At 49.0% G+C, this 71,208-nt stretch overlaps 1 protein-coding gene across 1 annotated transcript; it reads right to left on the minus strand.

The window, feature by feature from the left end:
* Positions 1-26,165: 26,165 nt before the first annotated feature.
* On the minus strand, positions 26,166-57,181 carry MSLN (mesothelin). Its single transcript, XM_060261009.1, has 17 exons — positions 57,134-57,181; positions 56,842-57,051; positions 55,355-55,525; positions 49,700-49,749; positions 47,951-48,071; positions 46,939-47,024; positions 45,988-46,117; positions 44,301-44,491; positions 43,070-43,160; positions 41,943-42,060; positions 40,826-41,004; positions 39,721-39,858; positions 36,903-37,036; positions 34,856-34,986; positions 32,784-32,878; positions 30,225-30,411; positions 26,166-26,260 (listed from the first exon to the last, which is right to left on the minus strand). Exons 1-17 carry the CDS (start codon positions 57,179-57,181, stop codon positions 26,166-26,168), a joined length of 2,175 nt encoding a protein of 724 aa, XP_060116992.1.
* Between the last annotated feature and the right edge of the window lie 14,027 nt (positions 57,182-71,208).

The following is a 71,208-nucleotide window of genomic DNA, read 5'->3' on the forward strand; positions in this document are numbered from 1 at the left end:
CCCCCTTCAGTTTTAAATTCAGATTATGGCTTAGTGTTGTTTTCAGAACACTTTGTTGAATACTATAGTTCATTTATTTATATATGTATAACTTTCTTGATGAGATTCTCTTCTCTTAGTTATTGGGTTTTTGTATTTCGAGCCAACATGACCACCATCTGAAAATGTAATTCTATTTGTTCCTTTTTCTGTCTTAATTTTATGTGGAAAACAAGGGGCTCATTTTTTTTCTTTGTAAGTTTCTGTTTGATATTGCACCGATTTATGTAGGGGATATAAAGTGTAGGTTTTTATGAGGACATAAAGCGATGTCATATCGGATTGACCAGTAGAGGGAGTAAAACACTTGTGGAACAGGACAATATCCGCCTCCCACAAGAAACAGGAACTTATATGCAAGAAAAATGAAAATGTGGAAAAGCCCTAAGAAAACTATACCTGCCTTTTGAACATGCTGGATTTTCCCACCCGAGTATTTTGCATCCTGATACTGAATTTATCTACATGTCTCCTGCCTGTCCCTCTTTCCTGCTCTCCAGCTAGCTTTGAAGCTTGTGGAACGAGTCAAGGTGTTTGACCAGGAGACGCTGGTGGCTCTGGGGCAGCAGGCTGTGGGGCTGACGGCGGGTCAGATTTCAAATTTAACAGCGCAAGAGCTTGCAGATCTCAACGTCTTGGAATCGCTTGGGCGGGTCAGAGGCTGGGACAGGGGGCAGTCCCAGGCTCTGGTGAAGAAGCTCCTCCGCAGCAATTACACGGTAAGCATTTGAAAAGTGTCCCTGACTGTTCCCTGTTGGGGAAGAGCCAGCCCCTAGCGGTTGCCCTGCTCCAGCAGATCAAGCGGTCCTTTCGGCAGTGGGTTGCTTTACTGCAAGAAAGAGGAGGGGAAATATGGACGCAGAGGGGCCAAAACTTTAAAAGGGAGTCCTTTGGGTCAGAAGAGGACACAGGATCCTGTGATCTGCAACCAATGGCTCATCAAGTCCAACAATCTGTGTCACACAGTGGTCAAAAACCAGGTGCCATTTGAAGGTTCATCAGTGGGGCCAGGACACTAGAAGCCCTCCTGCTGTGCCATCCCCCCCCCCCCCCCACGAGAGCCAGTTTGGTGTAGTGGTTAAGTGTGCGGACTCTTCTCTGGGAGAACTGGGTTTGGTTTCCCACTCCTCCACTTGCAGCTGCTGGAATGGCCTTGGGTCAGCCATAGTGGTTAAGTGAGCGGACTCTTATCTGGGAGAACCGGGTTTGATTTCCCACTCCTCCACTTGCAGCTGCTGGAGTGGCCTTGGGTCAGCCATAGATCTTGTAGGAGTTGTCCTTGAAAGGGCAGCTTCTGTCAGAGCTCTCTCAGCCCCACCCACCTCACAGGGTGTCTGTTGCGGGGGGAGAAGATATAGGAGATTGTAAGCCGCTCTGAGTGTCTGAGATTCAGGGTATAGGGTGGGATATAAGTCCAATATCATCATCATCACTACCAAGAATACAGAGCATCGCTGCCCCAGACAGAGAGTTCCATTAATACGCTGTGGCTAGTAGCCCACCATTGACCTCTGCTCCATATGCTTATCCAATCCCCTCTTGAAGCTGGCTATGCTTGCAGCTGCCACCACCTCTTGTGCCAGTGAATTCCATGTGTTAATCACCCTTTGGTGACATCTACTGATGTCAAAGTGTGCTGTGTGCGGAAGCGGTGGAAGGAGAAGGACATTCTCTCAGCTGATCTTACCTTCAGTCTCCTCTCTTTTCTCCAGCTGGACGCCCCTGAGAAGTTGGAAAGGCTGGGGACTTTGGCTCAAGGCCTGCCCAGCAGCGTCTTCAACAGCATCTCTGCCGAGGCAGCAATTCAACTGGCAACGAGCAGCAGCTTTGTGGCCGCTCTCCGGGAAGGTCCGGAGTATTTGCAGAAAGCCTTTGTCAGCAAGGTAACCATCTGCGTTTCAGGAGTTCGGTGCTGAGGGCCGGAGAGCTACTGGGCCGTTCGCTCTCTGAGCTTCAAAAGAAGGACCAGCCCATGTACCCCGATGCAAATGAAGCACCTGTGCTTACGGTGGTTTGGGAGTCTGCGGCATATTGCTTATCAACCCCTTTCCTGTTTTTAGAATAGGGTTGCCAAGTCCAATTCAAGAAATTTCTGGGGACTTTGGGGGTGGAGCCAGGAGACTTTGGGGGTGGAGCCAGGAGACATTGGGGGCGGAGCCAGGAGACATTGGGAGTTGTGACAAGCATCACTGAACTCCAAAGGGAATTCTGGACATAACGGTTAAAGGGACGGCACACTTTTAAAATGCCTTTTTTCCATTGGAAATAATGAAGGATAGGGGCACCTTCTTTTGGGGCTCATAGAATTGGACCCCCTGGTCCAATCCTTTTGAAACTTGGAGGATATTTTGAAGAGAGGCACTGGATGCTATGCTGAAAATGTGATGCCTCTATCTAAAAAAACGCACCCCCCACCAAAGCCCCAGATACCTGCAGATCAATTCTCTATTATACCTTGTGGCAGGGGTGGCCAGTGGTAGCTCTCCAGATGTTTTTTGCCTACAACTCCCATCAGCCCCAACCATCAGTCATGCTGGATGGGGCTGATGGAAGTTGTAGGCAAAAACATCTGGAGAACTGCCGTTGGCCACCCCTGCCCTGTGGGAATTGGTGGCCATAGAATAATGGAGTGCCCTATTTTAGAAAGTGGGTAAGGCCAAGGGAACTCCTGCCCAGTAGAGCTGTGGATCATTTTGTGGTTCTGCCTGCAGGCTCAAAAAGCTTGGGGACTCCCGAAATTGGCATATCTTTCCCCACTCCCATTAGCCGTGCTGTGGAGAAAGATGGCGAGCCGAACCTTGATACCCCATAGCTCTGACAGTTTGGATGCTCAGCTCTGCCCCCTTCTGGCTTTTGCGCAGCATTTGCCCACATTTTTCTTCCCGGTCATGAGGACTAGAAACTTCTGCATTTGGATTTAAGGGAAAAGCTGAGCTTGGCAGGCAGGAAGCCCAATGAAGCTGCGGCCTAGGGATTGGGAAGATTCTGTTTCTTTAGGCTGTGCTTGTGTGTTCTCACAGCACCAGTTTTGGGGGGGTCTCCGCTTGAGCGCTCTGCTCTTTGATCTCACCCTGGCAGATCCTCTCCAACATTTCCTCCCCGGAAGACATCTTGAATAACGTCCCAGATGAGCTGGCCGGCGAAGTCCCGAGCTCCCTGTTGGTTTTTCAAGGCAGCATCCCAGACCTCCGCAAAATCAGCGAAAAACAATGGTCGCCACAACAGGTGAAGCTTTTGGGGGGAGTCTCTGGTGTTGGGATTAACTGGTATAGTTAGGCCATAGTTCCCTCTAGTTAGCAGAGCGCTCAAATAAAACTACAAACACAGGAAAGTCGCTTATCCAGGTTACTGAGCTTACAAAGCTACACAGATCCACGTTGCAGAAAATACTCCTCTCTCTTTTGGAGAATTTATTGGAGAAGTACACAGCCCCGTGGTGCAGAGTGGTAAAGCTGCAGTACTGCAGTCTGAACTCTTTGCTCACAACCTGTTTGATCCCAGCGGAAGGTGTGTTCAGGTAGGCGGCCCAAGGTTGACTCAGCCTTCCATCCTTCCGAGGTCGGTAAAATGAGTCCCCAGCTTGCTGGGGGGAAAGTGTAGATGACTGGGGAAAGCAATGGCAAACCACCCCATTAAAAAGTCTGCCGTGAAAACGTCATGATGCGACGTCACCCCAGAGTCAGAAATGACTGGTTCTTGCACAGGGGACTACCTTGACCTTTAACACTTTGGATAGAAAGAGCAGAGACAGGATAGGTTACTAGCTTACTAGCTGAGGTTGGAAACAGATGGCGAGAGGGCCGTCTGCCTCATGGTGGCAGTAGGGGATGCCATGTTGTCCCTTCTGGTGGAAGGGCATTAGGATTGTGTGTGAGAGACCAAAAACAAGTTCCCTTAGAAAACAGTATTCACTTCAAAGAGGATAGAGGCAGAAGAGCAGACACATAGGAAGGAAGGTTCGGGGTAACTATCTAGCTGAGGGGTGTCAAACATGTGGCCTGAGGGCCAGATCAGGCCCCCGAAGGGCCCCTATCAGGCCTGCAAGTTGGTGAGCACACCTATCAGCTTCCTTCTTTCTCTCTCTCTTGCTTCTTTCTGCATCACAGCTCGCTTTGCCAGGCTTGATTAATCGCACAGGAGCTATAGAGTAAAGTCTCTATTTTCTCCATTGGCCAACCAGCCATGAAGCAACTTATGTACAAAAGCTTGCAATGCCCAGCCGTTTCATGTTTTCCCCTGGGTCTTAGGCTCAAAGCATTGACCATGAAAGTTCTGTAATGAATACCAATAAATCAAAAGTAGGTTTGCAACTTACAGACACGCCCCTGAACAACACCTGAACAGCATACTCAAGATTGCTACAACACAGACATTGTCTCCAGATTTGGATGCAATAACTCAGAGCAAGAAGCGTCAGTTTTCAGAAACCATTAAATAAACAAAATATTGCAAGAGTGCAAATCTTTTAAGCATCTTTTAAGGCTTGTTCCAGACGGAGAGCCCTTTTGCTCCCAGTTCTTCTTTTGGTTTTCCCATAAGCTGCCCCAGAGGTGCGAATTGGCGCGCCGCTTTTCCACAGCAAGCGAGATCCTCTTAAAGGCGGTTTCTCCTTGCTGCTGAAAAGCAGTGCACCAGCTCGCAGCTCCGTGGCAGCTTGTGCGAAAACTGAGAGACGCGCCGGAGGTAAAAGGGCTCTCCACCCAGAACAAACCCTCGTGCAAAATCCGTCAGTGTTTCTCTGCCTCTGAACCCCATCTTCTCTCCCTCCCAGGCAGCCGTCTTCTTCGGAGATGTTCTGTCCTCTACTGATAATTACACCGAGTGAGTAAAATCCTTGGCTGCCCTAAACCAGATCGATTGTTTATTTGCGTATGTATTTGAAAATGTCACAGCAGTGTGCGATTGCAATAAAAAAGGCCAACGCCACGCTGGGAATTATTAGGAAGGGAATTGAAAACAAATCAGTCAGTATCATAATGCCCCTGTATAAATCGATGGTGCGGTCTCATTTGGAGTACTGTGTACAATTCTGGTCACCACACCTCAAAAAGGATATTATAGCATTGGAAAAAGTCCAGAAAAGGGCAACTAGAATGATTAAAGGTTTGGAACACTTTTCCTATGAAGAAAGGTTAAAACGCTTGGGGCTCTTTAGCTTGGAGAAACATCAACTGCGGGGTGACATGATAGAGGTTTACAAGAATATGCATGGGAAGGAGAAAGTAGAGAAAGAAGTACTTTTCTCCCTTTCTCACAATACAAGAACTCGTGGGCATTCAATGAAATTGCTGAGCAGTCAGGTTAGAACAGATCAAAGGAGGTACTTCTTCACCCAAAGGGTGATTAACATGTGGAATTCACTGCCACAGGAGGTGGTGGTGGCTGCAAGCATAGCCAGCTTCAAGAGAGGTTTGGATAAAAATATGGAGCAGAGGTCCATCAGTGGCTATTAGCCACAGTGCATATATATATATATATATATATATATATATATATATATATATATATATATATATATATATATATATATATATATATATATATATGGCCACTGTGTGACACAGAGTGTTGGACTGGATGGACTATTGGCCTGATCCAACATGGCTTCTCTTAAGTTCTTATTTCCTGCATTTATGCCCTGCCTTTCTCACCAATGAGTTCCCACTTCCGTTTTATCCTCTCAATAAACCTGTGAGGCGGGGGGTGGGGGTGGGGGGGTGACCTTGCTGGCTTCCATAACAGAGTGGAGATTCAAACCTGGATCTCTCTTCAACTCTGGATGGGGCTGGGTATCTTCTGGAATGTACAGGTGATCTCCAGAAGACAGAGATTAGTTCCCCTAAGGGAAATGGCAGCTGCGGAGGGTGGACTTTTGGGACTTACAACCTGCCGAGGTTCCATCCCTCCCAAACTCTGCCCCCCTCCAGCCTCCACCCCCAAATCTCCAGGAATTCCCCAACCTGGAGTTGGCAACCTGGCTCCAGATCCTAGCAGAACACTCTACCATGCTGCCACCCTTGCTCTCAGGGTGTTCCCCTTAGACTATTCCCCACAGAGGTGCAGGACTAATCGCCTCTGCCTGTCTTCCAGGCTCTCCGGCCGCATCCTGCAAGGGTTTCAGTGCAGTCCTGCTAGCAGGCTGAGCCCCTCTCAGCTGGAGTCCCTGGTCCAGGAAGTGAAGGTGAAACGTGCCAACCTGAGCCAGGAGCAGGTAAGAGGCCAGCCTTGGACAGAGAGAGTGGCAGGATAGATCACTTAGGGGCAATACTCCCTCTAAGCTGTGGAAGAAGAAGAAGATATTGGATTTATACCCTCCACTCCGAAGAGTCTCAGAGCGGCTCACAATCTCCTTTACCTTCCTCCCCCACAACAGACACCCTGTGAGGTAGATGAGGATATTGGATTTATATCCCGCCCTCCACTCCGAAGAGTCTCAGAGCGGCTCACAATCTCCTTTACCTTCCTCCCCCACAACAGGCACCCTGTGAGGTGGGTGGGGCTGAGAGGGCTCTCACAGCAGCTGCCCTTTCAAGGACAACCTCTGCCAGAGCTATGGCTGGCCCAAGGCCATCCCAGCAGGTGTGAGTGGAGGAGTGGGGAATCAAACCCGGTTCTCCCAGATAAGAGAGCTCTGGCTGGCCCAAGGCCATCCCAGCAGGTGTGAGTGGAGGAGTGGGGAATCAAACCTGATTCTCCCAGATAAGAGTCCACGCACTGAACCACTAGACCAAACTGGCTCTCTTGTGAGCAAAAATTCTACTTTGTGAGCTACTCGCATTAAAGTGGTGAGCTGCTGCATCAATTAGTGTGCTCTAAGGTCATCCTTCCTGAGCTAAGACAAAAAATGTGGGAGCCAGAGGCTAAAAAACTGTGAGCTAGCTCACGCTAAGTCAGCTTGGAGGGAACACTGCTCAGGGGTGGCACCTGGTCAGTGGGCTTCACCTCTTGAACAAAGTTCCAAGTCCAGCGGCCCCTTTAAAAACACGGTATAAACTCTCATCCGCACCAACACGGCTACCCCCCTGCTTGTGAGAGTCCTAACGGTGATAATGGTGTCTGGCTTCCTTCCTGCCTCAGCTCTCCTGCATGGCTAAACTTCTCGCCAGAAGCAACCGAGGGGCAAACTTCACCAGCTATCCGGCAGACGTCCTGCTTTTCTACCCGTGAGTGCCTCCGGAGAAGTCCAGGCAGGAATGTTTTGGTTGTTCCTGCAGGGATATTTGCTTAATATTTCAGTTTTGCTCAGTCATAGATGTGTGATGCCAAGCACAGTATTTGCTTAATATTTCAGTTTTGCTTAATATTTCAGTTTGCTTAATATTTGCTTAATATTTCAGTTTTGCTCAGTCATAGATGTGCGATGCTGAGCACAGTAAATAAACCTCCCAAGAAGCACAGAGAGAGAGAGACTTGTATTAATTAAATAGATCCAGTTCATATTCAGGTTGCGGTTGACAGGAGAGAGAGAAGCCTATCTAAAGAGACCTTTCCCTGTCGTGAACGGTCAGCTTGTCTGGCATCCTGCGTGTGGGAGGATGAGGGCATCGCCTCTACAGGAGAGGCTTCTTGTAGAGACCTGGAAGGCCATGGAGGTGAGGGAGAGGACAAAGTGAGAAAGGTGAGATCAGAGAGCAGCCCCCGGGGTGCAGACAAAGAGAAGCATTCCACTCGAGGCGATAACACCTATACACACTTAGAGTGATGTAGCAACACCCATGCCCCACCCCCAATGTCTCACTCCAACAGTTCCTCTCTCCCCTCTTTTAACACATCCCTCATTTCTCCAGATCCTTCAATCTGGATGGCATGTTAGTAAAAGCAAGATATTGGGGGGGGGGGGTTCCCCTGTGGATTCCTTACCCCGCTGGACCCCAATTAACAAAGATTCTGATCTCTTTCAGCCTCGGCGGAGTCGACAACCAGAGCTGTGGAGAATTTTATGCTCTAGCATCCCAAGGGAACCTCTCCCTTTTGGCCAGCGGTTCCACTCAACGGACCAGCCTCCGGGATAATGCGCTGGATTGTTTTGTAAGGGATATATATTTAACAGCTTGAACACATTTATTAGCTGCTTTTCTTCCTTATGGGGCTCAGGGCTGGTTTATGATATGAAGTAAATAAACAAAATGAAGTCCATTAAATTACATGAAACCCGAATTTTAAAATCACAGTTTAGAACTGCTGTAATCTACCGCGGTCCTATATCAAACTGCCTTCAGCTGCCTCCTAAAGATAATGCATGGGATGGAGAAAGTAGAGAAAGAAGTGCTTTTCTCCCTTTCTCACAATACAAGAACTCGTGGGCATTCGATGAAATTGCTGAGCAGACAGGTTAAAACGGATTAAAGGAAGTACTTCTTCACCCAAAGGGTGATTAACATGTGGAATTCACTGCCACAGGAGGTGGTGGCGGCTACAAGCATAGCCAGCTTCAAGAGGGGATTGGATAAAAATATGGAGCACAGGTCCATCAGTGGCTATTAGCCACAGTGTGTGTGTATATATAAAATTTTTTGCCACTGTGTGACACAGAGTGTTGGACTGGATGGGCCGTTGGCCTGATCCAACATGGCTTCTCTTATGTTCTTAAGATGGGAAATGAGAGGGCCAGGTGAGCTTGCTTGGGGAGGTATTCCATAATTGTAGGGCTGCCACCAAAAAGGCCCTGTCTTGTGTATCCACCAGATGAGCTTCTTTGATTGATGGGACAGTTAGGAGAGCCCATCCTTATAGTCTTAACTCCTGGGCAGTGAATATTTTTCTCTTCACTTTTTGAAAGGACATGGAAGAAGCACAGCCCTAAATGGGAAAATAGGTGACTCGGTTCTCACTGCTTGTTTCTCCAGGGCGTGGCAAATGCCTCACTCATCAAAGAGCAGCTTCAAAAGCTCGGGGCTTTTGTGTGTGACATGGATCCAGCCACCATCAGAAATTCTGACCCGGACATCTTGGAGAATCTGAAACTCTGCCCTGATCTTACCGCTCAGCAGCGATTGGCTCTCAACGCCCTCCTGAGCCGCGGGAAGACTCAGTACGGGTGAGCGGGAGGCAGTGTGGCGAAGCGGTTAGAATGTCATCCTAGGATCTGAGAGGTCAGAGTTCGAATCCCTGACCTGCCATGGAGGCTTGCTGAGTGGCCTTGGGCTGTCACACACTCTTGCCGTAGCCTACCTCACAGGGCAGTTGTGTGCAAAAAGGGTAAAGGAGAACCAGGTATCACCACCGCCCTGAGTTTTTTGGGTGACATAAAAGCCTAACTGAAGTGTAGTGCTTTTTCATGTGCCATGTAAAAAGGGCTGCCTGGAAGGAGATTGAGACATGAGAAAGGAAACAAACAAAGGCCGTGTCAAACCTGCCGGTGAACTTTTGGGGGAAGGAGGGTGTTTCAAGTACGTTCCTCCCTGTTTGTATTCTGATGCAAGACTTTCTATTGATGGTTTTGTATATTTCCAGTTACAGATGGATTCTTTTGGCTTTGGAGAGAAGCCTAAAAAACTAATCTGGCAACAATCACGCTCAACGCTATTGCGTAAAACCCATTAGGATCTTTTATTTTCCCAAGGAGTTTTATTCAGCATTACATTTTCCAAATGAACCGTCAAACCCTTGACGCTTTTGAAATTCTGGAATGTTTACGATTTCACTCAAGGTTGGATCCTGTGGCAACACTTTTCTCCCATCCAAATACAAGCCCTGCTTAGTTTCTGAAATCTGACGAGATTGGGCTAGACTGGGCCATCCATGTCAGGTGACAATTCTAGCCTCTGCTTAAAAACCGCCAAAGAAGGTGGGCCCACTGTCTCCCAGGGAAGCCTGTTCCACTGTGTGGGGGAGGGCATGTTTAAATGGCTAAATTCCCCTCCAAAATGGTGCTGGCCAGTAGCCACTGTAAGGTGTCACTTGGGCCTTTGAGAACCGAGTTTTGCTTGTCTGTTTGTGGCGCAGGGAGCCTGCATCCTGGGACGAGGGAACCCTTCAGGCTCTGGGACCACTGGCATTCTACATAAACCGCACCACTTGGGAGTCCATTGACAAGGTACAGGGGAGTGGGGCTGTGTGTTTTGGAAGTGGAGAACTCTGCGAACTCTAAGCCTTCTTAGGCTTCAGAAGGGGGTACGATAGAAAGATAGAAAAGGTTGGGGCACAGAACTTCCTTTCCTTCCTGCTATCCGATGCTATCCTTTTGAAGTAAGATACTATTCTCAAGGATGAGATTCCTTCTCTTTCTCTCGCACACATTGCTGGACTTCTCTTCATGCTGGCATCATGGATGCTGGATGTGATTCCTGCATCCCTTCCCACCTTAGTTAGTTAGATGTCACTCCTATCTCTACTCTATCCCTTACTGTCTAGAATGGAGTTCCTTAATAAAAAGGGCTCTTATTTAGCTTTGAAACTTAAAGGAGGCTCCGTGTACGTCTGTGTCAAGTCAGCAGATTCAATAACGAGTCATTGTTGATACAAAGAAACTACTTTATTGATACTGATACTTGAGGTCTAGGCCAAGCATTGAAAAGACTAAAGAACGTGCTGTAGATACATTGCATATAAGGGGTACTTCAAAGGAATTCCTAAGGGGGGGGGATTATGCAGGGAACATTCACACATTGATGTTACCAATTCGTTCTCAGGCTTGCATGGCCTTGATCGTAGTGGGCTCCTGACTCCCTTCTGTGAGCCAGGCCTGAGAAGGCACAGATAAGACTTTCACATATTTCCATTTCAAAGCAAAGCTACCCTCTACAGGAAAGGAGGGGGTAGGGAGAGCATGAGCTAGCAGCATTTGCTTATACTTTGGTTCTACCCAGAATGCTCTTTGACTGAGCCAGAGTTATAGACAGACTTGACACGTCTGTTTGTTATCAGCATGCACACACCAGAGATGCTGACTCCGCTAAATCGCTCATGGTTTTTCTGGTTATAGCAGACCAGAGAATCCAACAGTACATTGGTTTCCCCCTGCATCACTCCCTCCTTCCTGGTTTTGTATAAGATCTACCCTTGATGTTCCAACTCCCTTCAATGTCCTTTTCTTGCTCAGGAAGAGAGGATGGTCTTCTTCAGGAACGTGGCGGAGGCATTCGACAGCCAGAGCCCTTCCCAGAGACAGAAGACTCTTCTCCTCTTAAAATCTGTGGGGTCCAAATTGGCTTCCCCCGCCAGGAGTAAACGGGCAACGGAAAGTAAGAGGGGGAAAATTATTCCTGGATGGAAATTATTCAGTGCTGGCCGCTCAGAGGAATTCAAAGTAGAGAGTCAGGAGAGGAGAACAGGTCATTCCATATCTGCTGCAAATGATCCAAAATTTGGAACCCGGGAAATCCAACTTCTGCAGGCAGAATAACTTATGATGAGCAAGGGGGCTTGCATTTCACGTAGGACATTGAGCTAAGCCTGCTGAAGTGGTGTGTTGGGATAGTCACAGACATTACAGCTTCGGAAGAGAAGGGATAGAACAGAGCAATGGAAGCTTGGCTTGGGTGAAGGGAAACTTCACACAGAGTTTGGGAACAGGCATGGCGGCAAAGACTCAGTGGGGGAGGAAAGAACAATTTGGGGGAAAGGGGGCAGTTTCGAGCAGTGAAACTGCTGGAAAGGGAGGCTTAAATGAGCCAGGATATATATCAGGTTTGTATTTCCTTTTGAAGAATGCTCTGAACCAGCTTAACCTTGAGAAAGAGAATTCAGGGGCAGGGTAACCAGAGAAGAGAAAGGAGGGTGGAAGAAGGCAGAAAGGGAAAGCCCAGAAAATATTGGGTTTTCCTCCAGGGAGAAAATTAGGGTTGCCTTGCCATCTGTGTTTGGGTGGGCAGGGGGGAGAATGGAACCGGAGGATGTGCGTGGGAATAGTCAAAGTAGGTAGTCGCCTTGGGCGCCACCTGGCCTAGGGTCACCCCATCCCCGACGCCTGACTTTGGCTCCTGACCGCTGCCGCCTTGTCCTCTCCCATCCCCAAGCTGCCCTCCACAAAGCCAAGCCACCCCCCTCTCCCCAGTGTGCGACTTGGTCTCCCACCTCATCCTATCCCGCCACCCTCTTTCCTGGCGTGGCTGGCAAGCACTTCTTCTCACAATTTTTTGTATAACATATCAATTTAAAAAAAAATAAATTAAAAAACCAGTAAATTCAAAATGTGAAAAGTTTCAAGTTTGGCGCTCTTCATTTTCCCTATATTTTTTAATAATGGTGTGTGTGTGCGTGTGCTAGTTGTTGATATGCCTAGGGTGCCAGAAAGCCTAGCTCCGGAGGCTGGCAACCCTTGAGGAAACCTCACTGGGGGCTTCTGGCATGGAGGGAGGGGTCTGCCAAAGGAGGTCTGAGGGCTTTGAAGATTGTGAGCCTAATTTGAAGGGGCCGGGGGTGCAAAGCCAGTGCCGGCATCCTGCAGGCTTGGAGATTTCTCTCGGGCAGAAAGTTCCTCCTCACCTGTGCGTTGCGCCAACAGGCTGCCGGTCCGGCCCGATCACAGCCAGCACCTTGGAGGACCCCCTCTTCATCGTCCAGTACGACAGCATTGAGCAGTTCGATGCCTGTTTGAGCGACGAGGTTTTGAAAGCCAACCTGGCCCCCCTGCTGGAGCAGCCTCTGCCCAAGGAGTACCTGGCCGTGATCAAACGGAAACTGGATGAGGTAAGCGAGTGAGAGATCAGTCGTGAGGATCAAGGTGAATTTCTTGGGCACTCCTTTAGCACAGCTGCATGGGTCATTTTGGAGGGGGGGGGAGATCCATGGGGGGGGGGTCCTTCATCCAAAGAATGCTGCAGCAACCCAATCAGTTTCTGAAGTTTCCTATGAGGATCTGGGGATGTTTAGTCTGGAGAGGAGGCGGCTGAGGGGTGATATGCTCACCATCTTCAAGTACTTGAAGGGCTGTCCTAGAGAGGATGGGGTGGAATTGTTTTCTGTGGCCCCGGAAGGTAGGACCAGAACCAATGGGTTGAAATTAAATCAAAAGAGTTTCCGGCTCAACATTAGGAAAAACTTCCTGACCGTTAGAGTGGTTCTTCAGTGGAACAGGCTTCCTCCCTGGGAGGTGGTGGGTTCTCCTTCCTTGGAGGTTTTTAACAGAGGCTAGATGGCCATCTGACAGTGATGAAGATCCTGTGAATTTAGGGGGAGGTGTTTGTGAGTTTAGAGTGGTTCCTCAGTGGAACAGGCTTCCTCCTTGGGAGGTGGTGGTCTCTCCTTCCTTGGAGGTTTTTAAACAGAGGCTAAATGGCCATCTGACAGCAATGAAGATCCTGTGAATTTAGGCGGAGGTGTTTGTGAGTTTAGAGTGGTTCCTCAGTGGAACAGGCTTCCTCCTCAGGAGGTGGTGGGCTCTCCTTCCTTGCAGGTTTTTAAGCAGTGGCTGGATGGCCATCTGACAGCGATGAAGATCCTGTGAATTTAGGGGGAGGTATTTGTGCATTTTTTGCGTTGTGCAGGCGGTTGGACTAGATGACCCTGGAGGTCTCTTCCAACTCTATGATTCTATGAAGGATTCAGTTCTGCAGATCTGGCTGCAGTGTGGTAGGCTTTCTTGCCGAAACAGATTACTTGCCCTGACCCCTGAAATTTTTCCTGACTGTTCCAGATCTACCCAGATGGGATCCCCGATGATCAACTGAGGCTGCTGAGCTACCTCTCCCGTTTGTACAGCCCAGAGGAGATCCGCAAGTGGAGAGTGACCTCCGAGGACACCCTGGCTGCCTTGCTGAGCTCAGACAACGGGGCCTGGAGGCCGGATCAGGTAACACAGAGACGGGGTTTCTGAGATCAGAAGACATTCTTTCTTTTGTCTCCCTGAATTGATTGGTGCGCTGTTTGCTCCTGCATCTCAAGTAATTATTTATTTCGTTTGCAGTTTTAGCCAGTGCATTTATATCCTGCTTTTCTGACAGTCATTTTCCAAAGCGAATTGTCTGCTTAGAATGTGCGTCTCTTTGGAGCTTTGCTCAAGGCAGTATATAATTAAAATAACAATACAAAACACCAAGCCATTAAGAAAAAAAGACCACCGGGCACAAACAATGTAAATACTATCCACAAAACAGAAGCAGACCATCACATAAAGCTGGTAAGACCAACCACCCTGGGTAAAAAAAGACGTGTTTTGGCCTGGTGCCTGAAAGACAGGTGAGCAGATGCGAGCTAAGGGGCCACCACAGAAAAAGCCCTGTGTCTAGTTACTGCCTGCCTTCCTCTAAAAAGCAGGGCTTAAAAGTCAGATCTTGACAGGTAGCTTAAACAGAGACGGGAAGAGACGGATCTTGACAGGTAGCTTAAACAAGACGGGAAGAGACGGTCCTTCAAGGTCCCCAGCCCCGAGCCGTTTAGGACTTTAAAGGAAAGAAGCAGCTAACTGAATTGTGTTTGCATCAATAAAGGGAAATAATCTGTTCCCTAGTTTGGGACACACAAGAGAAGGCAGTTGGAGGAATGTCCGCTGGACAGTCAGAACTGATACCCAACTGGGCCGGCCTGAGCTCCATCGCTGGTAGCCTTCCTTGAAGAAATGTGGTGCATTTATCCCACATGTGACCCTTCCAGCACCCCAGGCAAGGCGCACACTGCCACCCCGTGCCACAGCCCCTGCTCAGCCCTTTCCAGACTTAGAGGGGACTGGGCAGGGGGCGTGGTGCATTTGCTTGCTTTGGAGGTGTTCAGAGCTGCTGCAAATGTCTTTAAGAAGAGCAGGATGGCGCGAGCGGAGACGGGGATGGGAGGCGCACACCCCCGTTCCCTGTCCTCGTGGCTGGGTGGCACCCTAGACGGCTACCTACCTGGCCTACTTCCATGCACCGGCTGCGCTTATTCTTCCAGCCGGCAACAGAAGAGGCCCCTCCCCTTCCTCCTTCCTCCTGCTCTTCTTTTGTGTCATCTGTCCCACACACCCCTGCAGCAGTGGGAGGGCTTGCCCAGAAATGGAGTGCCATCTTTGGTGGTTCTGCCGGTGAGACCTGTAGTTGGGGAGGATTTTTTTAAATTTTTTCACTCTCTTCCTTGCAGCTCAAGCAGCTGATTTCCACCTACCTGGCGCTGGGGGGCAGGCTCACGGGCCCGTTGCTGAGCACGCTGGGGGGCAGAAACCTCTGCCTTCTGGAGGCCGACCAGCTAGGACTGATCAGCCCAGAATCCATCCGGTAGGTCGCTGCTTCTGAACGGGGCGTTTCCTCTAGAAACAGACACGCGACGTTCTGCGGAGAGCCACCGTATGGCTCAAAAACTGGCTAGTGGAAACGTTTTTAAAGGCCATCCATGAGCCAGGAATTGCATTGCCTTCTGAGGTTATTCAGGCACCTCGGTCTCCTGTCCCCCCCTCTTCCAGAGCCAGTTTGGTGTAGTGGTTAAGTGTGCGGACTCTTATCTGGGAGAACTGGGTTTGATTTCCCACTCCTCCACTTGCAGCTGCTGGAATGGCCTTGGGTCAGCCAGAGCTCTTGCAGGAGTTGTCCTTGAAAGGGCAGCTGCTGTGAGAGCCCTCTCCAGCCCCACCCACCTCACAGGGTGTCTGTTGTGGGGGAGGAAGGGAAAGGAGATTGTGAGCCGCTCTGAGACTCTTCGGAGTGGAGGGCGGGATATAAATCCAATATCTTCATCTACCTCACAGGGTGTCTGTTGTGGGGGAGGAAGGGAAAGGAGATTGTGAGCCGCTCTGAGACTCTTCGGAGTGGAGGGCGGGATATAAATCCAATATCTCCATCTACCTCACAGGGTGTCTGTTGTGGGGGAGGAAGGGAAAGGAGATTGTGAGCCGCTCTGAGACTCTTCGGAGTGGAGGGCGGGATATAAATCCAATATCTCCATCTACCTCACAGGGTGTCTGTTGTGGGGGAGGAAGATAAAGGAGATTGGGAGCCCCTCTGAGACTCTTCGGAGTGGAGGGCGGGATATAAATCCAATATTTTCATCTTCTTCTTCTTCTTCTAACCCCTTCTGTTTTGCTTCCTTTAGGCAAGCGGAGGAATTAGACGTTTCTTCTTGTTCCCAAGCCAAAAAAGACATCCTGTATGAAAAGGCGCGAGTGGCCTTTGCCAGCCAGGAGGGGACTGGGGCTTATTACCCCTTAATCCAGCCCTATCTAGGTAGGTAGCGGATTACAAACCGGTGAACCTGCCTTCTACTGCATCAGACCCGCCCCCCCCCCCCCCTTCAGACTGTCAGGGTCAGAACTGTCTACTCAGACTGGCATTGGCTCTCCAGGGTCTCGCGTCTTTTATGTCACCTCCTTGCTGGGTGTTGTGGTTAAGAGCAGCAGACTCTAATCTGGAGAACTGGGCTTGATTCCCCGCTCCTCTTCCACATGCAGCCAGCTGGGTGACCTGGGGCCAGTCACAGTTCTCTCTCAGAACTCCCTCAGCTTCACCTACCTCACAGGGTGTCTGTTGTGGGGAGAGGAAGGGAAAGGAGATTGGAAGCCACTCTGAGACTCCCAAGTGAAAGGCAAGGTATACATTCTTCTTTCTTCTTCCTCCTCCTCCTCTTCCTCCTTCTCCTCTTCCTCCTCTTCTTCTTCCTTCCTGACCCCTTTTGGCATAGTGGTTAAGTGCACGGTCTCTTATCTGGGAGAACCAAATTTGATTCCCCACTCCCCCACTTGCAGCTGCTGGAATGGCCTTGGGTCAGCCATAGCTCTGGCAGAGGTTGTCCTTGAAAGGGCAGCTGCTGCAAGAGCTCTCTCAGCCCCACCTACCTCACAGGGTGTCTGTTGTGGGGGAAGAAGATAAAGGAGATTGTGAGCCGCTCTGATTCAAAAAGACGGGAGGGGTATAAATCTGTGGTCTTTCTTCCTCCTCTTCCTTCCTCCTGACCCCTTTTAATCAGATGCTCTGTCACTGAGCCATGGCCGTTCCCATACCTTTCCCTTCCCATATCTTTCAAAACCAACCCTTGTGAGAAAGGTGCTTTTTCATGCTAGCATTTTCCTTGTCAGAAGAAGGTGCATTAGAACTGAAGGCAGTTAAAGGCGTGCTTCTGGAGTAATTCCACTCCCTGTTCCAACACCCTCAAGAGTTGTTTCTCTTCTCCTCCTCTCTTTTTAAAGGTGGAGCACCTGTGGAAGATCTGAGAAAGCTGGCTAGATCTCAGGTGGCAATGGACATCAATACCTTCACGAACTTGAAGCCTGAGGAATTAAAAGTCAGTTATCTTGTTTTTTGTATTTTTGTATCATTTGTGTGTGTGCGCACCTGGAAGCTATGGCGAACCCTGGTGATTGACCCCATGGGCTTGGAGGATATTCAGGGAGGTGGCTGAATAAAGCCTGCCCCTGCCTCCCAGATCGGTATTCCAAGGAGGTCTCCCATCCAAGTTCTTACTAGACTCTGCTTAGCTTCTGAGATCTGATGGCATCAGTTATATTGAAAAACTAGGTTGTGAGGAACTGGTCAGGGTCAGCTGCAGTACTCAGTCTGAGCTCTCTGCTCATGACCTGAGTTTGATCCCGGCGGAAGCTGGGTTCAGGTAGCTGGCTTAAGGTTGACTCTGCCTTCCATCCTTCCAAGGTCGGTAAAATGAGTCCCCAGCTTGCTGGGGGGAAAGTGTAGATGACTGGGGAAGGCAATGGCAAACCACCCCGTAAAAAGTGTGCCGTGAAAACGTTGTGATGCGACATCAACTCAGAGCCAGAAACGACTGGTGCTTGCACCCTTACCTTTTTATGATTAAAAGGAACCGCAAAGGTTTTCTTGGGGATATCACAGTTGAAACGCCAGCTCCCCCAACAAAATTTCTATATACAGCTGCTTTTCAAACCAATTCAGCATTTAGGATAATTAAGAAGCAAGCCTGTTGAATTTACAGCATTGTTAAATTTATGCTTAAACGTGTTCATTTTCCTTCTTCTTTTAAATTCAGGGATCACATTCTGTTTCCTCTGTATTTGAGCCTTTCAGATTTTTTCGTCCCAAAGCCAATGCGTTCTTTAGACTTTTCAGGAAGGTGCTGTTTATTACCTTTAAAGCCCTATATGGCCGAGGACCTGCCTACCGTAGGGACCGCCTCTCTCCATATATCCCCCAGAGAGCACTGAGATCTAGTTCTCAAAATCTTCTAAAAATCCCTGGACCAAGGGAGGCCAAACTGAAAACAACGAGGGAACAGGCCTTCTCAATAATGGCTCCCCACTGGTGGAATCAACTGCCAGAAGAGGTGCGAGCCCTGCGGGGCTTGTAAAACTGTCCTTTTTCAACTGGCCTATAAGATGGAATCCTGAAAGTGACATCTAACCATCTATATATATATATATACTGTACTGTAGTACCTTTCAATCTGTAGTGGTTTTAATTAATTTATTCATCTAATGTGTTTTAATTGTATCTTATTGTATTATTGTATTGTATCATTGTATTTTATAATCATGGTACACTCCATGTCTTGTGAGCCGCCCTGAGCCTGCCTCGGCGGGGAGGGCGGGATATAAATAAAAGCTTATTATTATTATTATTTTAATTTCTTTCAAAACTCTGTTGCAGAAACTGAGTGTGCAGGACGTGAAAGATTTGCTCGCGGTCCACCTGCCCGACCTGAAAGGCGTTGAAAACCACCCTTCGGTGGCCATGTGGATCAAGAGCCACCTTCAGGCTGAGCTGGACACTTTGGGGATCGGTCTCCGAGGAGGGCTGATGGGCCCCTCCCCGTCTGGCAGCACCGAAGTGGGGGGGACAATAGCCGTCTCCCCCATCATCCCCACTGTGCACTCCACCTTGTCCCCCACAAGCATCACAGCTATCTCTGACGCAAAAGCCACAACGTTCTCCAACGCAAGCATGTTCCCATCAGTTTCCACTGCCTCCTTTACAACTCCCCTCTCCAAAGTCACTCTAGCCACTGATGAAACGTTTGCTTCCACTGAACGCACCAACACAACTGCCATGGATATGCATCCTGAAACCGCCGTCCCCACCGACACGACAACTTCCAACATTACAGCAGTTTTGGAAGATACCATCGATGGGTCTCTGGGTCCCACCACTGCCGGTTCCCACCACACCAGTGCGACTGCCACCAACGCCACGTTGGCGTCTCATAACGTCGCAACCAGTGGCACAGTTCTTGATGTTGACAGAGGTGTGAGCCCGGTGACGTCCATCGACACCATAACCGTCTCCTCCGACGTCACAACCGATGGGGCTTTTGTTCCAACCGTTGCTTCTCGTGTCAACACAACTACCTCTGTCAACACCGCAGCAGCTCCCACCGACATCACAACGACTCGGACAATTCTTCCTTCCGTTGCCACGAATGCCAGTGTGACCAGCGCCCCCAATGTGGCCATTTCCCACACACCAACTCACAGTGTCGACCACGTGGCCACCACTCCTAACCTGACTGTGACCACGGCACCCCCTGTCCCTCTGCTGAATGCCACAGTCTCAGCGTCCCACAGCACAACCCCGGTAACGAGTGGGAAAATCCCAGCTGCTTCCGGGAGGACTACTGGCCAACCTCGGACTACAGGCCCTGCAGCCCCTGAGAGGGCGACCACCAGCAGAGCACCTCCCAAAACAAAGCCACAGCCGCACCCGACGCCAAATGGCTACATCAACGTGAGGCCTCTAAGCGGTGAGTCACTGTGGATGCAGCATCTGGAAACTTTCTACCGACTCGGGGGGCAATGTTTCCTCTAATCTGAGTCAGTGTGAGCTAAACTCACAGTTTTTTAGCCTCTGGATCACACATTCTTGACTTTGCTCAGGAAAAATGGTCCCAGAGTAAACTAATGGATGCAGTAGCCCGCAATTTGAATGTAAGTAGCTCACAACGTAGCAGTAGTAGCCCCGTGGTGCAAAGTGGGAAAGCTGCAGTACTGCAGTCCGAGCTTTCTGCTCATGACCTGAGTTCGATCTTGGCGGAAGCTGGTTTAGGTAGCCGGCTCAAGGTTGACTCAGCCTTCCATCCTTCCGAGGTCGGTAAAATGAGTCCCCAGCTTGCTGGGGGGAAAGTGTGGATGACTGGGGAAGGCAATGGCAAACCACCCCGTAAAAAGTCTGCCGTGAAAACGTTGTGAAAGCAACGCCACCCAGAGTTGGAAACAACTGGTGCTTGCACAGGGGACCTTTGAATTCCTTCCTTTTCCAGAAGAGCCCTGTGGTGCAGAGTGTTAAAGCTACAGTACTGCAGTCCTAAGCTCTGCTCATGACCTGAGTTCGATCCCCGGCAGAAGCTGGGCTTTCAGGTATCCGGCTCCAGGTTGACTCAGCCTTCCATCCTTCCGAGGTCGATAAAATGAATCCCCAGCTTGCTGGGGGGAAAGTGTAGATGACTGGGGAAGGCAATGGCAAACCACCCCGTCAAAAGTCTGCCGTGAAAACGTTTTGAAAGCAATGCTACCCCAGAGTCGGAAACGACTGGTGCTTGCACAGGGGACTACCTTGACCTTTTTAGCTCGCAGAGTAGAATGTTTGCTCACAAGACTCTACAGCTGCTTCTTTGTGAGCAGAGGGTGCTGGGTTCAATCCCCGGCGTCCCTGGTTGAAAGGACCAGGTAGCAGGAGATGTGAAAGCCTGGGAACCCCTGCCAGTCTGAGCAGATGGTACGGACCTCAATGGACTGAGGGGGCCAGATTCAGTGCGAGGGGAGTCTCCAAAGAGGGGGAAATGCTAGCCTTGATGGATCGAAGGTCCGATTCAGTATGAGACAGCTCCGTGGTACCCCATTCTAGAAGGTGTTGATTTTATTCCACTCGGAGTCAAAGAGTTCTATTCAAAACTATATGGAAAAATGTTTTGAGAGGGGATTGGATAAACATCTGGAGCAGAGATCCACCAGTGGCTATTAGCCACAGGGTATAGATGGAACTCTCTGTCTGGGGCAGTGATGCTTTGTATTCTTGGTGCTTGGGGGGGCACAGTGGGAGGGCTTCTAGTGTCCTGGCTCCACTGATGGACCTCCTGATGGCACCTGGTTTTTTTGGCCACTGTGTGACACAGAGTGTTGGACTGGATGGGCCATTGGCCTGATCCAACATGACTTCTCTTATGTTCTTATGAGACACAGAGTGTTGGACTGGATGGGCCATTGGCCTGTTCCAACAGGGCTTCTCCTATGTTCTTATGTCTGGGGCAGTGTTTCTCTCTATTCTTGGTGCTTGGTGGGGGGGGGGGGGCAACAGAACGAGTGCTTCTGGTCTCTTGGCCCCACAGATGGACCTCCTGATGGCACTTGGGTTATTTTGGCCACTGTGTGACACAGAGTGTTGGACAGGATGGGCCATTGGCCTGATCCAACAGGGCTTCTTTTAGGTTCTTAATGAGGTAACAATCACCTTGTAGTGCGGGACGATTCTGCCCACTTTCTGCCCCCTGTGAATTGGGTACTTGCGTGGGGGGGGGGATCTAGGAGGGCTTCCACCTGAACCACCCAGAATGCCATGTTGATGTGGGTTCCTCTTGCTTCTTGTCTTCTCTCTCCAGCCTCAGCGTCCTCCCCGTCTCTCAGCTGCCTTCTCCTGATGCCCTCCATCGCAGCGGGGCTCTCGGTTCTCGAGAGGCTTTTCTGAGATCACCGTCGCTGGAGCTCCTTGGCCAGACGGCCTCTCCCTCTCCCTTCCCTGGCGGTTACTGGTGACTGACAAGTAGCACGGCCACTTCAGAATTCTACAACAGAACCGGGTCAACCTCAGCCTTTTCCAGTCTACATGTCCCACCTATCTTCGGGCACCTGGCAGCCAATGTTTTGCAGTGCTCAGCAGTCATACGAGAAGCTGTGTTTTTCCTCTCTCTCCCCTCTGCCGTTCCCTGAGTTCTCCTCAGTGAACCAGAAATTAGGGCAGGAAAACCATCTGGATCTTGTGAGGGTCACAGAGCTCGTGGTCATCAGTGCTTCTGGATCTGTCCCCAGCAGGGAGAAGAAAGAGACTGAATAGGCAGATACTGCTTTGCAGCCAAGCCGTTGGGTCTCGGGGAACAAAAGATTCATCCTAGGGGTTGCCAGTCTCCAGGTGGAACCCGGAGTCTTCCAGGAATTCTGGTGGGTAAACTAGAGGACCGTGGACTGGACTCTAGAATAGTCGGACGGAGATGGGACTGGTTGGAGAATCGCACTCAAAAGCGTACTATTATTCCCATTTTGTCCCTGTGGCATTAAAAACCATGGAACTATGATATGATAGCTAAAATGACAGATAATCTGTTTCAATTTAAACGCCCAAACTCTTACTGTGATCTCCCAATTATTTGGCTCCTGATTTTGGACCATCACTCTTTGCAAAATGAAATTCCTCATCTGACTGAGGCCCTATAAGAAGAGCCCTGTAAGCTCTTGGAGGGTTAGCTACATCAGGGGGGTGGGGCCTAATATACAAAGGAGTTCCTGCTTCAAAAAAAGCCCTGGACATAAATGTCCACATGGGAGCAGTCAATGCATTATCAGAGAGGAGTTGACCAATGAAAAGATTATTCTTTGGACTTACCAAACTTTGGGGCCCAAGTAGGGTTGCCAAGTCCAATTCAAGAAATATCTGGGGACTTTGGGGGTGGAGCCAGGAGACATAGGGGTGGAGTCAGTAGCAAGGGTGTGGCAAGCATAACTGAAATCCAAAGGGAGCTCTGTTTATCACATTTAAAGGGACCGCACACCTTTTAAATGCCTTCCCTCCAAAGGAAATAATGGATAGGGGCACCTTCTTTGGGGGCTCATAGAATTGGACCCCCTAGTCCATTCTTTTTGAAATTTGGGAGGTAATTTGGGGAGAGACACTGGATTCTATTTAAAAAAATGGTGCCTCTATCTCAAAAAACAGCCCCCCCCCCAGAGCCCCAGATACCCGCAGATCAATTCTCCATTATTTTCTATGGCAATAAGTTCTCAGCAGACATTTCCCTCCCCTCCTCGCTTTCTGATGACCCTGAAGCGGGGGGAGGGCCTCCAAACCGGGGGATCCCCTGCCCCCACCTGGGGATTGGCAACCCTAGGCCCAAGTGACATCCTCCACACCTCAACCTGTGAAGATGTTGGTGTGCTAGTAATCAAAAGGTGTGCAGGGAAGAGACAAAAGGGGACCTTGTCTGTTCATGCAGAGTGTGAGCAAAACCTCCCTTCAGGGGGCTTGTCTCAGTTCCAAAGGGCTTGAAGGGCTGGATTCAGAATTAGACCAAGTCCAATTCAAGAAATATCTGGGGACTTTGGGGGTGGAGCCAGGAGACATTGGGGGTGGAGCCAGGAACAAGGGTGTGACAAGCATCATTGAACTCCAAAGGGAGTTCTGGCCATCACATTTAAAGGGACAGCACACCTTTTTAAATGCCTTCCTTCCATAGGAAATAATGAAGGATAGGGGCACTTTCTTTGGGGGCTCATAGAATTGGACCCACTGGTCCAATCATTTGGAAACTTGGGGGGTACTTTGGGAAGAGGAAAATTTGGTGCCTCTACCTCAAAAAACAGCTCCCCCAGTGCCCCCGAAACCTCCAGATCAATTCCCCATTATACCCTATGAGAATCGATCTCCACATAGGGAATAATGAAGTGCTCAGCAGATGTTCCTCCCCTCCCCGTTTCTGGCATTCTGAAGTGAGGGATTGGCCTCTCTACTCATGAGTTGCTGCCAACTTCTTCCAAGTAACACAGACCCCCCCATCCCAAGAGGAAGCCTTTCCAGTTGGAGACTGGAGCCTCGGAGGGGGAAAAAAATCACATGGTGGCTTTGGGGGCGGGGCTTCCCCCCACCGGCCAGCTGACTGGGGGCGGGAAGGAGCCTGGGAAAGCGGAAGAACCCCCGCTGGGATCTGGGGATTGGCAAGCCTACTCTGCCTCTTCCCCGCAGCTTTGTCCAAGGGGCTTTTGAAAAGGGGTCTGCAGGCTGCAGCGAGGCCCATGGGGGCATGTGCTCCAACTCTGAAATAATCGGCAAGCCCCCCCCCCCCAAGATTTTGAATGCCCCAGGGGCCTCCACAGGGTTTCATCCGGCACTGCCGTGTTGGTCTGTGAGGCCCTCATGTCACTGATATCCCCCTTTCTCCCCAAAGAGGACCCAAGAAGACACACATCTTTCTCCTGCTCCCCACTTTGTGTTCACACCAAGCTTCCAAAGCAACATCGACCAAAATCCGCCAACCCAATCACATGTGCAATGATGAATCAGAAGCCGTGCTGGGCTAGGCTGCCAACATCGGGCCGGTGGGGGGGACCTCCCCCCGCGTCGCTGGCGCAATGACGTCGCCCATTAGGATCCGTGCTTTGGAACCATGTTTTTTGAAAAATAAGATATTGGATTTGTATCCCGCCCATCACTCTAAATCTCAGAATCTCACAGCCGTCTACAATCTCCTTTACTCCCCACCCCCCACAACACCCTGTGGGGTGGGTGGGGCTAAGAGAGCTCTGACAGAAGCTGCCCTTTCAAGGACAGAGGCTCAGAGCGGCCTACAATCTCCTTTACTTCCCCCCCCCCCCACAACAGACACCCTGTGAGGTGGGTGGAGCTAAGAGAGCTCTCCCAGAAGCTGCCCTTTCAAGGACAACTCTGCTAGAGCTAGAGCTGACTCAAGCCCATTCAGGCAGCTGCAAGTGGAGGAGTGGGGAATCAAACCTGGTTCTCTCAGATAAGAGTCTGTGCATGTAACCACTACACCAAACTTGCTCTAAAAGTTATGGAGGAGTGATTTTCATGGAGCAAACTGTGGCCCTGGACATGATATGTGGATTGTTGGTAAGTATGAAGCGACCCGACACAAAAAAGCCAAGAATCCATGGGAATCTGTGGTCTCTATTTTTTTACAGCATGATGTTGCCATGAATTGTGTTTCTGTGATCTCTGTGATGCAAATCGTGGACAAAGGAAAAACCCAGTGAGGATCAATGAGGATCCGTGCTTTAAAACCATGTTTTTGCAGAATGGCGTCACAGCAAAGCAATGGATAGACAATTTCTGGGGTTCAAGCTCTGCCTGCAGAAATGATATATGATGTGATGGTGAGCCTGGATGGAGGGGGATCCAAATAAAAAATCATAAGGATCCATGAGTATCCATGGTCCAGAACCTTGTTTTTGCTCCATGGCATTGCCATGAAGCTGTGGAGCCGTGTGTTCTGAGGTTCCTCATTGAACATATGAAGCTGTCTTATATTGAATCAGACCCTCTTTGGTCCATCAAAGTCAGTATTGTCTACTCAGACTGGCAGCAGCTCTCCAGGGTTTCAAGCTGAGGTTTTTCACGCCTACTTGCCTGGACCCTTTTGAGTTGGAGATGCCGGGGATTGAACCTGGGACCTTCTGCTTACCAAGCAGATGCTCTACCACTGAGCCACCGTCCCTCCCTCCAGAACTGTCAACTCAGACTGGCAGCGGCTCTCCAGGGTTTCAAGCTGAGGTTTTTCATGCCTTCTTGCCTGGATCCTTTTGAGTTGGAGATGCCAGGAATTGAACCTGGGACCTTCTGCTTACCAAGCAGATGCTCTGCCACTGAGCCACCGTCCCTCCCCTTCTTCTATGCGGGATGAGCCAATGAAGGGGTTTCTCTTCATCTCACTGCCTAACCTACTCTGTAGGATTGTGATGACAGTTGGGAAGATTTTAGCTTTTGGCATCAGCGGGGAGGGGGGCAGCAAGATCACAAGAGACACAGCAAGGAGGAAAACCCAACATTTATTTTGCACAAGACATCTGGGCAACAGAGGCAGAAAAGCGAGTCTTGCTTCTTAACCAACTTTGGCAGTTTCCCTTCTTTCGTCCCTCCTTCTTTTATGTGGTTCTTGTGCTTGCTTGTCGCTGGGTTCAAGGGGATTAATCCTGCCATGCTCCCTGCTAAATAAGTTACAAAGCCAGCATGCTAGTCCTCAAGAGACACTTCTCCCTGGGATTTCTAGACTGACGTATGTAAGTCTAGATTTGCATCATTCCTTCCCAGCCTGGCATTTGACTTCCCAGAGCCCAGGAGGTCCTGAATTCCCACCAAATAGAACAGGCCTATTTTGCAAATTTGCATTGCCCCTGTGCGAGTGGCTGAGAAATGGTTTCCAGCGTCCCCCTTTTCCTTACATGGCAGGTAAGAGGGATTCTTTTTCCTTTTGCCCAATTCCTTTTCTAGTCCCCCCACCCCACCCCACCCGGTGCATTTCTGTTTCCAGATCTGAGAGTCCGTCGAAAAGGGCAGCCGCCTGTTTGAGATTGGTCTCTCCTTGTTTTCTTGAAAGCTGGGGGGATTTTATGAAAGGAAGGCGCTCAGCGACAGAGTCAGGAGAAGCGAGGGGAAGAGATGCAGGCTGAGGGCGTCAGCAGCCCCGGATGTCTTGGGAGGTCCTGGTGGAAAGAGAAGGGGCGTCAGTGGGTTGGCCACGAGCAGGGTGCCACTGGTCCACGTTTCCACCCATGTGGGGCAGACGGTGCCCCTCGGGGTGGAGAGCTCCTATCTTCCTAGTCTGCAAAACAAATTAACACAAATGAATACTACCTGTCCTCATACCTTTTCAGAAACATAAGAGGAGGCTTGTTGGATCAGGCCAATGCCCCATCCAACCCAACACTCTGTGTCACACAGTGGCCAAAAAACCAGGTGCCATCAGGAGGTCCAACAGTGGAGCCAGGACGCTAGAAGCCCTCCCACTGTGCCCCCCCAAGCACCAAGAATACAGAGTATCATTGCCCCAGACATAAGAACATAAGAGAAGACATGTTGGATCAGGCCAATGGCCCATCCAGTCCAACAATCTGTGTCACACAGTGGCCAAAAAACCCCCCTAGTGCCATCAGGAGGTCCATCAGTGGGGCCAGGACACTGGAAGCTCTCCCACTGTGCACCCCGAAGCACCCAGAATACAAGCATCACTTGCCCCAGACAGAGTTCCAACAATAGACTGTGGCTAAGAGCCACTAATGGACCTCTGCACCAGGTGCTTATCCAATCCCCTCTTGAAGCTGGCTATGCTTGTAGCCGCCACCACCTCCTGTGGCAGTGAATTCCACATGTTAATCGCCTTTTGGGTGAAGAAGGATTTCCTTTTATCCGTTCTAACCCGACTGCTTAGCAATTTCATGGAGTGCCCAGGAGTTCTCGTATTGTTAGAAAGGGAGAAAAGGACTTCTTCCTCTGCCTTCTCTATCCTGTGCATAATCTGGTACACCTCTATCCTGTCACCCCGCAGTCGACATTTCTCCAAGCTAAAGAGCCCCAAGTGCTTTAACCTTTCTTCATAGCCAACCCTTTGAATGTATGAAGACTGTTTCCATAACCTGCCCAGACTTGCCTTAAGGAAACCTGGAGACTAAAGCGCAGCTCAGCCTAAGGGAAGGGAAGGGCCCCCGCAGCCAGGAAGAACACCCCATTCCACAGCCCCTCACCCTCTTCCTGGCCCTCCCCAAAGCCCAGCTGCAACCAAAGCAGGGTCAGCATCCTGTCTGTGACCTGCCTGCGTCCCGCATTCCAGACCTGATGGGCTTCTGTCTGCATCCTCTGACCCGGGACCATCAACCTCCCTTTCCTGCACTCTGCCTCCAGCGTTTTTGATAAGGGTTACTCGTGAGTCATGCCCAAGGAGGATACTTTCCCCTTCTCCTTTCCCTGGCCCCTTAAGGCAAAAAGAGAGCCAGCGTGGGGTAGTGGCTGGAGCCTTGGACTTGGATCTGGGAGATCCAGGTTCGAATTCCCCAGCTCTGCCACTGAAGCTGAGCCCAGCTCCCCACTCTTGAGCTAACCTACCTCACGGGGTCGTTGTGAGGACAAGAGAACAACACAAACCGCTTTTGAGCACCATAAGGGAGAGAAGCGGGGATGCAAACTAAGTAAAATAAAATATTTTTAGAAGCCAAGCTTGGGGGGCTGGTCTGTGAAGGGAGGGGCTTCACAAAGAGGACTGCGGAGGAGGAGGGTGGGGGTGCCAGCTTTGGACTGGGAAATTCCTGGAGATTTTGGGGGTGGAGCCTGAGGGAAAAGGGGTTTGGGGAGAGGAGGGCCCTCAGCAGGGGCCATTTTGTAGAAAAATAGGTGGTGGAGCTTATTAACATAACTCATTAGCATATGCTCCCCTCCTCCAGCCAAAAGATAGATAGATAGATAGATAGATAGATAGATAGATAGATAGATAGATAGATAGATAGATAGATAGATAGATGATAGATGATAGATGATAGATAGATAGATAGATATCTGATAGATAGATAGATAGATGATAGATAGATAGATGATAGATAGATAGATGATAGATAGATAGATAGATAGATAGATGATAGATAGATAGATAGATGATAGATAGATAGATAGATAGATAGATAGACGATAGATAGATAGATAGATAGATAGATAGATAGATAGATAGATAGATAGATAGATGATAGATAGATGATAGGTAGATAGATGATAGATAGATAGATGATAGATAGATAGATAGATAGATGATAGATAGATGATAGATAGATAGATGATAGATAGATAGATAGATAGATAGATAGATAGATAGATAGATAGATGATAGATAGATGATAGATAGATAGATAGATAGATAGATAGATAGATAGATAGATAGATAGATGATAGATAGATAGATAGATAGATAGATAGATGATAGATAGATAGATAGATAGATAGATAGATAGATAGATAGATAGATGATAGATAGATGATAGATAGATAGATAGATAGATAGATAGATAGATGATAGATAGATGATAGATAGATAGATGATAGATAGATAGATGATAGATAGATAGATAGATAGATAGATGATAGATAGATAGATAGATGATAGATAGATAGATAGATAGATAGACGATAGATAGATAGATAGATAGATAGATAGATAGATAGATAGATAGATAGATAGATAGATAGATAGATGATAGATAGATGATAGGTAGATAGATGATAGATAGATAGATGATAGATAGATAGATAGATAGATGATAGATAGATGATAGATAGATAGATGATAGATAGATAGATAGATAGATAGATAGATAGATAGATAGATAGATAGATGATAGATAGATGATAGATAGATAGATAGATAGATAGATAGATAGATAGATAGATAGATAGATAGATAGATAGATAGATACATTTTATTTGTATCCCGCCCTCCCCGACCAAGCGGCTCAGGGCGGCTAACAGCATAAAATTCGATACATACATTGTATAATAAATAACATTTAAAAACAGTTAATTAGATCCTTAAAATTCTAAAAACATTAATACATTTAGTGCAATCCAATGCAAGAAAGGAGAGCCCCGGGCAAGCGAGGCCTGCTTGGGCTAGCTAGTGGTCCAGCCAGCTCAAGCAGGCCTCGCTCCTCTGGGGCTCTCCTGGGCCACCCTGCCCCCCACTCAAGAGGTCAACAAGCCACCCACCGCCCAGAATCGCATAAGAAGTGGAGCAAGGGTGGTGCGGGCTTCTCCAGGGGCTAATGAGGGCTGCTGGAGGCGTGGCAAAGCCCCTGTTGGCTGGCTGGCTGCCCGCTCTCTTAATCCAGGGATTGTTATGCAGCTGCACTTACTATTCCAGGGGTGGCCAATGGTAACTCTCTAGATGTTTTTTGCCTACAACTCCCATCAGCCCCAGCCATCGGCCATGCTGGCTGGGGCTGATAAGAGTTGTAGGCAAAAAACATCCGGAGAGCTACCGTTGGCCACCCCTGTACTATTCAATGGACAAGGGAGGTGGGGAGGAAGAGGGGGAACCCTCAGAAAGGTTCAGGAGCTGTGCTCCTGTGAGCTCCTGTTGAATTTGAGGCCTGGGCCTCAGCAGGATATAATGCCATAAAGTCCACTTTCCAAAGCAGCCATTTCCTCCAGGGGAGCTGATCATTGTAGTCTGGAGTTCAGTTGCGAATTGCGATAATGGGAGATCTCCAGGCCCCTGGCAATAGGGTGCCTCCCTCTCGTATGGAATGTTGTTAGGATAAAAGAGGAGAATAAAGCACTGCCCTGAACTACCTGGATTATAACTCCCAGGGCTTCTGGTGTACAAAAAGCCCAGCAGGAACTCATTTGCATGTTAGGCCACACCCCCTGACATCACCATTGTTTCACTCGGGGGGTTGTAGGAACCCCCCCAGCAGCAACTCATCTGCATATTAGGCCACACCCCCTGACACCAAGCCAGCCGGGACTGCGTTCCTGAGCCTTCCTGCTAAAAAACAAGCCGACAACTACAGTGGATAAATAAATAGTTTAAAAAGGGAATGTTTGCAGTGATCCCTAGATTTTGTTCCTAATGTTGGAGAGCGTTTCGTTTCCCCCGTCCCCTAAAAGCGAATACTATGGTTTCCTTACTTTTATTGATGGGTGTGATATTTATATATCCTCCTGGAGTCCCACCCCTGAGTCCAATGCCCAGCTGGTCCAGTTCCGATTGCTTCTGTCTGGCAATCCAGTCTTTGACAGGGGATTCGTTTTCCTTGTTCTTTAGATCCGGCAGGTTCCTTCCCAGCAAGCCTTCGACATCGGAAGACTTTAGGTCCTGTGTGTTGAGGAACAGAGAAGAGGTTAAGCCCAGAGCATCAGAATTTCACACTGCCAAAATTTTAGCACGCTCCAGTATCAAAGTGGACAGCGAGAGGGGGAGGGGGTGGCTTGAAATTATCTTAGAATCTGAGACTCCAAATAAGCTGAATCTCTCGAACTGGAGAGTCTCGCTAATAAGACGTGAGCCCCGTTAGTCGTGGTATATTGTCCTCTATGAAACCCCTTTCAAATTATTGTTATCAACTTCAGGACCTCAAACTTTGTAGAACCTTTTCGCCAGCCGTATTCGATGTCCTTCCCTCAGCAATTCTAACTGGAAGGCTTATTGGCATTCCCTTTTCCAACAGACAGTCCTTGTCTAAGTACAGCCATAGAAACAGTTTTGCACGTCTTACGCAGGGGTGGCCAACGGTAGCTCTCCAGATGTTATTTGGCCTACAACTCCATCAGCCCCAGCCATCAGCCATGCTGGCTGGGGCTGATGGGAGTTGTAGGCAAAAAAGCATCTGGAGAGCTACCGTTGGCCACCTGCATGGAATGCCCTTATTATTCTTTTTTTTTTTAAACTTTAAATTTTTTATTAATTTTTCAACTATAACCAACAACCTTAATACACTCTAAACAACAAAACAATTACAATAAAGTACATAGCTTATCTTCATGGCATAAGTACTATTGAATCTAAGCAGAGCACCACTACCGTTTTCTATCCTTTCACAGTGTTGCATATGTCATCCATATTTCTAATACATTATCATTCATTATATAACATAGGATTTGGGGAAAAATTCTTCAATAGTATGAGAAAGTAATATATTTCTTTGGAATATGCTTTTCAAAGTCTTCATCTGAGTTTATATATTTAAAAAAGGGGAACCATTTCTCAACAAAATTATTGTTCTTCTGTTGTATATCAAATACCCTTATTTGTATGGCTAATTTGTCTAAAGCTGCTACTTCCATACTTTGGACATCCATTGCAGTTTGTTGGGAGACACATCTCGTTCAATATTGGGCAATCAAAAGTTTGGCCGCCATCAAAAGAAGAGTTGCTGCCCTTATTATTCTAACATTCAGCAGAGTATTTTATCTCTGATTTTGTGGCGTCTCTGACTGACCTGCTTCCTACAAACTAATATTCCTTCTCAATAATTCTGAAATAAATGTCACTAAGAGTGTGGCAGGGTTTTCTTCAAGCAGTTGTTTATTTATGTAGTGACCGTCTTAAATTAACGTCGGGCTCATTTTATGTTGATGTATTTTATACTGAGTTAAGTGTCTTAACTATAGGAAAGGAAAGGTCCCCTGTGCAAGCACCAGTTGTTTTCTGACTCTGGGGTGACGTTGCTTTCACAACGTTTTCGTGGCAGACTTTTTAGGGGGTGGTTTGCCATTGCCTTCCCCAGTCCTCTACGCTTTCCCCCCAGCAAGCTGGGGGACTCATTTCACCGACCTCGGAAGGATGGAAGGCTGAGTCAACCTCGAGCCGGCTACCTGAAAACCCAGCTTCCGCCAGGGGTCGTGAGCAGAGCTTAGGACTGCAGTACTGCAGCTTTAACACTCTGCGCCACAGGGCTCTTTGTCTTAACTATAACAGTGCCCTTATTAATGTTCATCTGACTGAAATGTATCCTATGGCAATAAAGGTAACTGAACTGAAACTCCAAATGCTGTCAGTTTTGAAGCCTGGAACAAGCTGCAAATATTGGACTTGAATCCAATCTGTCTGAGCTTCCATTGCGACACAATGCATCAATGGTTTTTTGGAACACATATATGAACATATGAAGCTGCCTTCTACTGAATCAGACCGTCCTTGGTCCATCAAAGTCAGTCTTTGCCTACTCAGACTGGCAGCGGCTCTCCAGGGTCTCAAGCTGAGTTTTTTCACACCTATTTGCCTGGACCCTTTTTTAGTGGAGATGCCAGGGATTGAACGTGGGGACCTTCTGCCTACCAAGCAGATGCTCTGCCACTGAGCCATTGTCCCTCCCCTTAAGTCAGTATTGTCTACTTAGACTGGCAGCAGCTCTCCAGGGTCTCAAGCTGAGGTTTTTCACACCTACTTGCCTGGACCCTTTTTAGTTGGAGATGCCGGGGATTTGAACCTGGGACCTTCTGCTTACCAAGCAGATGTTCTGCCACTGAGCCACCATTCCTCCCTCCAGAACTGTCTACTCAGACTGGCGGTGGCTCTCCAGGGTCTCAAGCTGAGGTTCTTTACGGCTACTTGCCTGGACCCTTTTGAGTTGGAGATGTCGGGGATTGAACCTGGGACCTCCTGCTTATCAAGCAGATGCTCTGCCACTGAGCCACCATCCCTCCCCTAACACCAACTGTTGCGTAAAGCGAGGATCCCCCACATACCAGGATGGCACACTTATTCAGCCCCATGAACGTGCTGATGTCCATGTCGACACCATCTTTGCTGAGGGCTCTCAGATCGACTCCGGGAGCCCCTCCTGGAAGGAAGGGGAGAGATGAACGTGAGTTTATCAGCCTTCCAGACTGAACATGGTCTAATGCAGGCATGTCATTTGTTTTGAGGGCCGAATCTGACATAAATGAGACCTTGTTGGGCCGGGCCGTGTGTGTCATGAAATGTAATGCCAGGTAGCAGAGAGATAAACTTTATAAAGGACACAGAAAAACACAATTAAAGATTTTTTAAAAACCCTGAAAATAAAACATGCTTAAAACATTAGCACTCGTTGGTCTTAAAGGTGCTTTCTTTGTATCTCTCCCATGGGATCCAAGGAACTGGGCAAAGGAAGCTCTGGCTCTTTCCTTCCTTCCCCAGGGGACCAGGAGGGAGAGGAGCCTCAGCCAACAGAAGGAAGAGAGGCTTGGCTCAGTAGCTCTGCCGTGCAATTGAGAGAGCCTGCCGAAGCAAGCTCTCCCCCCCCTCCAAGGAAGGACCCTCAGTCAATGGAGGACATAGAGGCTTTGCTCTGTAACTCCTGTGCGCTTGAGGAAGCATGGCAAAGCAAAAGAGAGGGAGAAGGAAGCAGATGACAGCCAGTTGCTCAGGGGCTGATAGGATCCCTCCAGGGGCTTGATTCGGCCCCTGGGCCACATGTTTGACATCCCTGGTCTAATGTGTCCTCTTCATTTCAAAATTCCTCCTTTAATTTCAAGTCTTACACATGGAGAGACTCTGGGGCTGTTTTTACACTCAGGGTTGATTCTGATTTTATGAGCATTGAATCTGCCTGCAGAAAACTCCTGTTCAAAAGTACTCTTGTAAAGTGAGGAGCAACTCCGGGGTGAAACCACTTTTGGTGCCAATTCAAGACAATGAGTGTCGATGATTTAAGATAATGCAAAGCAAGACAGAAGTGGCGGTGGTATGCAATGCAGATGAATATTTTAAATGTGACCCAAAAGAGAGGCTCTTCTGTCAAGTGCAGAAACAGCCTGGGACCGATTTCCCACTCACCTTACCCCACTCTCACGTCCCTCTTCTCAGCGGGGCTTCCTTCTGATTTCACACTATCTGCCCCGGGGCTGCAAGTAGCATCGGTGTTTTCGCACAGCAAACAGAAACTGGCTTTGAGTGGTTTCTGTCTGCTGTGCAAAAAAGCCAACGCTACCTGCAGTCCCGGGGTGGATAGTGGGAAATCGGAAGGAAGCCCTGCAGAGAAGAGAGACGTGAGAGTGGGGTAAGGTGAGTGGGAAATTGGTCCCAGGCTATTTCTACACTTGACAGAAGATCCTCTCTCGGTGCACATTTAAAATATTCATCTACATTGAGAAGAGGGATGAGAGAGTGGGGTAAGGTGAGTGGGAAATCGGTCCATGTCTCATCAGAGTTTCTGTCTTGGGACTTTATCCACATGGCAAGTACAAAATGTGATTTTCCACCATTTTAGCTGTGTTAGTCAATAGCACCAAAAGCATTTGGAAGGAAATGGAGCAAAAGCTCACCAGCAGTTGTTGTACCTTAAGGGAAGGGTTTTTCCACATTCTAATTTTCCTTACCGGTAAGCTTCTATTTCTTGATTTCTTTTCCTCTTCTACACGTGTTTGGCTCCTTCTAGTGGCTGATTTGATATGATACCTCTTTATGTCCAGCATCTCTCTCTACAGATTGAAATTGCTGGTTTTTGTGCCAGACAAAAACCAATGTAATATCAAATAGACCACTAGAGGGAGCAAAACAGGTGCAGAACAGGAAGAACCCCCCACCAAAGAAACAGGAACGTACAAGAGAAGGAAATGAGAATGTGGAAAAACCTGGAAGATGCCTGTCTGCCAGGTAACATGTGAAGAACAATGACTCATTTGTTCTGAGCTTTTCATTATCCACAGAACCCTGCACTTCTTTAAGATACAAGGGAAAGGAGTTCTTCATGGTCTAATTCTATCTTCGTTTCCAGACAACTGTGATACTCCGTTCAGAGAACAACTTGATTTTTCCAAGCGACGCGTCTACTTACCCAGGTATGGCTTGATGAGGTCATAATATTGCGGGGGGTTGTGTCGGTCTGAGAAAGCCCGCTTGGCTTTTGCATACAGGATATCTTTGGTGGTTTGGTTGCAGCTGGAAGGATCCAGGGATTTAGTACCGCTGCCAAAAAAAGACAAAGGGGATGAATACAGGAAGCCGGCAGAGTTGTCCATCATCTCAGCTCTCCCTTCCTTGATCTCTGACCTCTCTACTTCAGGTTGTCCAGGGGAAAAAAAGATGAAAGCTGCCCAAAACCCGAGTTCACTAGAACCGTGCAAAACAACTGGCCGCAAAACTCAGCTCCTCAGCTAGCTGGTAAATCTGCCCAGTGTCAAGCATGGGATCGCTTCCTTAGTAAAACTGTATTTTTCCACTGTTATTCTATTGTATTGCACATCAAAGCCATGTAACCTATTCTGTAGTTCTCACTAGTAGCAAATGCAGGAATGTCCGCTTTGAAGATAAGGTCTCCTGGTATACTTTCCCAGGGATAAACCTGGACCCAGGATGTTGCTAAACCGTAGGAATAGATAAAATAGTGAGAGTGTTAGTTTCACACGCCTGTGTTAGAATTCCTAAGATACCTTTGATGTGTCCCCTTAAAGTTAGTATTCTTGAGTTACACTGTATCACTTCCAATTTGGTATCTACCCAAGCACAATGGATTATCAATAAACCAATACTTTGTTTCAAAATCAACGACTGGTTATTTTGAGATCTAATGCTTGACACCCAGCAGATCCTGGATCTCAGCCTGGATCCCAACATGGCTTGATCATCCTTCAGTCAAGAACGAAATTATCAGATCCAGTGATTCGTTGGGCACGTGCTTTCTCCAAGACCTTTCTCTACCGTCTCCTAAGACTTAACACTCTCGAATAGAGCAACAAAACAAATAGACATAAGGATCTGTTCTGTATTATTGAGAATAGATAGGAATGGAACTTTTCTCCAGCACCGCAACAGAGCCTGCAAGACCTGTGGTCCAGGTGGACGGTTTGCATTGAAATGTGATCCTACAACTGTTTGATATTTGAAACTGCCTTATACTGGACCAGACCCTTGATCCAGCAAGTTCAGTATTGTCTGCTCAGACTGGCAGCTGCTCTCCAGGGTCTCTGGTAGAGAAAGGTCTTTACTGTCACCTCCTGCCTGGTCCTTTTTAACTGGAGATGCTGAGGGTGGAAGCTGGAAACTTCAGCGTGCCAAACGGGCTTTGTTACTAAGCTACAGCCCCAATATTTGGGAAACACTTCCTTTTGAGGTTTTGACTTAGAGGGATTCCTTGAGAGAACTACAGTCTTCTTGATTCTTACCCTGCCAAAGTGGACTCCTGCCAAATTTTATCCTTTGCACCTTGACTCATCTGCAGCAGAACATATGAACATATGAAGCTGCCTTATACTGAATCAGACCCTCGGTCCATCAAAGTCAGTCTTGTCTACTCAGACTGGCAACTGCTCTCCAGGGTCTCAAGCTGAGGTTTTTCACGCCTATTTGCCTGGACCCTTTTTTAGTGGGGTTGCCAGGGATTGAACATGGGACCGGATGCTCTGCCACTGAGCCACCGTCCCTCCCCAGAGGTCATCCCTAAATGGTACAAAGTAAAACGTTCAGGTTAAGAGAATTTTCTTGATTTCTCATCCCCTACACCACAATTAACAGGATGAATCTTTGGTTTTGATGTGTTTCAGTGGCCACAGAGAAGAGGCTGAACTGGAAAGTCCCAGGTTCAAAACTCACCCCTGCTATGAGGCAATATCAGGCTAGCAATCTTTTCAAAGCCTCACCACCTTCTCCCTCCGCAGTACGGAAGTAATAAAACTGCCCTGTCTTGCAGGGCTGTTGTTAGCGTTGCTGACAAAACACGTGAAGCCATTTGAACAGAGTCAAATGAATGCCAAGCAGTTGCCTGATCACCACTCCCCTTTTCATGGGGAGGCAGGGTGGGTGAGATTAAAGACCCCAGCCCACATTTGCTAAGCAGAAAATGGCCTTGGCAGCAAGGCAGAAAGGTGTTAAAGGGATTCACTCACTTGATGGCATTTTCATCAATCTTCTTTAACTGATCTGAATCCAGGAGGCAGATGTATTCGGTGCCAATCACGTTCAGGGCTGCAGCATCCAGGGGCCCCCCAGAATCGGTATATTGATGGATGATTGCGGCAGCCTAAAAGAAATGATTTCAAAGCCCCAAGACATCAGCCTGCTAGCCCCAAGGAAGACAGTTCTGGGTACAGCACACGGGGTCCTCCCGGGAGATTAGTTGACTCAGCTCAGCAAAGAGGGCCATTTTGATATCCAGTGTTGGGCTTTCCAGCTCAACGTTAGGAAGAACTTCCTGACAGTCAGAGTGGTTCCTCAGTGGAAGAGGCTTCCTCCTTGGGAGGTGGTGGGCTCTCCTTCCTTGGAGGTTTTTAAACAGAGGCTAGAGGGCCATCTGACAGCAATGAAGATCCTGTGAATTTAGGGGGAGGGGTTTGTGAGTTTAGAGTGGTTCCTCAGTGGAACAGGCTTCCTCCCCGGGAGGTGGTGGGCTCTCCTTCCTTGAGGTTTTGAAACAGAGGCTAGATGGCCATCTGACAGCAATGAGGATCCTGTGAACTTAGGGGGAACTACTTGTGAATATCCTGCGCTGTGCAGGGGGTTGGACTAGATGGCCCTGGAGATCCCTTCCAACTCTGTGATTTTATTAGGAAAAACTTGTGGATTGTTAGAGCTATTCCTCAGTGGAACAGGCTTCCTCCTCGGGAGGTGGTGGGCTCTCCTTCCTTGGAGGTTCTTAAACAGAGGCTAGATGGCCATCTGACAGCAATGAAGATCCTGTGAATTTAGGGGGAGGGGTTTGTGAGTTTCCTGCATTGTGCAGGGGGTTGGACTAGATGGCCCTGGAGGTCCCTTCCAACTCTGTGATTCTATTAGGAAGAACTTGTGGATCGTTAGAGCGATTCCTCAGTGGGACAGGCTTCCTCCTCAGGAGGTGGTGGGCTCTCCTTCCTTGGAGGTTTTTCAACAGAGGCTGGATGACCATCTGAGAGCAATGAAGACCCTGTGAATTAGGCAGGTCATGAGAAGGAGGGCAGGAAGGGCTGCATCAGGGCTTTGTTCTTGTGGCCCTTCCTTGAGCACCCAGGGAAATGCTGGTTGCCACTTCGGGGTCAGGCAGCAATCTTTCTCCAGGCCAGTTTGGCCAGGGATCCTGGAGGTTTTTGCCATCTTCTGGGAATGGAGCAGGGGTCGCTGGGGATGGATGTGTGCACGGAGGAGATATTTGTGAATTTCCTGCATTGTGCAGGGGGTTGGACTAGATGATGCTGGAGATCCGATGTAATTCTAGGAGAGCTCTCGACTCAACCTAGAAGTTGACAACCCTAAAGGGTATCTTCTTGAGATCGTCTTATCACCAGCCAAGGTTATGAGTGGGAAGGGACAGCCTGCTTGCCTTAGCAGATCTTAATTGGGGAGGGGGGAGGGGAGAGACGGACAGCTACAGACCATCCTGGACGCAAGATCATATTTATGTTGCAATATCAAATGATACCACTAGGTGGAGGCAGAGCACACAACTTTTGTGTGCTGGTTAGTGCCCTAACTCAGAGATGACTGCTTTGTTTTAAACATCCGTAAAACTTTTATAAGAAATATTACACAGTGTTTTCTTCTGGATTTTGTTTTGGACAAATGTGGCTCCCTGCAACTTCCCACTGGGTGCTGGTGCTCACATGAAAAGGGAAAAGGCCATTGGTTCTTTGTCCTGGCAGCCCTGTCTGTGATGTGAGACCGGTTTCGTGCCTAGCACCACCAAAACGCATTGTGTGTTCCACCTCTCTGGGTGGCAGATTTGGGGTCTTCCCACCTTGTACTGAACACCATTCCCCCTCCCCTTTTCTCTTGGTACTCAACATCCAGACTAACAAAGAGTTCTGAGCTGCTCAAAAGTTGGCCCAGTTTTATGTTTTGGTGAGTTCTAATAAAAAGGTCTTGCATGCTTGTTGTTTTGGCAGTTTTTCTGGGGCCCAACAGGACTTTCTGTCTATAGTTGAAGGGCAGTGGAGATGCTGGAGGACATCTTTAAAACAAGAGCTTTATATGCATTATTTCCCACTCTTGTGTGTTCTTGTTGCATCAGGAGATCCCCCCCTTCCAATCTTGTCCCCCCCCCCCTTCCACACTTGTTTTCCTCAGGAGGTGGTGGGCTCTCTTTCCTTGGAGGATTTTAAACAGAGGCTAGGTGGTCATCTGACAGCAATGTGGATCCTGTGAATTTAGGGGGAGGTGTTTGTGTATTTCCTGCATTGTGCAGGGGGTTGGACTAGAAGACCCCGAAGGTCCCTCCCAACTGTGTGATTCTATGATTCTCTAGTGATTGATTTGATATTACATCATTTTATGTTCCTGTAGATTTAAATGTAGATGAGCCCCGTGGTGCAAAGTGGTAAAGCTGCAGTACTGCAGTCAAACTCTCTGCTCACAGCCTGAGTTCAATCCCAGCGGAAGCTGGGTTCAGGTAGCCAGTTCAAGGTTGACTCAGCCTTGCATCCTTCCGAGGTCAGTAAACTGAGTACCCAGCTTGCTGGGGGTAAAATGTGAAAACATCATGATGCAACGTCACCCCAGAGTCGGAAATTACTAGAGCTTGCACAGGGGACTACCTTTACCTTTACTTTTAGATTTAAACTGCAGGTTTTTAGGCTGGACAAAAAGCAATGTAATATCAAGTTGACCACTAGAGGGAGCAAAAGACATGGAGAACAGGGGGGAAAAAGAGAAAACAATTCTGGGGAAGAAGAAAAGGAGGTTGGGGGATGCCCCCAAAGGCCTCAGGGTTTAAGAAGCAAAGATCTGCTTTCTTACCTTCTCAGGCGAAGGGACGTTCTCCAGCAGTGAAGCGAGTGTTTCAGATGAGTTGAACTTCCACATTTTAATATCCTCTGGGTCCATATAACTTAGCAATTCTCCAAGGTCGCGGAGTACCGAATCTGGATATCCAGTCTATGGGAATTCACAGGGAAAACGGAATGTTTGTGAATGACCCTCAGCATCCCCTGCTCCACATACCAACCCCTTTCGCTGGATGATGGATACAAAAGAAGGAGCCACCCTAGTGGAAGAGATCCAGCGGTCCCAACTTCCTGCCTGCGGGCAACATGGCGCCGACATCTTGGGTGGCACCTGCCAAGTGTTTTTAGAAAGTGGGTGGGGCCACGCGGGGCTCCTGCCCAACAAGGCTTTTGATTGGCTGTGCAGGTTTTTAAAAAAGCAGAGCTCTGTGCAAAGACCTTCACCGCATGCTTGAAGATAAACTGTGGCAGCCATTTTGTGGCTGGCTCCGCCTCCTGTGGGAGCCATCTTGGGACTACCCCAACCACCCTGTGTCAAAATCCTAAAGGTCCCTGTGGCCTGGAAAAGTTTGGGGACCCCGGCATAATCCAACCTAAGAAAATGGACTCCATTCAACGCTGCCTCATGAAGCCCATGGTCTATACCGGGGGTGGCCAACGGTAGCTCTCCAGATGTTTTTCGCCTACAACTCCCATCAGCCCCAGCCAGCACGGTTGATGGCTGGGGCTGATGGGAGTTGTAGGCAAAAAACGTCTGGAGAGCTACCGTTGGCCACCCCAGGTCTATACTACATTGTACAGCTGCTTGCTGTCAGTAAGACCCAGCTATGTTGTATTTGCCTCATTTAATGCTTCATGTCAATACTCAGGTTTTGTTTCAGTTCTGTTTCTGTTCTGCTACAATCCTATTTAGCTGTTTCCTGATAGTCCCTTCCTGTCTATTGTACCGACTCCTATGGTGTAATCCCCCTACGTGCCCCAGTGAGAAAGGCGGGCTACAAATAAAGGAATTATCAGTTCTGTTTGTCCCTCTGAGCCCTGGGCGCTCCGGACTGGAGTTTGGCCTGATTCCCACAATTTCTCCTGGCCCCCCCAATGTCAATCAAATTCTTCCCAACCTCATTCAGTTTTTTCCTTAACAGGTCTTTAGTCCAAGGAAAGGAAGACAAGTATTTCAGATTCCTCTTCAAGACGTCCTTATCCAGACAGGCATCCAGCTCCTTATCGGTATACTCAAGAAGCAGAGATTCGTCCTGAGCTATTGTGTCGTTAACTTCTCTTTTGCCAGGTGCACACTCTGCAGAGACAAGGTGCAAAAGTCAGCTGCGGTCAGAGAATTTCTGCATTTCACTGGCCCAGATAGGATTGCCTGGTTGGGAAATTCTGGGAGATTTGCGGGCGGGGCAGAGCCAGAGGAAGAAGGTGTGATTTCGGGAGGGAATAGGGTTGCCGGGATCAATTCAAGAAATATCTGGGAACTTTGAGGGTGGAGCCCGGAGACTTTGGGGGCAAAGCCAGGAGCAAGGTTGTGACAAGCATGACTGAACTCTGGAGGGAGTTCTGGCCATCACATTTAAAGGGACCGCACACCTTCCTTCCATTGGAAATAATGCAAGATAGGGGCACCTTTTTGGGGGGCTCATAGAATTGGACCCCCTGGTCCAACCTTTTTGAAACATGGAGGACATTTTGGGGAGAGGCGTTGGATGCTACGTTGCAAATTTGGTGCCTCAACCTCAAAAAACAGCCCCCTCAGAGCCCCAAGATACCTGTGGATCAATTCTCCATTATACCCTATGGCAGGGGTGGCCAACGGTAGCTCTCCAGATGTTTTTTGCCTACAATTCCCATCAGCCCCAGCCAGCAGCCATGCTGGCTGGGGCTGATGGGAGTTGTAGGCAAAAAAACATCTGGAGAGCTACCGTTGGCCATCCTTGCCCTATGGGAATTGGTCTCCATAGGGAATAATGGAATGCCTGGCGGACATTCCCCCACCTCCGGCGCGCTTTCTGATGACCCTGAAGCAGGGGGAAGGCTTCCAAACTGGGGGATCCCCTGCCCCCACCTGGGGATTGGCAACCGTGGGAGGGGAGGGACCTCAGCAGGGCGCAATGCCCCTCTCCCCACACTGCCACCCCACGGCGGGACTACATTGCTATTTTTTCCCTTTAGAAATGGCTGCCAAGATGCAGTCACAAGGGGGTCAGAACCGAGTCGAGTTTGGTCTTGGCATACCTGAATCTGAGGAACGTCTGAATCTGGGAGACGGGAGTTTTCTCACTAAGGTGGCCAAGTCGTTTCTGGGCAGGTGTGGTTTGCGTTGGAAGCACTTCAGCCGTGGCATCAAGACGCTCTGGAAAAGGAACATCAGACGGTGTCACCCAGGCTGGGGCCTTGGACAGATCTTGCGCGATCCTGTCAGGTGGGACAGAAGTCGCTCTCCTGCACCAAAGGTAGGGATGCCAGCCTCCAGGTGGGAATTTCTCAACCTGGAGCAGGCAACCCTCTGCTGCGACTCAGATGCCGGGACCAGGTGTTGTGGGATCCAGCCCACACACTGGTGATAAGAGAAAGATTTACGTCAAAAAGAAAGCACACACACACTCAAGGATACACAGGGAGGCGCCTGGAAAAAGTTATCAATTGTTGCGCAAATCAGTCAGAAGCTTCTTCATAATTCAAAAAACTCTTTATTCACTTCTTGGTACATTCTTAGTTCCTTCAAAAGACCCCTCCCAATACCGAGGGCTGCCTTTTATATCTTTCATAACCTCATAACATTTCACTTGCTCCAGCCAATTAATCATCAGTGTCTGGCCAGCGTGACCACAAATAACGCCTGCGCAAATATCAGACAAACTAACAAGTTTGTCTGATAACACTAACAAGCCTGTATGAATTACAATCTGTGGCGCAGTTTAAATTCTCTGCTGTTCTCAAGCTTGCATTCCAACACATCTTCTCTGTACTTAAACTGAATGAATCCCCACACCCCCACCCCCTGCTGGCAGCCAGAGGGAACCAGACCAGCAACCCTAAAAGGCAGCATCTGGATCTGCTCTCCTTGGGGTCTGGCAGGGAACAAAAAAAAGTACTTCCCCCCTCCAAGTAGAACACCACACCATAGATTGAGGGTCTATGTTGGGAAATTCCTGAAGATTAAAGGCTGGGGAGGATGGGGTTCAGAGAGGGGAGTGCAAGGCCACGGAGTCCACCCTCCCAAGCATCCCTTTTCTCCGGGGGCTGATCTCTGAAGTCGAGCTGGGATTCCAGGAGATCCCCAGGTCCCACCTGGAGGTTTGGCATCTCTGCCTGGGGCCGTGCCACAGAACCTTCATCACGTAGAGTGGATGAAAACTTACCCTTGGGATTTTTTCCAGGATGCAGCGATCAAAGATGAGGAACAAGCTGCCCAGTTCTTCGAGGGTGCTGGGGGTCCACTCCGATGGGGGCCTGGGAGGAGATCAAAGGAATGGAAGAGCTTGAGAAGGGAGGGAAGCCCCAAAGCCTCCGAAAAGCGCTGTGTACATTTGGCAGAAAGCTTCAGCTGGGGGGCTGTGAAGCCTCCAGGGGCGTTTCCCCCTTTGGGAGCACTTTGAAGACTTCTGCAATAGCAGGTGAACCTTGGCCAAAGGTCAGGCCTTCTGCTAAGAGGAAAGGGAATGGTCACCAGTCCAGCACTCTTTCTGCAGCCAGCATTGCAAAAAGGAGGAGGAGGAGGAAGAAGAAGAAGATACTGAATTTATATCCCACCCTGTACTCTGAATCTCAGAGTCTCAGAGCGGTCACAATCTCCTTTACCTTCTCCCCCTCCCTGCCCCACAATAGACACCCTGTGTGCAGTGTACCCTCTAAGCTGTTAGTGTAAGCTGGCTCACAATTTTTTAGCCTCCAGCTCACACATTTTTGTCTCAGCTCTGAAAAATGGCCTTAGAGCAAACTAATTAATGCAGCAACTCACAACTTTAAAGCCAGTAGCTCGCAACTGTAACGCCAGTCGCTCACAAAGTAGAATTTTTGCTCACAAGACTCCACAGCTTAGAGGGAACATTGCCTGTGGTGGGTAGGTGGGGCTGAGAGAGCTCTCCCAGAAGCTGCTCTTTCAAGGACAACTCTTGTGAGAGCTCTGGCTGACCCAAGGCCATTCCAGCAGCTGCAAGGGGAGGAGTGGGGTATCAAACCCGGTTCTCCTAGATAAGAGTCTGTGCATTTAACCACGACACCAAACTGGCCCTCTCTTGAAAGTTAGAGGGCTCGAGATTCTCCCTTTAGAATCCAATGAAGGGATGGGATTTTTCGTCTGGATTTTTGTGCTTAAACAAACCCTTCGCCATCACACCTCTGCAAATCCATTTACAGCCTGCAGCCCACAAATGTAACCTTTGCGATCGTTGTGGACGCGGCAAGTTCCATTGAGAGAGCGATTTTCCATACAAACCCAAAATGTCAGTTGCAGAATAGGGTTGTAATAATTCTGATACCTGACTTTTTCCTTTGCAGGCTGAAAGAAAGGGCTCCTGGCAACTAGCTCAAAGGTGTAACTTCACAAGAACAGAGCTTTTCGCTTCCACAGATCCCAACAGGTGAACTTACCCCAGAGGAGTGTTTCCGCTGCAGAGGACAGCCTGGATAGCTTTGACTTGGTCAGGACTGAAGGACCGACACTCCGGTAACTGTTTCAGCAGATTCTTGCCGGAGGTTTTAAAGTACTTGGCACTGAGGTCGCAGGCCAAGCGGCCCAGAATTTCGGCATTTTCCCTGCTCACGTGCGGCCCAGAGATTTTCTAAAGAATTATTTGAACGGGATGTTAATTAAACAGGGAGGGGGGGGGGGAATTGTCAACTGAATACAGAATTTTTTGTGGATTAATAATCTGTTTCTCAACTGATCAACTAATCTCAGTACCGGACAAAAAGTGTTAGGTAAATTTTAAATTCAACCGTCCAAACCGGTGTTAGGGCCAATTTTCATCTTTTCCTTGTCATTCCCTAATATATTTGAATCCAAATAGCCTCAGTCACTAAAGAAATGTCTCCTTAACGTTCAGCCTTTTTGATAAATAACGACTTCTGCGGTTTAATCAGCGGACAGTGTAATCCTAAACACAGTTAAGCTGATCCACTAACTTCAGTGGACTTAGAAAAGTATAACTGTTTATAGGATTGCACTATCGATCCACTATTGAACCACACAATTAATCTACTTGTTTAACTTCATCGTCCTACCTTCTCCAGTGGGAGGGATAGATAATAATTGTTACCACTGAGCACATTTCAAACTGGGATTATGGGAATAAGGAGCAGATAGGAACCTGGTAGGGATGCCAACCTCCAGGTGGGACCTGGGGATCTCCTGGAAACACAGCTCATCTCCAGACTACAGAGATCAGTTTCCTTGGAGAAAATTGATGTATTGGAGGGTTGTGGCATTGTACCCCACTTAGATTCCTGCCCTCCCCAGGCTACATCCCCAAATCTCCAGGAGTTTCCCAACCTGGATCACGCTCCCCCCGCCCCGCCCTGCCCCTGGATCCTATTGGACTAGGAACATAAGAACATAAGAGAAGCCATGTTGGATCAGGCCAACGGCCCATCCAGTCCAACACTCTGTGTCACACAGTGGCAAAAAATTTTATATATACACGCACACTGTGGCTAATAGCCACTTATGGACCTCTGCTCCATATTTTTATCTAAACCCCTCTTGAAGGTGGCCATGCTTGTGGCCGCCACCGCCTCCTGTGGCAGTGAATTCCACATGTTAATCACCCTTTGGGTGAAGAAGTAGGAGCATAAAGTACATTTCCTCTAGAGCTCTGAGATCTCTGTTGGAATTCAGCCAACTCCTGACTGTGGTATGTACATTTCTTGTTCTATAGCCCACTGCATCATGGGCTCCGTAGTATTCAGAAGTCTCCTTTGTATGGAAAGTGGTGTTATGAGTTTTGGTAAGGTCTGATGGTTTGGCGTGCAATCTACATAACAGCAATGCTGGACACACCTGTCAGAGAACCCTCTAGATTTCTGAGCGCAACAAACCTGATGGCAGTATTGCTGATTTCAGTTCAGCCACTGGAATTTTTGACTTGAGATTCTGGTTACAGGGGCCAGGGTATTCATCCTGAAACCCGCTTTGGGGAAATCTCAGCGGGGGCTGCATTTGGAAGTTTGGGGACAGATAGGCTTTGGTACCCAGATACTGCCCCATCTGTGGAAGCACAGCCTGGCAGAGCCGTGCTATTTGCTTCCACCAGCTAAGAGCCCAGGGTTCTTTACCTACCAGACAATCCAAGGCTTCCGCCAGCAGCTGCTTGCGTTGGGATGAACCTTTCTCCAGCACGTCTATGTTGGCTTTCCCGACACGGGCAAAGTACTCCTTGCAGCTTCCAATTGTGCCATAATCAGAAGGACTAGAAATATGAACAGACCTTGTGGTTTTGTATCTTGGTGCATAATTCACACCCATGACTCTTGACAAGCAGGAGATTCAGCTCTGTCCCCCCTCCAGCCAATGCACTGATCCAGCACATCTGCGTATTGGAGATGGACAGCCGAACTAGGAACTATTTTCTTCTCAAGTTCTTACTAAACGGCTGCTACGAAAACTAGGACTGGCTTGAGGGAGTCTGAATTCTTGCCTATTTGCAAGAGAACGCCCAGGGACTCATACAGAGACTCTGACACCCCCTCCCTGATTCTTGTTCAAGAATCTTGACACTTGCAGCTACATGAGGTAACAGGCAGCAGACTGAGGGATCACAACCAGCTATAGGTTTCCCCCCAGTTAGATTGTTTAGAATTGCTTACAACAGAGATTCCCATCACCGTGCCCAGAGGTTCAGGGGCACCCACTGGCACCTTTTCTGGACCCATCAAGTGTTTTTAGGAAATGGGCAGGGGCAGGTAAGGCTTTCAGCCAGCAAGATGTCTGATTGACTGCTAGAGATTTGATTGGCTGGGTGGATTTTTAAAAATGTTGCTTTGGCAGCAGCTACCACTACTGCACAAGGATCTGAACTGCATTGCTGAAGTTAAGCTGTGGCAGCCGTTTTGGGATTGGCTCCGCCTCCTGCAGCAGCCATTTTATTGCTGGAAGGAAGGAAGGGAGGGAGGAAGGAAGGAAGGAAGGAAGGAAGGAAGGAAGGAAGGAAGGAGGGAGGGAGGGAGAAGGGAAGGAAGGGAGGGAGGGAGGAAGGAGGGAAGGGAGGAAGGAAGGACACCCATCTTTTACCTTACAAACAGCACCAGGTCTTCTGGATAGTCATTGAAATCATGGGAAACATTATGCAGCATCAACCTGTCAACTAGACAGAGCAGCTGTGGAAAAAACACATAAGTTAAATTAGAGATGTGAAGGCCCAGAAAACCCCGCGGAAAATTTGGGGAAAAAACGTCCCCCCCCCCTCGTTTTTTTCCCTGAAGCCTTTTTTGTTTTTTTCCGAAAAACTGGAAAAATTGAAGAAAAGAAAAAAATTGATTACGGAATGTTTTATTTTAACATAATGAATAAAATATTTTAAGTCAAGATGTTCAAATATTTTCCAAAACATTTCTAAAAAATGTGTATGGTATCAGATTATTCTAATTTCTGTACACTGAGGACAAGCAAGCCCTAGGCTGTGCCCATTCATTGAAACTTAGTCCTCCACTCCCTTCTGTACACTTCCCCCCTCTTCGATTCTTCTTATGAGAATGAGTTTTTTTATTTTTATTTAATACTGTGGAAAGGAAATATGAATAATTGTTACTTCTGGATTTTTAAAAATTATTTTGTGGAGGGGTTTTTTTTTTTTTTGGTCTTTTCCATGTAAACAGTTCAGGAGATGGTTGCTCCTTTTGTTACAATTACAAATAAATATTATGTAAAAAGTAAATTCTGTTTGCAATAATTGTTTGGATACACTATATTTTTAATATGCTAGTTGTGATAATTTCATGCCAAGTAAAATTGTCCGTAGTCATATTTTATGTTTCTAAAGTAACAGAATGACTTTCAATCTGGAAAAGAAAAAAAGAAGTGCTAATGTAGCATTTTTTCCCGATTTTTCTGAACGTTTCCGTTTTCCGCTATGTCTGGAAAAGCACTCTTATGTATGCTCTACAGCACCATCTCATGTATTTCAGACTTAGATTTCTAGACCTGAGAAGATATCCTGGCAAAGCCTGGCACGACTGACCTTGGAGAGATCTGTTAAGTGTCCGGATCTGAATTCTGGTAAAAGCCTCTACAGAGGCCAACCCACCTGATCTTTCCCCAGATGGACCTTCTTCTCTTTCATGACCTTGGCGAGTTCTTGGAGTCTCACGGTGTCCAAATTGCTGGCGGCAGTGCAGGTGAAACCGTGCAAGATGGAGGAACAGAGGCTGGAAAAGAAAGCAGGACGGTCAATGAGGTGGACCTACTCAGCTCTTGGGAAGAATCGGCTCCCGGGGAAAGGCCCCATTTGGGGGTGGGGGGGAAGGTTGATCCAGAGGATACGTTAAGCGTCTCCTAATGCTACACCACTCGCTTTAATGTGGGGAGTTTGGCATGTGCTGGTCTTGTTCCTTGAAGCCCAACGTAGCTTGGAACTGGGGTATCTAGAAGGATTGTCTTCTCCCATATGGGATTCAGAGGGCAGGGAGAGGCCCCTCTATTGCACGCCCCCCTCATCAAAGAAGCTTGTCCAGTGGACACATGAGACAGGACGCCAGGAATTCCCCAACCCAGAGCCGGTAACCAATGTTCCCTCTAAGCTGTGGAGTCTTGTGAGCAAAAATTCTACTTCCTGAGCTACTGACATTAACGTTGTGGAATATACCGAGTTTAAACACATCTCACCTATTAACACAACTTACTTTCAGTTTCTCTCACTGTAATTCTTTCTAACTCATGCTATCCCTCCTTTCTCTTTGCATTTAAATATTCCCTTTGGTTTGGCTTGGGATGGAGCAAGGCATGATTCTTAGCTTAAGAGTCAAAATTCTAGCCCCATTACCAGTTAATTTATCCTTAGAAGATATTTATTTATTTACCTATTGATTGATTGATTGGCGAGCTGGATGTTATCTTAAATGCGAAATGAGATGTTCTACAATTTTATATATACCATAGCACCTTATGCATAGTAGAATTTTGTTATATATATGGAATTAATCTACTCGATACTACTTCACCCAACGAAGTTCTGCATAACTTGGAGTTTCTAAAATAAACTTATCGTATGTTTAAAAACAAAACCAGTGTACTCTGGGGCCATTTCCCCTAAGCTAAGGTGAAAATGTATGAGCCAGAGGCTAAAAAACTGTGAGCTAGCTCGCAATGACTTGGCTTAGAGGGACCTTAAACATTCCAGACCGTTCTACTGAATGTTCAGCTCCCATTTGTCAAAGAAAGAAAAGAATCCTTTTCTGTGAAAAGAAAACCCAAGGTATATAGGGGTGGGGGGGGGAGCATAATATCCCTGTGTGAAAATGCAGCACTCGGAAATCAAGGGAACCATCTCCCTTCTCCCAATTTATTTCTACATTACTATGGATTAATCTGACGTCCCTCCCTTTTCCTCTGCCAGACAAAAATTCAGCCAAATGTTGGGGGGAGGGGGGGCGCACAGAACCGTATTGACAACTAAGCCAGGTAGGCACTAGCTTTTGGGTCTCTATGCCTTTAGAGGCACCAGGTTGGCTTCTCCCCCCTCCCCGGTTTCCCTCCTGGTTGCAGCCTTTCCAGCTTGCACAAGCAGCGAGCAACTGAGCTGCTCTTTGCCTGACTTGCCTGGTGCGGCTGCCGCTGGTGTTGTCGCCAAGTTTGCCTCTCTCTGTCACTCCCCTGCAGCTTAGTCAAAGGGGCTTTTAAGAAGGTGCCTGCAGGCTGCAGTGGGGGTCGTGGGCGGTGGGGCAGGCACTCAGACTCTGAGATGATTTGCGGCCCCCCCCCAAGATTTCGACTGCCTGGGGGCCTCCACAGGATTCAGTCTGGCACTGGTGGTGCGGGGGAACCAGAGCGGCTATACCTGCTGAAATTATGGACGGTCTTGATGACGTCATCGAAAAACACGGCGGCCTGCGGAGAGAAATCAACAAGGACTCTGAGGGAGCCAGCTCGCTGGGGATGTGCTTCACCAAGTCATTGAATCCGTCTGTAGCAGCAATGAGCTGGAAGACGGAACTGAACTTCAAGGAGCTGCTTTGTCAGGAGCGAAACCCTTGTTGTTGGCCGCTCTGCAGGTGGATCTCCGGGGCCTCCGGCAGAGAAAGCTGTTTCCTGTCACCTCCTGCTCGAGCTCCTTTCATAGAATCATAGAGTTGGAAGGGACCTCTAGGGTCATCTAGTCCAACCCCCTGCACAATGCAGGAAACTCACAAGCCCCTCCCCCTAAATTCATAGGATCTTCTTCACTGTCAGATGGCCATCTAGCCTCTGTTGAAAAACCTCCAAGGAAGCCCACACCACCTCCTGAGGAAGCCTGTTCCACTGAGGAACCGATCTAAACTCACAAACCCCTCCCCCTAAATTCACAGGATCTTCATCACTGTCAGATGGCCATCTAGCCTCTGTTGAAAAACCTCCAAGGAAGGAGAGCCCACACCACCTCCTGAGGAAGCCTGTTCCACTGAGGAACCACTCTAAACTCACAAACCCCTCCCCCTAAATTCACAGGATCTTCATTGCTGTCAGATGACCATCTAGCCTCTGTTTTAAAACCTCCAAAGAAAGAGAGCCCACCACCTCCCGAGGAGGAAGCCTGTTCCACTGAGGAATCGCTCTAACGGTCAGGAAGTTCTTCCTAATGTTGAGCCGGAAACTCTTTTGATTTAATTTCAACCCATTGGTTTCGGTCCTACCTTCTGGGGCCACAGAAAACAATTCCACCCCATCCTCTCCATGACAGTCCTTCAAGTACTTGAAAATGGTGATCCTATTACCTCTCAGCTGTCTCCTTTTCAGGCTAAACATGCCCTACTCTTTCAACCTTTCTTCATAGGACTTGTTCTCCAGACCCCTCACCATCTTCCTCGCCCTCCTCTGGAACCCTTCCAGTTTGTCTAGATCCTTCTTAAAATGTGGTGCCCAAAACTGAACACAAGACTCCAGGTGAGGTCTTACCAGAGCAGAGTAAAGCTGGAGATGCTGGAACTCTCTCTGTGTAAGGCACGTGGTCTGTCATGGATCTACCTTCATAGGTCAGTATTGTCTACTCAGACTGGCAGCTGCTCTCCAGAGTCTTAGGCAGAGAAAGTCTTTCCCATCACCTCCTACTTGGTTATTCTAACTGGAGATGCCAGGAATCGAACCTGGGACTTTCTGCCATGAGTCCCAGTTTGGTTACCTTCTGCTATGAAAGCCAGTTTGGTGTAGTGGTTAAGTGTGCGGACTCTTATCTGGGAGAACCGGGTTTGATTCCCCACTCCTCCACTTGCACCTGCTGGAATGGCCTTGGGTCAGCCATAGCTCTCTTATCTGGGAGAACCGGGCTGGATTCCCCACTCCTCCACTTGCACCTGCTGGAATGGCCTTGGGTCAGCCAGAGCTCTCTTATCTGGGAGAAGGACCGGGTTTGATTCCCCACTCCTTCACTTGCACCTCCTGGAATGGCCTCGGGTCAGCCATAGCTCTTGTAGGAGTTGTCCTTGAAAGGGCAGCTGCTGGGAGAGCCCTCTCAGCCCCACCCACCTCACAGGGTGTCTGTTGTGGGGGAAGGGGATAAAGGAGATTGTGAGCTGCTCTGGGTCTCTGATTCAGAGAAGGGCGGGGTATAAATCTGCAGTCTTCTTCTCCTTCCCAACCCTTCTTCATGATCTAACTCACCAGAAATGTCCACTCTGATTGGTAGCTACGGTTGCCAACCCCAGGGCAGGGAATTCCTGGAAGTTTTAGGAATGGAGTCTAGGGAAGGTGGGGTTTATGGAGGGGAGGGACCTGTAGAGTCCATCCTCCATTTTCTCCAGAGGAAAGTGAGCTCCGTAATCTAGAGATCAGCTGTAATCCTGGGAGGCTTCCAGACCCCACCTGGATATTGGCAACGCTATCTCCAACGGTCTTCTCTTCCCAGCTGCTGATATGAGAATCTGGGATTTTATTTTATTTTTTTAAAAAGGCAAAAACATGCACTTTACCATTATGCTACAGTGAATGTTGTAAAAAGTGCTTTTATGAACATTCTCTCACCACAGCCCTGTAAGGTAGGTCAATTTAGCCCTATATGCCGGGAAGAGATTGAAGCTGGGAATAGGTAGCCCGTGTAAGGTCATCCACTGAGTCGACAGAAGGGGCAAGATTCGAATCAGAACATAAGAGAAGCCATGTTGGATCAGGCCAATGGCCCATCCAGTCCAACGCTCTGTGTCACATAAGAACATAAGAGAAGCCATGTTGGATCAGGCCAATGGCCCATCCAGTCCAACACTCTGTGTCACATAAGAGAAGCCATGTTCGATCAGGCCAATGGCCCATCCAGTCCAACACTCTGTGTCACATAAGAACATAAGAGAAGCCATGTTAGATCAGGCCAATGGCCCATCCAATCCAACACTGTGTCACATAAGAACATAAGAGAAGCCATGTTGGATCAGGCCAATGGCCCCTCCAGTCCAACACTCTGTGTCACATAAGAACATAAGAGAAGCCCTGTTGGATCAGGCCAGTGTCCCCTCCAGTCCAACGCTCTGTGTCACACAGTGGCCAAAAAAACCCGGGGGCCATCAGGAGGTCCATCAGTGGGGCCAGGGCACTAGAAGTCCTCCCACTGTTGTCCCCCACAAGCACCGAGAATACAGAGCATCGCTTGCCCCAGACAAAGAGTTCCAACAATATGCTGTGGCTAATAGCCACTGATGGACCTCTGCTCCATGTGTTTGTCCAATCCCCTCTTCCTCGGGTTGCTAAATTTGCTACAGTTCTTAGCTTGCTTACTAAGCGGCTTGTGGGGTGTGCAAATAAAGGAGGCCAAGGGGTGGAAGCTCTTAGATCCTGGGAGTGTCTACCCCCTCCCAGTGGCCAATAGTTATTTGGAACAGAGAACCTTAAAAAAAGGTTAATCTACTTCCTCCTGCGGTGTCAGAGAAAGGTAAGACCGAAGGAACGTCAAGTGTTGGCCTGACTTCTCCCAGCTCTTGTGACACAAAAGATAAATTCCAGCTACGGCAGCTCCCCAAACAAGTTGTTTTTAAGGCACGCGGGGGTAAGCTGAACCTGACAGAAGTGATGAAGGCAGTTGTGTGCAGCTCCGGTTCAGTGAACACCAACTGCCATAATCTGGCAACATCCCTCGGCGTTTGGGAAAGAATACCGGCCCCACCTCTCAAACTTGTCGGGACGGTTTCCATGGCCCAAGAGAGAAGACGAAGTGTAGCCAATGGTGCCAAAATGGCATGCGCCAAAATGGTGAGACCTCTTCCTTCTTAGGTTTGGAATTCCCCCCTCCCTCCATTCTCATTTATATATTTTTAAAAGGTCAAGGTCGTCTCCCTGTGCAAGCACCAGTTGTTTCCGACTCTGGGGTGACGTTGCATCACAACATTTTCATGGCAGACTTTTTATGGGGTGGTTTGCCATTGCCTTCCCCAGTCATCTGGAGAGTCATCTGGATTGCCATTGCCTTCCCCAGTCATCTGGAGAGCCAGTCTGGTGTAGTGGTTAAGTGTGTGGACTCTTATCTGGGAGAACCGGGTTTGATTCCCCACTCTTCCACTTGCAGCTGTTGGAATGGCCTTGGGTCAGCCATAGCTCTCTTATCTGGGAGAACCAGGTTTGATTCCCCACTCTTCCCCTTGCAGCTGCTGGAATGGCCTTGGGTCAGCCATAGCTCTCTTATCTGGGAGAACCGGGTTTGATTCCCCACTCTTCCACTTGCAGCTGCTGGGATGGCCTTGGGTCAGCCATAGCTCTCTTATCTGGGAGAACCGGGTTTGATTCCCCACTCCTCCACTTGCAGTTGCTGGAATGGCCTTGGGTCAGCCATAGCTCTCTTATCTGGGAGAACCGGGTTTGATTCCCCACTGCTCCACTTGCAGCTGCTGGAATGGCCTTGGGTCAGCCAGAGCTCTGGCAGAGATGTCCTTGAAAGGGCAGCTGCTGTGAGAGCCCTCTTAGCCCCACCCACCTCACAGGGTGTCTGTTGTGGGGGAGGAAGGGAAAGGAGATTGTGAGCCGCTCTGAGAGTCTTCGGAGTGGTGGGCGGGATATAAATCCAATATCTTCATCTACCTCACAGGGTGTCTGTTGTGGGGGAGGAAGGGAAAGGAGATTGTGAGCCGCTCTGAGACCCTTCGGAGTGGAGGGCGGGATATAAATCCAATATCATCATCATCATCTACACTTTCCCCCTAGTAATATACTGACATGCAGTTCTCACAAATTTCAAATAACCACCGTGCATCCACACAAGGGTCATTTCGTGGAAAAAGAGGTGCCGGACCTCATTGGCACAACTCATTTGTGTAGCTCATTTGAAAATGCCTCACCCCCCTGACATCATCGGAAGGCGTACTAAATGATCAGCTCAGCATCAACCTTGAGATGCTTCTTGAATTATTAACTGTTGTCCCAAAACCTGACTCCCATCATACTTTTTAAATGACTTTCTCGTTCGTGGCCACAGTGGCATGAGGAAGATTTCCATCTGTCTGCTTGATAGGTTTGGGTTATTTCCCCATTTTTTTTTTTGTGGGGGAAAATATTAGAAAGTTTGTCAAATCTTTAGCAAAATTCTCACAGGGGGTTTGAACGATGGAGCCCATAAGCAAGTATTTTTTTTGGGGGGGGGGGTAAAAAAGAAAGCACAATAAAATGTAGAACGGGGTAGCCAACGGTAGCTCTCCAGATGTTTTTTTTGCCTACAACTCCCATCAGCCCCAGCCATTGGCCATGCTTCAGAGCTTCAGAACTTCTACATCAGGGTTGGCCAACGGTAGCTCTCCAGATGTTTTTTGCCTACAACTCCCATCAGCCCCAGCCAGCATGGCCAATGGCTGGGGCTGATGGGAGTTGTAGGCAAAAAACATCTGGAGAGCTACCATTGGCTACCCCTGATGTAGAAGTTCTGAAGTTCCGCTCCTGTGAGCTCCTGCCCAAAATGAGGTCAACATCCATGCATGGGCTGGATTATGTGGACATCATGCTCCCCCCCTGTTCAGAAGATTTCCCCCCTTGACCTCTGCAGGGACTCCCCAGTGGAAAGTGATTTCATCTGTTGTAGGAGGATTCTTGGCTTGGAACTTCCAGAATTTTGTGGCTTGGCCCAACCTCATGGCAGCCACCCCCAAATTCCTGCCACCCCCCAACACTGACGCACTTCATATGTTACACACTCTTTTTAACACACCCGAAGCTGCCTTCTACCGAACCAGACTGTCGGCCCATCAAGGTCAGTATTGCCTGCTCGGGTTGGCAGCTGCTTTCCAGAGTCTCAGGCAGAGAAAGGTCTTTTCCCACTAGGGTTGCCAAATCCACTTCAAGAAATATCTGGGGACTTTGGGGGTGGAGCCAGGAGACTTTGAGGGTGGAACGGCCTCCAATCCGGGGGATCCCCTGCCCCCACCTGGGGAATTGGCAACCCTATTTCCCATCCCCCCTGGGGGCCTTCTGCATGCCAAGCGGAGGTTTTTTCACAGAGCCATAGCCCTTCCCCTGGGACTTGAGTTTCTAAGCTCACACAAGGAGGACTCACCTTTTCTACAAACACTGCTTTCTGGGGGGGTGACAGGTGCTCCAGTTGCGTGGCGAATCCGGGGACTTGAAGGGCGTCCAAGACTGTGTCAGGAGGTACCCCTTGCAGGCGGTTGTGGTCCAGGCCAACCACCAAGCTACCAAGAGCTGCCAGACTCCTTCCATCCTGAATCTGCAAATGGGAAAGGATCAGCTGTATGTCAAGTAAGGTTGCCAACCTCCCGACGGGGCCTGGAGATCTCCCATTATTACGGTGGATCTCCGGATGAAGGAGACCAGTTCCCTCAGAGAAAATGGCTGCTTTGGCTTATGGACTTTATGACATTGTACCTTGGTCTCTTCTCTCCCTCTCAGAATCCCCAGGTATTTCCTAACCCAGAGGTGGAAACCCTAATATCGTCCACTTGAGTTCTTTTCTAAACCCTCTTTTTGCATGTAGCTACTGTTTTGAGCGCAGAATAGATGCTTTTGAGATGTGGTGCTTGAGAAGACTCTTGAGAGTCCCTTGGACTGCAAGAAGATCCAATCAGCCAGTCCTAAGGGAAATCAACCCAGACTGTTCCCTGGAAGGTCAGATGCTGAAGGTGAAGCTCAAATACTTTGGCCACCAAATGAGAAGGGAGCCCTCACTGGAGAAGATCCTGATGCTGGGAAAGACAGAAGGCAAAAGAAGAAGGGGACGGCAAAAGAGGAGATGGCTGGACAGCGTTACTGATGCAACAAACACGAACTTGAGCAGACTTCGGAGGGTGGTGGAAAACAGGAGGGCCTGGCATGACCTTGTCCATGGGGTCGCAAAGAGTTGGACTCGATTGTGTGACTGAACAACAACTGTTTTTGACACTCCGACCTGGGTGACTCAGACTAACTTGATCTCTCATCAATCTTGGACGTTAAGCATGGTCAGCTGGTTAAGCAAGGGTTACTACTCGGGTAGGAGACCTCCAAGGAAGTCCAGGGTTGGTACGCAGAGGCAGGCAACGGCAAACCACCTCTGGATGTCTTTTGCCTGGAAAACTCTACTGGGTCACAATAGCACCAGTGCTGTTATTGACAGGGGAAGGGATTCAAAGAAACATTTCCAGGCAATTTGCATCAACGGATTTCTTTTCTTTTCTTTTCTTTTCTTTTCTTTTCTTTTCTTTTCTCTTTCTTTCTTTCTTTCTTTCTTTCTTTCTTTCTTTCTTTCTTTCTTTCTTTCTTTCTTTCTTTCTTTCTTTCTTTCTTTCTTCTTTCTGGCAAAAGCCATGGGCACTCTTTCGACATTTCCTAACTGAGGGCAAGGTTTGGCTGCAGTGAACAGCAAGACATCCACAGACCCACAAGAAGCCCACGCTTTCAGCGGTTCTAGCCCCGAGGAACCGTTTTTGGGCAGAATCACAGACTACCCCGGTGATGCTCTGTCTCTGTCCCTCTCTGCCGCTTTGTGTTGCCTTCTAAGTAGTTTATTAGGAAAGAGGGTGTGCGTGGGGGAAAGGCTCTTTTCACCTGGTATCCGGAATAGAAAAGCTTCCTCAAAATGGCTTCCGCCTGGTGTGTTTTCCAGCCCCGGACTTTGGCCAGGAAAGGCAGGGAGGCCGAGACGTTGCGGATCCCCAACTCGATCTGGGACACCGAGATCCCGACAGCCACGTGGCCCAGGGAGGTCAGGACTTCTGGAGAGAATTCGTGGAATTTGCTGACCAGTGAAGCGGCAACCTGATGAGAGAGAGAGAGAACCCCCCCCCCTCAAAGAATTAGAGAGCTTTCTGGATCAAGGGGTCAGGCGGTGACTGGATACCATCTTGGATGCCTGCCTGTGACTCTTGAGTTGCCAGCCTCCAGCCATGGCCTGGAGATCTGCTAGGGTTGCCAATCCCCAGGTGGGGGCAGGGGTTTGGAGGCCCTCCCCCCGCTTCAGGGTTGTCAGAAAGCAGGAGGGGAGGGAAATGTCTGCTGGGAACTCTATTATTCCTTATGGAGGTTTATTCCCATAGAAAATCATGGAGAATTGATCCACGGGTATCTGGGGCTCTGCAGGGGCTGTTTTTTGGGGTAGAGGCACCAGATTTTTAGTATGGCATCTAGAGCCTCTCCCCAAAATACCCACCAAGTTTCAAAAATTTTGGACCAGGGGGTCCAATTCTATGAGCCACAAAAGAAGGTGCCCCTATCCTTTATGATTTCCTACGGAAGGAAGGAATTGAAAACGTCCCTTTAAATGCGATGGCCAGAACTCCCTTTGGAGTTCAATGATGCTTGTCACAGCCTTGATCTTGGCTCCACCCCTAATGTCTCCTGGCTCCACCCCCAAAGTCTCCTGGCTCCGCCCCCAAAGTCCACAGATATTTCTTGAATTGGACTTGGCAACCCTAAGACCTGCTAATGCAACTGATCTCCAGTTGACAGAAATCAGTTCCCCTGGAGACAATGACTACCATGGGGGGTGGCCTCTAGGGCACTGTGCCCCATTGAAGTCCCTCCCCCCCCAGCCCTCCCCTTCCTCAGGCCCCGCCCCCTGAATTTCCAGGTATTTCCCAACCTGGAGCTGGCAACCGTCCTTATGGTACAGAGTGGGGGCAGCTGTGCCTTTTTAAAATCCCCTTGTTCCTTTTCCTCTGTTGTTAAATTCTCCGAGGGCTTGTACGGTTGCCAGCTCTGGGTTGGGATACACCTGGAGAGGGCGGGGTTTGGAGAGGGGGGACTTCAGTGGGGTACGAGGCCGGAGACTCCACCCTCCAAACCGGCAGTGGCTTTCTCCAGGGGAGCTGCCCTCTGTCATCTGGAGAGTCACTGCAGTCCCCGGAGATCTCCAGTTTCCAGCTGGAGGTTGACAACTCTATTGGGAGAGTCCCAAGTGTTGGGTTAAATGTAACAAGAAAAATCATTTGCCTTGCATTCTGTTCAAATGAATTACAAAGATGATCTGACTCCAAGGGTAACGAGAGAGGGAAATTTTACTTTCAACGATAGAAGCACATCTTACAGGTACATTTAACTTATTGTGAACAGATTAACTTGCTACAGCTCCAAGCCCAGGTTAGAGACGGAAGAAGAGAGGAGGAGAAAGAAGAGGGACGGTGGCTCAGTGGTAGAGCATCTGCTTGGGAAGGAGAAGGTCCCAGGTTCAATCCCCGGCATCTCCAACTCAAAAGGGTCCAGGCAAGTAGGCGTGAAAAACCTCCGCTGGAGACCCTGGAGAGCCACTGCCAGTCTGAGTAGACAGTTCTGGAGGGAGGGAAGGTGGCTCAGTGGTAGAGCATCTGCTTGGGAAGCAGAAGGTCCCAGGTTCAATCCCTGACATCTCCAACTAAAAAAGGGTCCAGGCAAGTAGGTGTGAAAAATCTCAGCTTGAGTCCCTGGAGAGCCGCTGCCAGTCTGAGTAGACAATACTGACTTTGATGGACCCAGGGTCTGATTCAGTATAAGGCAGCGTCATATGTTCAAGAAGAAGAAGAGGAGGAGGAAGAGGTTGGATTTATACCCCGCACTTCACACGGAGTCTCAGAGCAGCTTCCAATCTCCTTCCCTTCCTCTCCCCACAACAGACACCCTGTGAGGCAGGTGGGACTGAGAGAGCTCTTGAGAGAACTGCTATGAGAGGGCCGTGACTGGTCCAAGATCACCCAGCTGGCTGCATGTGGAGGAGTGGAGGATCAAACGCGGTTGTCCCAGATTAGAGTCCACTGCTTCTCACCACTACACCAAACTGGCTCTATATAAGATGCAGCGGAAGGCAAGCAGTGGTCAAAGAGGCTCAACATCTGACCTTTGAGGAGAGGAAGGGGCCAACTGCCCAAAGTCCCCGAGCGAGATAATTCTCTTAACCCTTTCCCTCCCAGATCCTCTCACAGGCGGAGTTACAACGTCCGAACCGAAGCCCAGTTGCGATGCTTACCTGGATGCTCACCTCGCCGCTCTTCAGGCACTTCCTGTGGGTTATCCTGCAGTTCTCGCTGATCCTCCCTGCCAGGGTGAGGGCTTCGTTTGGGCTGAGCGGGCTCACAGCATCGGGTTCGAGGTTGCAAATGAGATGGTCTGGAAGGCTGGGGGAAGGGGCAGGAGAGGAAAAGTCTTAGAGCAAGGGACTGCATTGGGGCCGTGGCATTTCCCAGAAGGTGTGGCGTCTACTGAAAGTCCAGAGCCACTCCGAATGCCTGCTTGCAAAACAAGAATCCTCTTCAACCAGGACTCCATGAGAGATAAATTTCTTTAAAGGTTGACCTTCGTCTTGCCCTTTCTGACCTACCTCACAGGGCTGTTCTGGGGATACGGGGGGGGGGGAGGGCGCTTTGAACTCTGTGGAGGAAGAGTAGGATAAAAACAGGAGGAGATAGATATGGGATGAACCAATGAAGGGGTTTGTCTTTGTCTGGCTGAGCAGAGCTGCTAAGGGGGTTAAGGAGGGCTGCCAAATTCCTGGTTCCCCCACCCCAGAGGCTCCCAACCTGCCGGCCCCCATTGGGCCAGAGGGGGATCCTCCCCCGACGTCACCGGCGCAATGGCGTCACTTGCAGCCATGACATCATGCTGGCCGCTCTAGGAGCTTCTGGGAAAACTCTATGGTTTCCCCCGTATGCTCTAGCCAATTTGGGAGGGGAAACTCTATGGTGTACCCCAGAGCCTGCGGGGGACTTGGCAACCCTAGGGTTAACCCCCTTGCTCGGCAACTTGCAGAGTCATATGTGTGTGTGTGTGTTAAATGTCCAGTCACCACTGACATAGCGACCCAAGGAATTAATGTCCTTTGAGAAGTCCTATTAACAGCCTCAGGTCTTGCAAATGGAAGGCCGTGGCTTCCGTGGTTGAGTCCATTCACCTCTTTTCTTGCTGCCTTCCAGTTTTCCTAGCATTATTGTCTTTTCCTGGCAGCCCGTGGGGGTTTCCAGGAGGTAAATTGCACCCCAGAGGTATGCAGTAAACTCTCTGGCCATGTTCTTATAGGGCCTTGGCAGACAGAGGGAGGGCGTGAGAATAAAACGGCCGATGTTGTAATGCCTCTGTATGGCGCGGCCTCATGTGAAATACTGTGCACAGTTCTTGTCCCCATATCTCAAAAAAGACGTCGCAGAGCTGGGAAAAGTAGAGAGGAGGGCAGGCAGGATGGAGAGGGGGTTGGAGCCATGGCTGCCAGCATATCCAGCTTCAAGAGAGGACTGGATGAACATCTGGAGCAGAAGTCCATCAGTGGCTATTAGCCACAGCCTATTGTTGGAACTCTCTGTCTGGGGCAGTGATGCTCTGTATTCTTGGTGCTTGGGGGGGGGGGCACAGTGGGAGGGCTTCTAGTGTCCTGGTCCCACTGATGGACCTCCTGATGGCACCTGATTTTTTTGGCCACTATGTGACGCAGAGTGTTGGACTGGATGGGCCACTTGCCTGATCCAACGTGGCTTCTCTTATGTTCTTATGTCTGGGGCAGGGATGCTTGGTATTCTTGGTGCTTGGGGGGCCACAGTGGGATGGCTTCTAGTGTCCTGGCCCCACTGAGGGACCTCCTGATGGCACCTGATTTTTTTGGCCCCTGTGTGACGCAGAGTGTTGGACTGGATGGGCCACTGGCCTGATCCAACGTGGCTTCTCTTATGTTCTTATGGAGCACCTATGTTCTTATGGAGCTGAAGAACAGTCTGGGATTTTTCAGTTTAGAAAAGGGACGATGTGGTGGGTGGGGGGAAACGAGAGAGGTTTATCAAATTATTTAATGGGGTGGAGAGAGTTGACAAAGAGAACTTTTTCTCCCTCTTCCAAATGACTAGAACTGGAGGGCATCGAACGAGGCTCATGGGCAGTAGGTTCAGGACAGGCAAAAGGAAATGCTACTTTACACAGAGGGTGATTAAAATGTGGAATTCACAGCCAGAGGATGGCCACAGGAAGGAACAGCTTTCAAAGGGGATGTTCTTCTAACCCTAACTTGCATCAGCAGCGTTCCTGGTAGATGCCCACCTGGGCCCCTTGTCCAAAAGTGAATTTGCCATAAACCACAAAGACGCATAACGCATCAGCAAGTTTTGTCATGGAGGGGGCAGTCTGCAGTCCCTTCATTCCCCTCTCCCTTGCGTGGCCTGGTCACCCACAAAGGTGAGGGGAAGACCTAGAAATCAGCTAGTGAAACACTTTGGACAGTTGAGGAATGCCATTCGCTACCTACCTGGTCACAGTGCCGCATTCAGCAGCCTCTGCGGAGGAAAGAGAAAGGTGTTACGATGTTGGTGCTGGGGAGGCAAAATCAAATGTTAAGGCTCTGATTGGATGTGTCCAACGCTGAACTCATGGTAGGGTTGGCAGCCTTCAGGTGGGTATATCAAACAACACAAAAATCGTGGCTAAATACCGTACAGAAATTAACTCTCTAATTTTAAACAATAACTCTCAATATTTGAAAAACCATTTCATTGCAATTTGTGTTTAACAGCAATTCATATTAAACATTACACTAACTATAGAAAATCCCAAAATTTGTTTTCCAGAAATGTGAGAGCAAAGGTTGAATTTTAAAGTCTCTTTCCAACATGCATGTCAGTTTCCGACTTCAGATGCTAAAGGACAATTCTGCCACTCCTGCGGTCGAATTAAAGTAGAGAAAGCCTCTGACAGCGAAGCGCCTTTATCACCGCTTCCAACAAGCGGGAGCAGCGGAATCAACCTTTGATCTCGCATTACTGGAAAACGGTAATTTTTGAGATTTTCTATATTTAGTGTAATATTTAATATGAATTGCCGTTAAACACAAATTGCAATGAAATGGTTTTTCAAAGATCGAGAGTTATCGTTTCAAAATAGAGCGCTAATTTCTGTTCGTTATTTAGTCACGGTTTTTGTGTTGTTTGATATACCCACCTCTCTCCAGGAATTTAATTTAATTTAATTGGCAATTTGTGCCCCACCCTATCCCACAAGGTGGGCTCAGGGCGGCTTACAACATCAAAACATCACATTAACAATAAATAAAACCTATCCAATTAAAACAACAAATCTAAAAGATCTCATAAGCAGAATGCATAAAATGGAGGATCATAACTCCAACAATAACAGCCAGGAGCCACGGTTCAGCGGTTGGTACGACTTCAGCTGGTGAACCCCACTTAGCACAGCTTCAGATCATTGGCACCACTCAGACCCTTGACCAACTCAAGCAATAGGATAGTAAAGTGCTGGGGGAAGGTTTCAGAGGATGCCCAGTAAATTAAAAACCTGGTGGAAGAGCTCTGTCTTACAGGCCCTGCAAAACTTAGGTAAGTCCTGCAGGGCCCAGATCTCCAATAACTTCCCAATGAGGAGATGGCACCCTAACCCATGGTGGCCACTGCTGCCCATGGAAGGTAAGAAGGGCTATTTGAGTGTCTTCTTCATGCCTCATTGCAGCCTCCCTCACCAAAAAAGCACAATTCAGGGGGTGGGATGGAAGACTGCAGTGGTTACAGGAAGTGAGGGAACCGCATAGGATCCAAAGCCTTGACCATACGCCCAGATGCATCGCTGAAAAGTGGATAGGGCCATATGGCATACTCTACTCATAAGCAGTGTTCCCTCTAAGCTGAGTCAGTGTGAGCTAGTTCACAATTTTTTTAGCCTCCAGCTCACACATTTTTGTCTCAGCTCTGGGAAAAAAAATAGCCCCAGAGCAAACTAATTCATGCTGTAGCTCACAACTGTAATGCCAGGAGCTCACAAAGTAGAATATTTGCTCACAAGACTCCGCAGCTTAGAGGGAACGTTGCTCTAAAGTGCTGTCAAGGTGGAAAGGGTCCATGGTGATCCCTCATGGGGCTTTCAAGAAAAGATGTGACCAGAAGTGGATAGCATAGTGACCCTGGACTTTCTTGGTGGCCTCCCATCCAACTATTAACCACGCTGTTGAGCCCAAACTAACCTGAGCCATCCATTTCCCACCCAAGTACTAACCAGGGCTGACCCTGCTAAGCTTTGAACTCAGGGCAGTCTGAGGTATTCAGACTGTCAGAGATCTATGCTGGGACTCAGTATCCCAAAACCAAAAGAGATTATTTCCCCTAGAAAAAAATGGCAGCTTCAAAGGATGAACTCTATGGTATACCATAGAGTCTCAGTGTCAAAGTGACACTCCTACTTGATTGGCAAGTGTTAGAGACAGAGACGGAACTTACCGTTGCCGGAGCTGCTGGTGCACTGGGAGGGGGGAGAGAGAAAGAGAGAGAGAGAGATGAGGCGTCAGCAACAGATTAACACCCAAGTACAATTTGTGCCCAGCGTATGAAGGCTGGGTACATTTGATCAATGGATAGAAGCCCAACCCAGACAGATCCAAACAGGAGACCATAAAGCTGGGAGGAGAAAGGCACAGGACAAAACTGATGTGACAAAACCTGCTAAAGCTCTGTGATAAAAGCCATGATTTTACTCAGACCTCTCAGGAATGTTTGCTCTATTTCTTTAAAAAAAAACAACCTTTGGATGGGAGTTACATAAATTAACCTGTTACCCTATGGGTATGGACAAGCTTGAGCATTTGGCATTGGGAACAGAAAGGAGGCCGACCGGTTTTCCCGCTCTACCCTGTATAGACTCTGTTTTGAACATAGGAAGCTATCTTATACTGAATCAGACCTTCAATCCATCAAGGGTAGTATTGTCTCCTCAAACTGGCAGCTGCTCTCCAGGGTCTCAGGTCACCTACTGTGTGATTCTTTCACCTGGAGATGCCAGGGATTGAACCTGGGACCTTCTGCCAAAGAGATGCTCTACCACTGAACCATGGCCCCACTGTGAGCCTCCCCTCACACTGAACCAGACCTTTGGTCCATTGAGGTCAGTATTGTCTACTCAGGTGGGTCTCCAGGGTCTCAGGCAGAGGTCTTTCTGTGTGGTCCTTTTATCAGGATCTGGTGGGAATTGAACCTGGGACCTTCTGCATTCTAAGCAGAGGCTCTGCCACCAAGCCACAGTCTCTTTTCTCATTGTTTCATTGGATATAGAAGGGGTACACTCAAAGACCTCCAGAGTGAAGGGGATGAAGGGGAAAAGGGGAACTCAACAAATATTCATAGACAAAAGTATTTCTCACCAGTATTGTCTTCTCAGACTCAGCAATGGTGGACGTTGCCCAGCCTGGAAGGCAAATTATTTTTTAAATTAAGAGTTCAAGAAAAAAAAGAACAAGAGATATTTAACCCCGAAGTGGATACAATTTGGCTAAAGCGGTATGCCCTCTCTGCACTGCCCCAAAGAGAGCAACAAGAATGCTTAATGTTCTTTGGCTTGGCAGTTTCTGGTTCTCAGAAGTACTTAAGAATGTAAGAAGAGCCCTGCTGGGTCAGACCAGTGAGGGTCCATCTAGTCTCACACAGTGGCCAATCAGTTCCTCTGGAGGGCCAACAACAGGGCAGAGAGGCTGAGGCCTTCCCCTGAGAAGAACATCAGAAGAGCCCTGACGGGTCACACCAGTGGGGGTTTATCTAGTCCAGCCTCCCGTCTCACACAGTGGCCACCCAGTTCCTCTGAAGGGCCAACAACAGAGCAGAGAGGCTGAGGCCTTCTCCTGAGAAGAACATCAGAAGAGCCCTGCTGGGTCAGACCAGTGAGGGTCCATCTAGCCCAGCCTCCTGTCTCACACAGGGGCCAGCCAGTTACTCTGGAGGGCCAACAACAGGGCAGAGAGGCTGAGGCCTTCCCCTGCGAAGAACATCAGAAGAGCCCTGCTGGATCACACCAGGGAGGGTCCATCTAGTCCAGCCTCCCGTCTCACACAGTGGCCAACCAGTTCCTCTGGAGGTCCAACAAAAGAGGAGAGAGGCCGAGGCCTTCCCCTAACGTTACCTCTTGGCTCTTGGATTCGGAGGATTAGTGCCTCTAAATATGAAGGTTCCCTTCAGTCACCATGGCTAGGAGCCAATAGCTATTGATAGACTCGTCCTCCATGAATCTGTCTAATCCCCTTTGTGACCATCACTCCATCCTCTGGCAGCGAATTCCACATTTCAACCCCTCTCTGTGTAAGGAAATATTTCCTTTTTTTCTGTCCTGAACCTACTGACCATCAGATGTATTGGCTGTGAGTTCTTGTCATTTGGAATGGCACGGAAAGGCTACGTGGAATTGCTTAAAGAGCATGTGCAGAGTGCCTTCTGTCCCCACAACCGGAGCTCAGAGAGGAGAAGAGGTTAGATTCCAGCTCTGCTAGTTCTCTGTGCATTGCCGACAACTTTCGGAAGAAACCAAGGAGGGTGTGTTCTTTTTGGCAAGACAGACCACCCAGTTTGTGGCTCGAGGGATTTCAAACTATAGCCAACAATGATTGCCTTACTACAGCCCTCCTGACCCCTTTGGGGTGTTTCTCTGCACTGTTGGCATAGAATGCAGGAATCTGAAATCCTTTGCTTGGCAGATACCCTCTGCTTCACAGGCAGCTACTTGCTCTTCATCGCTTGCCAGACTGGTCTCTTTATATGTTTTTCGGGAGTCAGGATTTTTCCTAGCCTCTCCTTGAACTACAGCACTTTGAGGGGTGTAGAACTATCTCATTTAGGGTTGCCAATCCCCAGGTGGGGGCAGAGGATCCCCCCGTTTGGAAACCCTCCCCCCGCTTCAGGGTCGTCAGGAAGCTGGGCGGGTGGGGGGAATGGAGGGAAACGTCTGCTGGGCACTCCATTATTCCCTATAGCAGGGGTGGTCAATGGCTGGGGCTGATGGGAGTTGTAGGCGAAAAAACCTCTGGAGAGCTACCGTTGGCCACCCCTGCCCTATAGAAACCAATTCCCTCATAAACTTAGCCTTCTTCCGAATGCAAACTACTTTTTTATTGCTTCCCTCCGCCCAGTTCCAAATTCTCTGCAAAACTTTGCAATAGATATAGTTGGGTGGCAGCCGATAATAACCATACTCACCAACCAGCAGCCAGCAGCTGAGGATTTTGGAAGACTGGAACATTATTGCAAACGGACCCCGTCCCATGACTGGATCCGGGCGCTCTAGAAAAAGAAAACAAAGAACAAAATCAAACTGATTTCCAGTGAGGGATCTGATCAGAGTCACGTTGAGGGGGGCAACCGCTTTAACTTTTTCCTCAGTCACCTTCCCTCAGTCCCTCCAGCACCCTCACAGAAATCCTGTCAGAACTCAAAAAAAGAATAGGCACCCGACGGTTTTAAATTCGAAACCCACGGAACTATTTATCAGATAACAAAAAGCAAGGGAGAGGGATCGAAAATAATCAATAACCAAGAATCAGTTGGCAGCGGATGGGTGGCAGAATGATCAAATAAAAATTTTTGCCACTGTGTGACACAGAGTGTTGGACTGGATAGGCCATTGGCCTGATCCAACGTGGCTTCTCTTATGTTCTTAAGTATCGTTTCACAGAGATTGGGCAGGCTGAGGTAAAACAGAACAATTTATTTATTCATTTAAATTTCTAGCCTTCCCGCTCTGCAAAGGGACTCAGGGCAGCTATTTACAATTTAAAACCGATAAAATACCGTTACAATTAAAACCATTCTGGTGCTACACAACTTCAATACAGGCAGATCTTTAACATAACAAACAGGCAGGCTTCAGAATCCTACTAGATTCTACGTCAGCCTTCTGGGCACTCCGAATGCTCTCCAGCTCAGGGATTTAGCCCTGGCTTTGGCTACTTAAAATTATAAAAACAACAAACTCACAGTCACTCTCCACACACACACACATATAGAGAGAACTCCTGACTGGTGTCAGTTAATTCTCCCTCACAGACCCTCCTCACTAGCCTCCAGGACTCACACCCGGTGTGTCTCAGCTCTCACTAGTTTCCTGGTCTGAGTCTTGGGTAACCCTGCTGACCCCCAGAATCCAGCCCTCCCTTTAGTGTGTCTTTGTGTGATCTTAGTTTGTACACAGGAGACTGCCTGATGTGCTGGCCGGTCTCCCTCAGAGAACCTCTCCTCACAGAAGGGCTTGGTTTTTGCCCCCTCCTGGCTTCAACTTTCTCTTCAGACAGACTACACACAGCTCTGTCTCCCGCAAGAAGCTCAGCCTCGCTGGCTTTTCTCACACAATTGTGCTCTCACACAACTGACCAGCCTAAGCCCACAGTCTTGCCTTCAGATTCTGTCTCTGAAGACTTCCCCGCCTAAGGCTCCCATCCTGAGGTGTTTTTCTGCTAAGCCAGCCTCATTTTGTTACTTTTTCGTTGCAAGGGCAACCTTCCAGCCAATAGTTGTAAGCCTGTTCCCCCAGCTGCCCAGGCTAAGTTCCTGAGTCCGTCACACTTCCCTTATCTTTAAAAGAACAAGAAACATGTTTAGAGGTGAGGATGCCAGACTCCAGGTGGGACCTGGGGATCCCCTGGAATGACAGCTCATCTCCAGACCCCAGAGATCAGTTCCCTGGAAGAATATGGCTGCTTTGGAGGGTGGGCTTAGTGGCAGGACCCTGCTGAGGTCCGTGGCATTCCCAGGCTCCATCCTCAAATCTCCAGGAATTTCTCAACCTGGAGCTGGCAACCCTACCCCCCAGCCTCTGCCGGTAGAAGAAGAATTGCAGATTTATACCCTGCCCTTCTCCCTGAATCAGAGACTCCGAGCGGCTTACAATCTCCTATGTCTTCTCCCCCCACAACAGACACCCTGTGAGGTGGGGGCGGATTTATACCCCACCCTTCTCCCTGAATCAGAGACTCCGAGCGGCTTACAATCTCCTATGTCTTCTCCCCCCACAACAGACACCCTGTGAGGTGGGGGCGGATTTATACCCCACCCTTCTCCCTGAATCAGAGACTCCAAGCGGCTTACAATCTCCTATGTCTTCTCCCCCCACAACAGACACCCTGTGAGGTGGGGGCGGATTTATACCCCACCTTTCTCCCTGAATCAGAGACTCCGAGCGGCTTACAATCTCCTATGTCTTCTCCCCCCACAACAGACACCCTGTGAGGTGGGGGCGGATTTATACCCCACCCTTCTCCCTGAATCAGAGACTCCAAGCGGCTTACAATCTCCTATGTCTTCTCCCCCCACAACAGACACCCTGTGAGGTGGGGGCGGATTTATACCCCACCCTTCTCCCTGAATCAGAGACTCCGAGCGGCTTACAGTCTCCTATGTCTTCTCCCCCCACAACAGACACCCTGTGAGGTGGGGGCAGATTTATACCCCACCCTTCTCCCTGAATGAGAGTCTCAGAGCGGCTTACAATCTCCTATGTCTTCTCCCCCCACAACAGACACCCTGTGAGGTGGGTGGGGCTGAAAGGGCTCTCAGAGCAGCTGCCCTTTCAAGGACAGCTCCTGCAATAGCTATGGCTAACCCAAGGCCATTCCAGCAAGTGCAAGTGGAAGAGTGGGGAATCAAACCCGGTTCTCCAAGATAAGAGTCCACGCACTTCACCACTGCACCAAACTGGCTCTCTCAGGGGAGACCTGTCAATCCAAATTGGAGGACACAAATATTGAAGCTGCAAGCTTAGGAAAAAAGGAATTGGAAGTCATGCAAAAAAAAAAAATCCTCTGGAAACTGTAATTACCTTCGAGAATTCTCTAAGCATTCACTTCTTGAAACCTTCATGCTAGTGGAAGATCAGTAATAAAACCAAGAAAGAGTTTCCCTGGCCAGCCCGATCTTGGCAGATCTCGGAAGCTAAGCAGGGCAAATCCTGGCAAGTATTTGGAAGAGAGACCTTCAAGGAATACCAGGGCTGGGATGCAGAGGTAGGCAATAGAAGCCGTCTCTCTGAAAAAATGTCTGGGCCCCAGTAGGGGTCGCGAGAGGTCACCCTGACTTCCACACAGGGAAGCAAGCACTCACACACATGCTCAAAAAACACTAAAAAAGAGAAGATAAACAGATTTCTTTCAGCAGAAGCAGTTCTGGGCTAGAGCCCGTTGGTTGGCATTCTGTAGCCCACAGAGAAAGAAGCCACAAGAGAGAGATCGTGGATTGGCATCTGCTATTGAAGATGCACCCCAGAGAATGAGAAGCTGGACCCATGGGATAGGGGAGGGGGGGGATGCAGAGAGAAAGAGCGTCTTTTGCAGACTCTGTACCTACCGCTCTCTCCTCTCGCAGTGTGTAGGGCTGAAAGCTCAGCTGGTGCCGTGCAGCTTTTCACTACAATTGGCAGGGTGTGGTCCCGTCTGGCTCAAAGCGCTTCATTTGAAGCGACGGGGCAGATGTCGGGTGCCCGGCCACACCTGGGGCTTGTGGAAGTTTTTTTTTCAAAAAGAGAGCCGGGCCCTCCAACAGGGTGGCCTTTGTGCTGAGACGCTAATTCTCCCCACACCACAAAAGCAGGAAGCTGAGAATGAGGAAAGCTTGTGATACCACCCGGGGGTTGCTCCTGGGTCAAGGGTGAGGGATTTGGCGTGCCGTCTGTGTCATTCCCTTCCTGTCATGCCCTTCTCCTTCCAAAGGGCTCAGGGATGGCCTACGCTGTTCGCCCCACCCCCTTTTGCCATCACAACAACCCTGTGAGGTTGATTCTGCTTTTAAATTTTCAGCACAGGTCAATTTCCCACCTCCCCAGCGTGCCCAATGTGCCGTTGGACATCATCCATGCTCTGAAGATGGAGAGGCTGCTGAAGTCTAGTGTCCAGATCACGTGAAATGATGGTATCGCTTTACTCCGCTCTGGTAAGACCTCACCTGGAGTCTTGAGTTCAGTTTTGGGCACCACATTGTAAGAAGGATATATAGACAAGCTGGAACGGGTCCAGAGGAAGGCAACAAAGATGGTGAGGAGGCTGGAGACCAAATCCTATGAGGAAAGGTTGAAGGAGCTGGGGATGTTTAGCCTGGAGAGGAGGCGGGATGTTTAGCCTGGAGAGGAGGCGGCTGAGAGGTGATATGATCACCATCTTCAAGTCCTTGAAGGGCTGTCATATAGGGAATGGTGTGGAATTGTTTTCTGTGGCCCCGGAAGTGGGGTGGGGGTGGGGGGTGGGCTCCCTCTGGGAATCCTACCCCCCCAGGGAAAGTGCATGCGCAATACATAGCCTCTCCTCTCCCGGTGTAGTGAACGCCGCGTGGTCACTGTCTGGCTATGCCTGGCAGATGGTCACTGCAATGGCCTCTCCTGCATTACTGCATCCGTAGCAACACCTTCTCGCTGGTCCCCCCCGTTTTCACAGAGTTTGCTACGTCATGGTGCGACCGAAGTGTCCGGCGGTATAACCGGATGGGCAGGCTGGGCCCACCAACCTCGTCAGCCTAAGAGAAGGAAAACTCTAACATCAAACCCGGGCAGATTGAGCTCGTTAATGTAACACCTACCACCTGGAGGACTCACTGCCGGCGTCCCGGCTTACTGGGCCATGGCAGATGACCCCCAGGTGAAAGGGTGGAGCCAGTACCGCGCACACTGCGCTTCACCTAAAAAATTCCTCTGCGCAGGCCTGAAGGGCATATCCACACACACAACCCACAACGCATCAAGTCCTGCAGCGATAGGCAAGGGGCGAAACGGCAGGTGGAAGGTGCCACTGGAAGCCGCAGTCCCGATCCTGCATGTAGGCGGTTCAGGATATTGGTCGCCTGATGCTAACCCGGAGACGAAAGCATCTTTCGGCAGCACCCTGAACGACCAAGCAGCCTTATCTAGGGACAGCACTGCTTGCTCCACACGGAGAGGGGCCTAGAAAAGGTGGCCTAAACAAAGCTCGTCTCCCCCACCCCAGTTGGCTAGCCGCGGTCAACGGGCATCCTTACTTGCGGTCGAAAAATAACAACAAAGAAAAGGCATGCACCTGCCTCACAAAGTGTGCAAAGACTAAAGCTTGCGTGTTGGAACATCAGAACCATGCTTGACACAGTAGGCAGTGGTCGCCCTGAACGACGCTCTGCTCTAGTTGCCCACGAACTTCTCAGGTTGAATATCGACATAGCAGCTCTCAGTGAGGTCCGTTTCCCTGAGGAAGGTAGTCTT

This window comes from Heteronotia binoei, chromosome 20, assembly GCF_032191835.1.
Source record: "Heteronotia binoei isolate CCM8104 ecotype False Entrance Well chromosome 20, APGP_CSIRO_Hbin_v1, whole genome shotgun sequence".
In the NCBI taxonomy this organism is placed as follows: Eukaryota; Metazoa; Chordata; class Lepidosauria; order Squamata; family Gekkonidae; genus Heteronotia; species Heteronotia binoei.

Excerpts from the sequence above, each read along its gene's own strand:
- MSLN (XM_060261009.1), bottom strand. The coding sequence starts at position 57,181 with ATGGCTGGAGGCTGGCAACTCAAGAGTCACAGGCAGGCATCCAAGATG. Across the intron at positions 48,072-49,699 it reads ACCGTCCATAATTTCAGCAG|CCTCTGTTCCTCCATCTTGC; the intron begins GTATAGCCGCTC and ends TTTCTTTTCCAG. Across the intron at positions 41,005-41,942 it reads CAGACGTTCCTCAGATTCAG|AGTGTGCACCTGGCAAAAGA; the intron begins GTATGCCAAGAC and ends TTGTCTCTGCAG.